Source organism: Tenrec ecaudatus, chromosome 6, assembly GCF_050624435.1.
Source record: "Tenrec ecaudatus isolate mTenEca1 chromosome 6, mTenEca1.hap1, whole genome shotgun sequence".
Taxonomy (NCBI): Eukaryota; Metazoa; Chordata; class Mammalia; order Afrosoricida; family Tenrecidae; genus Tenrec; species Tenrec ecaudatus.
Genome location: NC_134535.1, coordinates 114,042,022 through 114,114,110, shown reverse-complemented (window position 1 = coordinate 114,114,110; position 72,089 = coordinate 114,042,022).

Below are 72,089 nucleotides of genomic sequence, written 5' to 3'. Positions count from 1 at the left end.
ATTCACTACTACTGCTTACCACAAGAAAGAACACCCATGCAAGTTGGCAAGTTATGGTTATTTTCTCCTTTCTTTACAGTCTTCTACATTTATTTATTTATTCTGAATGGTACTTACAGTCAGATGAAGTGCTTATAATTTTTTTCTCAGAAAAAATATTAATTCCATTAATCAAATCCTTGGTTTTTGGTTTAATGCTATTGTTTAAGCAGGAACCAGCTTAAAATGCTTGAATAAAGGATGTCTGTAATATTAATGAGGACAACATTATAACCTAAAATGAACAGTTATTATCACTTTTTATTTATGCAATGCCTTTCTTTCAAGTATTTCATTTTGATAGCTATTTTTATTAAGACTCTAACAATTTTGCTTGTTGTTTAATATTTCACATTTTATAATTGAGTTTGTTTTATATACTTGTGATAATCAATGCATATGGACATGTTATTAGTCAAAGCAATGTAAAAGAATCATCCACCCTATATACTAAAGATTTAGGTGACTTTTTTCACAAGCTGTAATAAAATTATACAACACATAATAAAGTATTTCATAATTAAGGAAGTTATAATTTTCTAACTGGGCTCCCAACAGCTGCCTGTGGTATAAGACAATATGCTTTTCCCCGTCCTACTGGGTCTGACTTCAGTAACCTTATTGAAAATGTGCATGGGTTACAAAACTAAAGATTAACTGTCCAGGGACCTGCTTCCTGGAGCTTATTTGAAGATTAAATCAAATGGCAGGCAATATATATTTGGTAATACGGCTTTGTTTCCATCTTTTTCCTTGAGTGGTAAAGGTAATAGAAAGAGAGGGTGCTTTATAGCTCTTTAAAAAGGAAAAAAAAAGATGTTTTCTAAATATGAAATAGTTTTGTTCTCATGCTGTAAAGTACATGAATAATTTATTTCTTCCTAAACAGAAGCATCTTCTGCTTTTTGAACACATAATAAAGAATCTCTAATTACAAATTATCCATAATTACAAATTGCTAAGCTTTTTAAAAGGTAATATTTATTCATTATCTATTTATTTCATAGCAAATACTACTAACAGTGTTAAATGAGCTTAAAATTCCAATTGAGATATTTTAATATTTTAATTAAATAGAAAGTAGTTGACATACACATATATTTATATACTTACAAACATAGCTTTTTGACTACACATTGTAAATGGATTTCTAGTTAACAAATCAGAGAAAGATAGATGAAGATGTTCTACTTTTAAAAATACTATATTTGGAATGCCTGCGTAGAGACACTGAAGTGTGATTTGTCCTCATAGCAGACTCTGAAGAACAAGTGACATTCTTACACAAAATCCATATTGGTGATGTATTTAATTACAGAGCTGATTGAAATTGACAGCTTTAGTGACCTGTGTTTGCACTTGTGGTGATTGATGTATGCTTCAACTCTGGTTACTTTTAAAGCAATTCACATATTGCTCAATACTATAATATCATCCTGTCAAATTGAAAGCTACATTTTCACAAGCGTGGAGACTGAAGAGAGTGCATGTTTAATTAAAATGAGATAGAGACGAATTGTTTTAAAACACCTATACAACCGCTAAACTGGAGGCACTGTTATTTGAAAAACCCAGATTAAACCCCAAAACAATACACGTAGGCATTTATAACCCTTTAATCAGCTTTACACTTGTTAAGAGCAAGACTTTAGTACTTCTCTCTGCTATATCTAAAGACTCGATGTTTGGTTACGTATAAATTTAGCTTTTAAAAATAAGTAAATCATAATCTTTGAGGGATCATACAGTAGTTTTCAACCTTTCTGATGTCACAACCCTCTAATAGAATATCTCATGTTGTGGCAACCCCCCACCCATAAAATTATTTTCATTACTACTTCATAGATGTAATTTTGCTAGTGTTATGAATTGGTGGACCCCTGTGAAAGGGTTGTTCGATCCCCAAAGGGATCTGACCCACAGGTTGAGAACCGCTGCCAAAGTTATCTTCACATCTCTTTTTGTCTGCTTCTCAGCCTAAAGAACTGCTACCCAGAGAGAGGGGTTGCACATTTGTAGAGGACCGCTAGTTACTCTACCTGCATTAAGCTGAGACCAGAATGCATCCTGGCTTTCCCATTCAGTGCACCTTACACTAGGGAGAATGATATCTTTAGATGTGTCTTCAAGGCTTAACCATTAAGCATTTGGCACCTAATCCAAAGGCTGGCACTTAACAGGCCCGCCCCCCTCCCACACATCCTGCAAGCACACAGCCACCGAGTCACTTTTAGTTCATATTGATCCAACACAACAAAGTAGAACTGCCCTTATGTGTTTCCTAGATTTAAAATCTTCACAGGAGTAGGCAGCCTCATCTCTTCCCCATGAATTGGCTGGTAGGTTCAAACCAATGACTTTGAGGTCAGAAACAGAGTAGGTAACCCACGATTCCACTATGGCTCATACTTAGAACTCACACAATGGTAGAAGTTACAGCTTGGAAACTCTCTGAGGTAGCTCTACCCTGTCATATTGGATCAGTACGAGTTGAATTTTTTTCTATGGCACTTAACAGTTACCAGAAAAAGGACATATGTTCACAGTTTTCTTTTTCTGTTTGGTAGGTAAATCTATTAAAATTATAGCTTTTATCACTATGTGATTCACTTAGTGTAAGAATTTTCCACTTTAATACTAAGAATAATAGTCTTCTATTGAATCTTGTGATTTATATGTCACACTCTGCAATAAATTCTTGACTTAAAATTACCCCTAAAGTGGATATGTCAGGCATGTGACAGTATTACCAGTTTAATTTGCACAGCATATTTTCAGTGGTCTCACGTGGAAAGTGGCTGCAGCTTGAACCTGAAGGTTGAATCCATGCCTCACAGTCCTTTTACTCTACAACACTTGTCTTTTCAAAAACAAAAAAGTCCCAAAAAGTTGTATTAAATTAAAATATATTTCCTGATGGCGAGTGATAAAAATATATCTCTCAAACGATCTAGTTGTATGACCACTTATTAAGAAGATACATTCATGACATTTGGGTGGTTCAAATCTGCATGTGTCTAATAAATAGGGGGCTGGATAGAATTCTTCTTCCTAGAGATGCAATATTTGCCAGAATTGAATTTTTCATTTCTCTAAGCTATACTAGTCTTAACACTATAAGACTAATAGCAATGTAAAAATATCATAATAGAATGGTTTGAATTGTAATCCCAATGCCTCAAAAATACCCCCCAAAAAACAATAAAACCCCTTACTGCCATTGAGTTGATTCTGACTCACAGAGACAATACAGGGCAGAGTACCACTGCCCTGTGAGTTTCCCAGACTGCAACTGTTTACAGGAATAGAAAGCCTTGTCTTTTTTCTACAGAGAAGCTGGTGGTTTCAAACTGCTGACCTTGAGGTTAGCAGCCCAATATGTAACCACTACACCTCCAAGGCTGCTATATACTCCTGTTGACAAGCCACATCGAGCTATGCTGATTGAGCCAGAGCCCTGGAGCTGGAGGAACTACTTGGAAACCCCTGCCAGTGCTGAGATGTTTCCACCTTCATTGGATCTACTCAACTTAGAACCCAATTTACCAATCCTGCCAATGACTGCACCTCCACACAAGGCCTTCCATGAGTCAAGTGTTTTATTCTGTAAATGGAAAACCACATGAGGCATTAATTTACATACAATTTGATGTTGTAGTTAGGTTTATTGTAGTGACTAGGCCAATAGGAATATGTGGGCGGCGTTTGATCAGGTCACAGCTTGATTGGAGGACAACCAAGATAAATGAAGAGAGCCAGCACCCCATAACTTTCTTGCCTCCTGATGATTGGACAAATGTGCTGGTGTTTCAGCTAGTTCTCTACCTCAACCTGTGTGCTACACTAGCTGTGGTCCAAGCCAACCCATGAATCTTGTCGCTAGAGCTTGCGACTCCTTCAAGAACTGCTTCACCATGTGGCAGGTGTGTACATGACTTGAGCATGAGACTTGGTGTATTCTGTTCCCATGTATCACTCGAGTGTGAGATCGCATCAGTCCTGATTTGCTAAGCTCCCATGCTACTGACTGTTGCTGACCCACCCTGTTGCCCCCCTCTGTGGGCAGATTCTGCCTCTCTTGCCTGAAGGATGACTCCACTGTCCACTTCCTTGACCTTGGGCCCGGCAGTCCACATGAGTTGAAGGAATCCAATTTAACAATTCCATGAAAGTGAATTGAACTGAGCCTTCTGTACTGCTGTGTGGACTACTTAGCTGTTACATTCCTTCTCACTGTAAACGTCTATCCAGCTATACAATATTATATACAATCCTATATAATCAATTTCAACATTTAAACTATTTTAGAGACTCATAGATAAAATATGCCTGTTGTTAAATGCCACTGCGATTTCAGGTGTGTTGGTTTGGTTTACTCAATTACTTTCCCCCTTTCTACTTCTAGCTTTAAAATTTGATGGAATCCCTCACATGGGACATCTATCCCTTTTGCTAACTTGATAGGCTTTTATAATTTTTGTTATTTAACTGTTTTTCTCTGAAGGGGATTTAGTTTGAGGAAGAAATTAAATATGTTCTATTCAGTCTACTATTTTATCAGAGTTGTTCACACTTATTTTAATGGCAAAAATATGACAATTAATGAGAGTTGCAGGGAAAAAGAGTGTTTTTCTATACATAAATTATATCTGCATTTTGTTTTTTTTCTATATTATTCTATTTTACAAAAAGCCAGGAAACACCTTCATTAAGTCTCCTTCAGTCTCCTTTTCACTGCCATTGACTTGATGCTGGCTCACAGTGACCCGTGTGGGTGTCTGAGGCTATAATTGTTAATAGGATTAGAAATCCCAGACCTTTTCTCTCAGAGATGTTGGTGGTTTCGAACTGCTGACCATGTGGATAGAAGCCCAATGGGTGACCACTACAATACCAGGGATCCTCTTAGAGTGCCTTTAAAGGGCTGATAAACAGGTGTCATTGAAAGAACTTGCTGAGCCAATTAAATTCAAGACAGAGAGTTCAGCTCAAAGGTTATGTTGTCTGTTTTTTATTTAATTCCAAAGAGGTTACTGGGATATATTTTCTAGGAAGACAAAGGACAATCACAGGGAATCATTATGAGCAAGTTTTAAGAAAATTGAACACATCATTGACATGAAAAAAATCCAGGCAAGTTGACTCATAATTTTTTTTCTCTTCTGAGCATAATAACATGCCTGCTCATTCTTCAAGGAGAGGAATTACTGACCTTTAACAATTTCATTGAAAAAATAACCATTTTCCCCAAAGCCCTGATTTTACCTTTTCAGATATACTTTTGTTACCCAAACTAAAAGAGCATGGGTGTGTGTGTGGTGGTGGTGGTGGGGGGGTGTTTAACCATTTTTAAACTTAATTCTGAAAAATAGATGAAAAAATTAATAGAAAACAACCTTCAACATAAATTTCTATATACAAACTAGAGATCAAATATCAAGTTATGCAAAGATATGATGAATTTTTTAAAATGGACCTTTTATAGCATTTCTACTTATAGAACTATAGAATAAATTCCAACACAGTGAAGAAGAAATCTAAAAAAAATAGGAACCTGTGGAAATCAGAAGGTAGATTATCCTTAAAGAAAATTCTCATCAAAGACAAGCAGTTCTACAATAGCTAAAGATTGATGAACCTAAGTTGGAGCAGAAAAATCGAATATTCCCGGGGTAGCTAGGTGGAATCACAAAGAAAGACTACTGAGACAGCTTGGGAAGGAAGAAAGGAAGGGAGGGAGGGAGGGAGGGAGGGAGGGAGGGAGGGAGGGAGGGACGGAGGTACAGAAAGAGGAAGGAAGGAATGACAGAAAGAAGGGAGGGAGGGAGGGAGGGAGGAAGGCAAATGGAAGACTGAATACCCTAAGGTACAGTGACAGGTAGATTTCATGTCGTCTTGAGTTTGTATGAAAGTGTAGGGTGGAATCCAAATTGTCCATCAGACCTCCACCTGAGAATGCCTCCTTAGTGGTGTGGCCTTTTTACCAAAGAGAAACTGGGAACTTCTCCCATTCCCTCTTCCCCTTCACTTTCTTGCTTGCTGGCATTCTTCTGCCTGCCTCCAGGGTGGTCCCATTTGGGTCTCCCAACCCTGAGATCTGCCTGAATCTTGCCATGTTTCCAATGACTGGATCCACATGACTTAGTCCCCACCTGCTTCTAATCGTCCTGCATCTACTCGACGATTCTGCTTCATTGGCCTGCAGTTTTGTGAATCTGATGAGGGCCCTGCCTAGCATCAGGCTTACAGACTGGAGTTGGATTGGACTGAGATACCTTCTTGACATAAAATTATTTCCTGATATAAAGTTCTTTCATACACGTATATGAGTGTCGCTGGTTTTTGTTTCTCTAGAAAGCTCAGCTAGCACAGGTATCAAAGATATATCAGAAAGGGTGGCTGGATGGAAGGGGAAATGCGCAGAATACAGAAAGAATGAAAGAAGAGTGAGTGGGCGGGAGAAGGAAGGAAAGGCAGGTTAGTGTGGAGGAAATAAAATAAAACCTGTTGTGTACATCTAACTCATATTCCATATGTACTGAGAAAATGTAAGACTTGTTCTCCATTCTAGGTATGGAGAAAATTAAGTCAAAAGTGTCTAAGAAATACATGGAAAATAAAAAGTAAATTCTTCAGAAAATGGTTTTCACAGTATACATAGCCCATATTTAGCAATAATATATTATATTTGAAAAGTACCTATATGGTCATGGTTATGTAAATTCATATGGTTAATTGGAGAAAAGGTAATTATGCTGTATTGAGAATATTTAGAGATGGTAATTTTGCACATACTGGTATAGAAATATACAAAGTATATGTTATCACTTGATTATTACTTTAAGCATTTGGGAATAAAAAAATTATCTTCAGAAGAAATTGAAGCTGGGGCAAGTGATGAGTGGCAGTGTAGAGTGCGCACCCTCCACAGCAACAGTGGCAAGTTCACCAGAAGCTGTCAGAGTTCACTTTTCCAGAACTCGAGAAAACAGTCAAAGGATGACGTCTCTTATTAGTGAACATAGACTGGAGAAAACAGCAACTTGAAAAGGCAGACAGTATGTTGTGTTTCTATTTCTTTTTCCTTAACCCTCATACTTTCAGTGGGGGGGGGGTGGATGGGTGCTTCTGGAAGTGCAACAATACATAGTCTCAGTTTAGGATCTTGGTCTCTGACTCTTCAGCTAGCAGGACAGATTTTATTTGCAAATAATTAAATCCATCTGTTCTTTCCTCTATAAAGCTATCTGAAGGATTCATGCAAAATCCGTGTTTTATTTTGCATAACTCAAAAGTTATCAGGCATTCTTCAACAAGGCAAAGGAGTAAAATGCAGATTCCTAAAGTGAAAGATTACAGTTATGCAGACAATAGAGTATAAAAAACTTGAGATAAAACGTTGTGGAGACAGGTTCTTTGGAAAATTAGGACATTCAAACTCATCTAAATATAATGGGAAATTTAGAAGTCATGTGCATGCCCAAAGCAGAACGCCTGCTGAGAAGAGGCCTGAGAAAGCCTTAGCTTTCACTCTGCCTGATCTATAGGCTGATTGTACACAAAGTGCAGACCCAGGCAGTGTTTGCAAGGTTTATTTCCATGCTAAAGTAGTGACCTATCACACAATCAATCTGTGAATATTGGAAATGCATCTTATATGTTCATCTGATATTTTCTCTTTTTCTTTTTGTGTGTCTGTATTCCACCTCCTTGGACTTATGGTGCTAAATATGCATTCGCCTGAATACAAAACAAGGGGAAAGAGACATCGGTGGCCACACACAGCAGAGAGACATTACAGATAGATTTAAGGAACTTGCTCAACTAATGCATAATTGGCGTCAGTAGTAACCAGCAAAAATAAAACCCAAGAGGGGGGAGTAATCTGACTTCCAACATTACTGGTATAGATCCCTAATACATAGTTGTATAGAAGCATCCAAAATGTATGCTATCATTTGAATATTGTTTCAAGAATTTGGGATTAAAATTGTCTTAAGAAGAAGAAGAAATGGAAGCTAGTGGAAATGATGAGTAGACTGCGCACCCTCCACAGCAACAGTGGCAAGTTCACCAGAAGCTGTCAGAGTTCACTTTTCCAGAACTCGAGAAAACAGTCACAGGCTGACGTCTCACATTAGTGAACATAGAGTGGAGAAAACAGCAACTTGAAAAGGCAGAAAATATGTTGTGTTTTTATTTCGTTTGCCCTAACCCTAGCATAATAGTAAAAGTATCATTTTTGCACATAATTAATTTATTTAAATAAATAAAAATAGGGCAATTAACAAAACACAGTAACTCTACTGTCTTGAGGAAGAAAAACTCTTGGAGTTGTTACACCAAACTGTAAATCAACAGTCTTACAAATGTCCCAAGTGCTGACCAAATGACGGGAAAACAGAAATCAGTCAGAACGGTGTAAACACAAGTAGAAAATATCATTACTGAGAAAGAAATATGAGATGGTTCTTAAAAGTTTGAGAAAACTTTGAATTAAAAGGTAATATAATTTTCCCACAAATTTTAAAAGCACACTTATGTATTAAAAACCAAGCATAAATTATGGAGCTCAAAAAATACAATAAATGAAATAAAATAAAAAAACATTTACTAGACCATTTAAATAGTAGATTTGAAGATGGAGGGGGTAAAAAATAGAAATTCTAGAAGGAGGGAACAGAGAAAAGGGGGCAGAAAAATTATATGAGGAAAAAGCTACAAATGTCAAACTTTTATAAAGCATGAATTTGTCCATTTGAGAAAATCACTGAACCTCCAGAAGGATAAACACTAGACATCTCCACTGGAACTCATTTTAATTAAAACAGCAAAAACCAAGACAAAGAACCTCTTGAAAGTAGCAGGAGTCAAGCAACACATTTTGCATCAGTAATCCTGAATTTCATTAACAGCTGATTCCTCGTCCGAAATGATGGTTTCCAGAAGGAACTGGAATAGAATTTTAAAGTGTTGAATGAAAAACAGATGGTAACCTGGATTCCACATGTGTTTGGAAAATGACATTAAAAATAAATGAGAAATGAAGACTTTCTGAGATGGCTGTGTGAACAGCAAAGGGGATCACAGAGCAGTATTTAAAATCAGTAAAGGTGAGTGTCAGGTTGTTTCCTCTCATGACCCGGAGTCAATCTATCTGCTGAGCAAATAACCAGAGAAGCTGGATTATATGAAGAAGAATGTGGCATCAGAATTGCAAGAAGACTTATTAACAACTTGTGATATGCAGCTAACACACATTGCTTGCTAATAATTAGGACTTGAAACAATCACTGATAAAGATCAAGAATTTTAGCCTTTAATATGAATTAAAGCTCAATGTAAAGAGACAAAATCCCCACAACTGGACCAATAGGTAATGTTATGATAAACAGAAAAGTTGGAAGTTGTCAAGGATTTCATCTTGCTTGGATCCACAATCAATGCCCGTGGATGCAAAAGTAAGTGATCAAAAGATTTATTGCATTAAGTAAATCTGCTGCCCAAGTCCTCTTTTGAGTATTGAAAAGCAAGGATGTTATTTTGACGACTCAGGTGCCCCCGACCGAAGCTATGGTATTTTCCATTGTTTTATGTGCATATGAAATTTGGACATGAAATATGGAAGACTGAGGGAGAACCAATGCATTTGAATTGTAGTGCTGGAGAGGAACATTGAAAGTACCTTGGCCTGCTAAAAGGAATATTGAAAGTATAGTGGCTTGTTTTGTAAGAGATACGGCTAGAGTGCGCCTTAGAGGCAAGGATGATGAGCTTGTGTCTTAGAGACTTCGGACAGGTTGTAAGGAGAGACTAGTTCTTGGAGAAGTATATCATGCTTGGTAAAGTAGAGGTTGAGCAAAAAAGGGACACTCTCAACGTGATGGATTGATGCAGTGGCTGCATCAATGGACTGAAGCACAGGAGCCCTGTGAGGACAGAACAGGGCACGGCGATGTTTCCTTCTGTTCTGTGTAAAGTTGCACCAACTTAATGGCACCTAACAACCAGAGCAGCAAGATCAATAAAGGTGGAGGGAATTCTTTGCCAGAGATTATCCTACCAGAAAATGCTAAAGGGTGTTCTTCAGGCAGAAATGAAAGGATATGAGACAGTAACGCAAAGGAAATCACATAGGAAAACACATAGGAAATCCTAAATAATTACAATGCAAGCCACTGCGTAGGTAAGAGTAAGCCACTCCTTCTTTATTTTCTATTTGTGTGGTAGTGAGGTGATTTTATGTAAAGTATGCACTCCTGGGAAGGTGCAGAATCAAGTGGTGGTTTGATGAGATCTTTGTGGGCATGGGAAGATCTCATGTTTGCATCAGAGTAAGGGGCTCTGGAAACTGACTGTCTCTCTGACCGCCTACTTTCCTGCCTGCTGGAACTCTGTTGACCCTGTGGCATGACTGCATGTGGGCCACCCAACCCTGAGAGCTCTCAGCCCCAGGCATGTTTTCTTGGGACTCTGTACCCACCAGCCTATGACCCTTGTGCTTCCTGAACGACCCTTTGGCATTGTCCATTGAACAGCGATGTGAGTATTGGACCTGTGGACTTGAGTGGGAAAGGCCTGACGTGCCGTCTGGATGTAATGTTGCGAATTGATATAAAGTTCTTTCTTATACATAGATGAATTATGTAGGTCTATATTGTTTCTCTAGACAACCCATCCCAACGCTCTTTGTTACATCTCTTTTTACTTCTCTAAGAGTTAAAAGACAAAGACATAAAATATAATTCTTTGCTAGTGAGAATACAAAGCATAAAGATCTAATTTGTGGCAACAAACAACAGAAATGGCAGGGGGTCATATTTATAAAGTGGCAGAATATATTTGTGCTATTGAAGTTAAGTTGGTTTCAAATAAAACTTATTGTAAAATTAGGATGCTAATTATTAGCTCCTTGGTAACTGAGGGAATACATCTAACACATGCATAAATGTTAAATACAAAGAGAGCGTGGATGAAATTATAACTTAACACTTAGAATTTTAATTACATACAAAATAAGACAATATTGAAGGAAATGGACAATGGATTTATAAAAATTACAGGAAGACATAGTTACATGGCAAAAATAAGCTCTTCGTTATCAGTGATAAAGTAAATTCAAAGGAACATGATTCTCCAAAGAAACTGAATAAATTGAGGGAATTGAAAACAAAACAAAAAATATCATCAACTTTATATTGCCTCAAAGGGACTCACTTCAGTTTCACAAACAATTTTTGCTGAAAGTGAGAAGGTATCGAAAGATGATTGCCAGGTGCCATTGAGTTGGTTCCAACCCATCGTGGCCCGATGCACAACAGAAAGGAACCCTGCCTGAGCCTGGTCCTGTGTCACCTTCTCAGTTCCTAAGCTCGAGTCCATTGCTGCAGCCACTGCTACAATGATCTCTTTCGGGGCCTCCCTTTTAGTTGCTGGTCCTCTACATTCCCAAGCATGATGTCCTTCTCCAGGGACTGCTCTCTCCTGACAGCACACCCAAATGTGAAGTCAGATGAAGTCTTGCCATACTTGCCTCTCAGGAGCCTTTTGGGCATACGTCTTCCAAGATAAATTTGTTTATCATTTTATCAGTCGGTGATACTGTCAATAGTCTTCACCACTTCCATAATTCAAATACAGGCCTAATTTTTGTCTTCTATATTGCCCAACTTCCATATGCACGAAAGTCCATTGTCAAACTTTACAAACACACATGGCAATTGAAACTAAGTCTATAGATATGATATGAGGCATAGGAATTTCACATAGATATGAGACAAGTCAAAATACTATAGTTTGGATTAGGTGTCCCTTAGTCCTCAAAGCAACGTCCTTGCTTTTCAATATTCTAAAGAGGTCCGGGTATAGCTCATTTGGCAGTTTTTCATACTGTGGTGGCTTGTGGATTACTATGATGATAGAAGCTACGTCAATGATTTATCAAAAGTCAGCAAGGTCACACAAATTGAACAGGTTCCATATTGAGAACAGACTAAGAAGGAAAAATCAGCTCTTCATTATGGAGGAGAGAAACACTGAAAACTTTGTGCATAGCTTTGAAATATTGTCAGATAATGAAGGCCTTATTAGTGGAAGCAGAACCTTGTTGGACCTAGTGCCAGAAGATAGGTACTTCAGAGCAGAAGGCACTCAGAATGGGACTGCAATGGAGCTGCTTTGTCAGAGTGGAGTCTACCACGTTGATGGGAGTTGGCAGGAACCTGTGGGATCTTCATTACTGATGGGGTACCAATCAAGGTAAGGAGAGGTGGCTGCTAGTAACTGCTAATGCTCAGAACTCGGAATGTGTGAAGTATGAATTTAGGATGATTGAAAGTGGTCAAAATGAAATGCAACACATAAAATTGTCATCTTATGCCTCAGTGAGCTGAAATTGACCATTTTGGAATTGACCATTTTGAAGCAGAAAGTTATATGATTCACTCTGCCTGGAATAACTTAAGCAAGACTAATGACATGGCATTCATTGTCGAAAAAGACATTGCAAATCATTCATGAAAATCAGTTCTGTCTGTGATAGGATTAAATCTAACTGCTTTCAAGACAATCAAACTATCAACCAAAAAAGTTAGGGGTCAAGATATTGAAGAATTTTATCGAGTTCAGTTAGAAGTTGTTCAAACCTACACTCCAGAGGCATTGATAATTGCTGGAAATTAGAATGCAAAAATTTGGAGAAAAAGAGGAGGGCATTGCAGTTTGAAAATATGGACTTGGTGACAGAAATAAAGCTGGAGATCCCATGGCAGAATTTTGCAAAACCAACTATTTGTTCATATCAAACACTTGTTTTTCAGCAAGACAAAAGGTGACTATGTCCATGGAATTTCTCAGATGGAAAACACAGAAATCAAATTGACTAAATCTGTGGGATGATAGCACAGGGAAGCTCCATATCAGCATCTAACACCTCCCCAGAGCACACTGTGATACAGACAGTCAATTGAACATATGTAAATACAGGATAAAGCTGAAAAAACGAAAACACATTTATGAGAGCCCAAAGAGGATTATTTTGGGATTCTCCCACCTGAAGTTTGAGGACATCTCAAAAACAGATTTGAAAAAATTGAACCCTAATGACAGAAGGTCCCATGAGCTGCGCATGGACATGAAAGACATCATTGATGAGGATGCCAAGGTAAGTAAACAGGCAGGAAAGACAAGATCAAAGTGGATGTCAAAAGAGACTGAAACCTGCTCCTAATCCCAGAGCAGCTAAGGCAAATGGAAGAAATAATGAAGTCAAGGAGCTGAATAGAAAATTTCAAAAGGCAGCTGGACAATAATACCAAGTCAAATATTATAACGAACTGTGAAAAGACCAAAAAGTAAAAACAGCCTCGGCATTCCTTAAACTGAAAGAACTCAAGAAAAAGTTCAAGCCTCAATCAGCAATATTGAAAATATTTGTGGGGAAAAATATTGAATGATGCAGAAAGTATCCAAAGAAGATGGAAAGACTGTAAAAGTACTGAACCAAAAGAATGAGTTGTCATACACCATTTCAGGAGTAAGCTTATGAGCAAGAGCCAGTGGTACTGAAAGAAGTGTACATTGTACTGAAAGTATTATCCTAAAACAAGGCTTTGAGGATTGATAGAATATCAATTGATATATTTCAACAGGTTCCATGAAGCATTGGTGCACTCATCTCTGCCAGAAAATTTGAAATACAGCTAATTAACAACTGACTTAACGATGTCCATATTTGTACCCATTCCAAAGAAATGTGATCCAAAAGAGTATTCAAATTATATAAGGTCACATGTAAGCAAAACTTTGCTGGATATCATCCAACACTGGTGGCAGCAGTACATTGACTCTGGGTTGCCAGGGTGTCAGGATAGAATAATAAAGGATATGGAACAAGAACTATCATTGTTGATGCCACATGGATTTTGGCTTAAGACAGAGAATAACAGTAAGATGTTTAGGTGTATTTTGTTGACTATGCAAAGGCATTCTGTTGTGTGGATCATAACAAACTGTGGATCACCTGGAGAGGAATGAGAATTTCAGAACATTTCATTGTGTTCATGAGAAACTTGTAAAGAGATCAAGAGGCAGTTATGCAACAGAACAAAGGAATATTGCAGGATTTACCATCAGGAAAGGTGTGAAACAGGGTTGTACTCTCTTAAAATATGTATTCAATCTTTATGCTGAGCAACTCATCAGGGAACCTGGCTTATAGGAAGAAGACTGTAGCATCAGGATTAGAGGAAAGTTTATGAACAACCTGAAATATGCAGATGTCCCAACCTTGCTTGCTGAATTGAGGAGGACGTGAAGCACTTGCTCTTGAATATCCAATATTGCACCTTTCAGTAATTTTATAATGACTCAATGTCCATGTAAAGAAGATCCAAATCCTCACAATTAGACCAATAGGTAACATTATTATAAACTGAGAAAAGGTTGAAGTTGTCAGGATTTCATTTTGCTTTGGATCCAAAATCAATATTCATGGGAGCAGCAGTCAAGCGATCAAGTCTTGTTGCAGTATATAAATCTCTCCTACCCAAGACCTCTTTAAAGTATTGAAAGGAAAGGATGCTAATTCAAGGACGATGGTGTGTCTGACCCAAGTCATGGTATTTTCAATTGCTTCATATGCATGTGAAAGTTGGACATTGAATAAGGCAGACCAAGGAAGAATCAATGCATTTGCATTGTGGTGCTGGAGAATATTGGAAGTATCATGGGATGCTATAAGGACAAACTGACCTGACTTGGAGTGACCCTTAGAGGCAAGGATGTTGAAACTTCCTTTGACATACTTTGGACATGTGGTTAGAAGAGACCAGTCTCTGGAGGAGGGTATCATGTTTGGTAAAGTAGAGAGTCAAAGGAAAAAAGAGTCAGTGAAGAGAGGAAGGCCCTCCAAGAGATGGCTTGTAATCCATAGTGAAGGCTTCACTGGCATGTGACGAGGAGCTGCTTTATCGAAGTAGAGTGGATCGTAGAGATATGAATATAGTAAACCCTATGGGAATGGAATCTTTGGGATCTTCATTTGTTGATGGGACACAAATCATGGTGAGAAGAAATAACTGGAAAAATCCAATCATTAGACATTGGAATGTATAAAGTATGAATCCAGGAAAATTGGAAGTTGTGAAAAATGAAGACTATGCTTTAGTGTTAGTCTGGATACTTTCGAGAAACAAATCCACAGAAACTCGTGTATAAGAAAGAGTTTTATATGAAGGGTAAGTGCACATCAAGAAAAGATCCCAACCCAGTGCCGCCCAAGCCCACAGTCCAAATTTAGCCCATATATCTGACAACAATCCACAAAGTCCTCCTCCAGCTCACAAAACACACACCATGACACCGACTGCAGGAGGAAAGATGAATCAGTGAATGTGTAAGCATCTCTGCGCAGGCAGGGGTCTCCACATGGCTGTTCCAGCACCCAGAGCTGCATCAGGGTAGGTCCATGCGGCTTCTCCTCAGGGTTGTCTTACAGGAAGTGAGCCTTGTCAGTTGAGGAAGGGAACTGGCTAAGGCAGCTGCACCTTGATCCGACCATCACAAAGCAAGAGATCTGAGAACTAGAAAGGCGAGGCTCACTGAGCCATTTATCTCTCCTCCCTTCAATTAACCCCACATGTGTTTATTGGCCAGATTGGTACAATACACTTTAACTATCTTAATCCACTCCTTGCAAACATGGCACCTGTACATAATTCTTTAACCTCACAATTGCAATAAAGTAACACCTACACCTTAATCATATAATCTTGTGAATATGTTTCTCCACCTATAAAAAATTGAAAGCCAACCACTTCATGCCTTTATCCCCTAATTTTGAGTATCTAATTTATATACTGTCCACTTACATCAACCCAGTGCTCTGAGGAGAGAACCATGTTTTTTGACATAAGAATCATCATTCCAGTTGGAACCTTGTGAAGTCTGCATTCATAAGCAAAGTCAAATCCGGGCAGGCCATCCATAAAGTCAGCAACAATATGCACCAGTTCAAAGACTCAAAAATTCTCCAGCTGGTTGGGTTCTGGTCAACTCAATATGGGCTGCCTCACTCAGCCTCCACAGTGTGTCCATTGGTTGCCTTGTCTTTAGACCATGGACTCTCACCAATACTCAACAAGTCTAGCCCCCTCGTGCTAGATCATGAACCTTAGACCAGTCAACCCAATCTCTCCTTCTCCTTTTTCCCCCTGTAAACTAAGTCCACAGGTGTCAGTGACCAAACTCAACCCGTATCTTTATTGCTGCATGTCTCCCACTTCCACTCAACAAGTAGATCCAGGTGGTCACCTAGCAAGAATCTCATCCTGCCCACAGGCTCCCTTTAACATTCAGTCCCAGAGAGGAGTTTTCTTCATGGTTCCGGAATTTTTCCAGCTTCTGACAAAGGCCAATGGTTCCTGAGTACTCCAAAGCACTGGGTGGGGCATACCTTTTCAAAGCTTTCTTTGCAGGTATGGCCTAAACCCTTCTAAAGATCAAATTTTAATGGCTGAAATCAAGTGGGCTTACATTTTCCTACTTCCCATGTTTCCCCCAGAAGATTACCAAGTAAACAGTGTGACTTTATCTAACCTCTGGCTAGACAAAGAAGAAAAACTACCATGAGTAGAGGTCAAACAAACATCTACTCCCATCTTATGATTTGTTTCTCCAGCACCCTACTCCCAAGGTACCATAATGTGTTAGTCTGGGTATTTTAGAGAAACAAATCCACAGAAACTCATGTATAAGAGAGAGTTTTATATAAAGTTAAGTGTGCATTAAGAAAACATCCTAACCCAGTGCTGTTAAGACTAATCAGGCCAGAGATCCAATTTAAGAAGCCCAATTTTATCCTTTTTTTTCTATAGAACCAGTTTATTGTGCCAGCCTGGCTGATAATCTTTAACTATTTCATGACCTGAATTAGACTGATAGTTTCCATTTTGAATGACAAAACCCTGTGGTTTACAATGCTGGGAATGACACAACAAGAATAATGTTTTATTTGATGTCAAAAAGAATATTTCAAAATCTATCTTGAAGTAGAATTCTATTATAGGATTATATATATATATCTCATTCAAGGAAATCAAAATCACTATTATTCATATTGATGCAAAAAACACAAAACTAGTGATGTAATAATAAAGGAACTCTATCAACTTCTGTAGGAAATTAATCAAATATACAATAAAGATTCATTGATTGTTATTAGTGATTGGAATGCAAAATTTTGAAGCAAAGAAAAAATATTAGTTGGAAAATATGGTCTTGCTTATAGATATGGAGCTAGAGATCACAAGATAAAATTTTGTAATACCAGTGACTTGTTCATGGCAAATACATTTTTTCAACAATACAAACTATAATTATTCACATGAAATGTCCAGGTAAAATACACAGAAATCAAATTGACTACACCTGGGGGAAGAGATCACGGGGACGCTCCTAAGGGGAAGCTTACAATAGGCCAGGGGTTAACTGTGAAATAGACCATCAATTACTCATATGCACAATCAGGTTAAAGCAGAAGAAAATGAAAACACGTCTAGGAGAACCCAAGGAAGACCTCAGTCTATCCCACTTGAATTTTTAAAATATCTCAACAGATTTACGACACTGAGCTCTAATGACGGAAGACTTGATGAGCTGTGAAGAACATCAAGAACACAGCTCATGCAGAAGCAAAGGTCATTAAAAAGACAGGAAAGAAACAATCATAGTGGATGCCTGAAGAGACTCTGAAACTTGCTCTTAATCATAGAACAGCTAAAGCAAAGAAAGAAATTATGAAGTGAAGGAGTTGAATAGAAATTTTCAAAGAGAAGCTGGAGAAGAAAAAGTCAAATCTAACGAAATGTGAAATGACCTAAAGATAGGAAATCAAAAAAGGAAGATCAAGTTCAGAATACCTAGAACTGAAAGAACTAAAAAAATTCAATTCTTAACTTTTGATATTGAAATATTCTGTGGGAAAATATTGAATCATCCAGTAAACATCAAGAGCAGATGGAAAGAGGACACAGAGTCGCTGCACAAAAAGGATGAGTTGACATTCAATAATTGCCGGAGTTAGCAAGTGAGCAAAACCCATCAGGACTAGAGGGAGAAGTCCAAGCTGCCCTGAAAGCATTCATTATCCAAAAAAAAGGCGCCAGGAATTGAGGGAACGCCCATTAAAATGAAGAAGCATGGTAATGTTCTGCTTCCATTCATTAGGCATGCAGTCTCTGACAATGTTCCCATGCTACACATGGAAATCTTATGAGCTACTTCCTCCAAATTGGGGAGCAGATTCCTTCTTCATTGTGTGTTCTTGTCTGGAAGTTCTGGTAAAAAACAGTTCACTTTGGATGACTCTGCTACCACTTGAAATACCAGTGATATAGTTTACAGCAGCACAGTAACACATGAGCTACCACAGTAGGATAGTAGGATAGAAGTCACAGGGTAGAATGTGGTTAGATAGCCCAGGTAAGTAGTAACCGAAAGAGCTCTAGCGTGGCTATTCTAATATCAAATTCAATAAAATTTAAGTCCAAATTACTTACAGTAGACAAAAAATAGGCATTTCCTGTTGTCGATTTAGCTAGTGGAGAAATAATTATAAACATATACACAGCAACTAATAGAGATGAAAATATATGACACAAACCCTGATAAACTTGAGGAAAGTTAACTAACTCTACAATAGTTGGAGACTCAATTTCAAAAATACATAAATCATCTAGACAGAGGTCATTAAGAAATAGAGGACTTGAACAACAATAAAAAGTGAATCACATCACCGTGAATGAGGGGGAGAGCATGATGAGGACCCAATGCCCATCTGTAGACAGCTGGACATCCCTTGCAGAGGGGTAGTGGGGAGGAGATGAATCACTCAGGGTTCAGTGTAGCAACAATGAAACTCAAAACCTTCCTCTAGTTCCTGATTGCTTCCTTCCCTCCCCATTATCATGACCCCAATTCTACCTTGCGGACCTGATTATACCAGAGGATGTACAGCAGTGCAGTAGGGATCTGGAAATACAGGGAAAGGGAATCTAGGACAGACGAACCCCTCAACACCAGCGGTGGGAGTGGCGACACCAAGAGGGAAGGGGGTGTAGAAAGGGAGAACCGATTTTGGAGATCAATGTGTAACCTCCTCTCTGGGAGATGGGCAATGGGAAGGTGGGTTTGTGGAGATGCCGGGCAGTGTAAGATAAGATAAAATAACTATTTATAAGCTATTAAGGGACCAGGGGGGAGGGGGGAGCGGGGAGGGAGAGGGAAGGGGGCAAAAAGGAAACCGAGCTGATTCCGGGAACCCAAGTGGAAGGCGAATTTTGAGAATGATGAGTGCAATGAATGTATAAGGGTGCTTTGTTCAACTGATGTATGTATGGATTGTGATAAGAGTTGTATGAGCCCCAATAAAAAGATTTATAATTAAAAAAAAGAAAATTAAAAGAAGTTAATAGTCTTTTCAAATATAGGTAGCGCATCCCACTTAACAACAGAGTATGCTTTCTTTTCCTATGTCTAAGAAACATGCTCCAGCACAACTATGTATTAAGTCATGGTATAGTATTAACACATTTAAAAATACCTGCTTCACACTCTTTTTTTTCCTCTGAACACAATAGAATAAAACTAGAAATCTAAGAACAGAAGGAAGGAGATGCAATGAACTGCATGGATGGACCCTATTTGGCAAGCTGTGGCATCCCTATTGCCTTGATGCAGAGGCCAGGCATACACTTCACCTCCATGCTTCTTTACCTATTCTGACACCAACCGTTCCTCCTGTGACATTCCACTGTAGAACTCACAGTGTTCACAATTAAGAGGTTTTGTACAGGAAGTAAAACACTTAGCACAAGCCAGAATCAGAAACTATCAAAGGTAGCCATTGGTTCACAGCAAAACCTCTCCTCGGTTATATGAAAAAGCCTTTGTCCAATTCTCAGCCTTTAAGCTTCCTGGTCCCTAACCTCTATCTACTTGCCTTGGACTCCAGTGACTCTGGTCTAGGTCTTGGCCTCTTCTGACAATGACCTTGAATATGCTCCACTTACAATAGTCCTGGGATGGCTCTTTTTGTCTGCTTTATATAGCTCATCCTTATAGCTAGGTAAATAAAAATCAAGCTGACCAACCCCCTCTATTAATAGTACCCATTCCCTTGTTTATAGTTTTCAATGTTGAAGTATTTAACTAACTTAGTTAAATTTTTTAAAATGTATTTTTAGGCATTATATTATTTTTGGATACTATTGTAAATGAACTTTTATTTATTAATTTCCTTTTCAGATTATTCAATGTTAATATATAGAAACAGATTTTTTGGTAAGCTTTTCAATGTCTGTCACTTTGCTGAATTTATTAGATCAAGTATTTTTGTTTAATTTGGGGTTTTACTATATAAGATCATGCAAGCTTTGACTCAAATTAATTTCACTTTTTTTTTCTCTGCCTATGTCTTCTGGGTAAAACTTCCAATACACTGTTGAATAGGAGGGGTAAAATTGGATATATGTGTATGCTCCCTGGCTTTTGAGGGAAATTTTCAGTCCTTCAATATTGAGTGGATTTATTTTTTTCATAAGTATACTTTTCCACATTGTGAATTTTCTGTTTATCAGCAGGTTTCTGAGTGTTTTTTCATTGAAAGGCGTTTGGATTTTTCCAAATGGTTTTCTTCCTGCAACAACTGAGATGGCCATTTTTGTTTTGTTTATTCCAGTAATGTGTCATGTTATATGTATTTATTTTCTTAGGTCGAGTTATCTTTGCACTCCTGAATAATTGTATGTAATGCTTTTAGTGTATTATTTGATTTGGTTTACTTGTATTTTCTTTAAAATATTTCTATCTTTATTCATAAGAAAGTTTGTCTATGGCTTTTTTTCTTATGATGTTTTTATCTGCCTGTGTGATCAAGGTAATGTTGCCATCATGGAATGAATTAGGAAGTATTCCATTTCCTATTAGTTGAAGATATTAATTTTATATAAATATGGACCTTGAGTCATATTGTTGTTGTTAGATACCATTGAGTCGGTTCCCAACCATAGTGACCTTGTGCACAAGAGAAAGAAACACTGCTTGGTCCTGCACCATCCTCATCATTATTCCTACGCTTGAACCCATTGTTTAGGCACAGTGTCCAGTCATCTCATTGAGGACCTACCTATGTTTTGTTTCCCCTCTACTTTACCAAACATGATGTCTTTCTCTAAGGACTGTTCTCTCCTGAAAACATGTGTAAAGTATGTAAGACAAAGTCTCGCCATCCTTGCCTCTCAGGTGAACAATAGCCATACTTCTTCCAGGACACATTGATTTGTCCTTTTTGCAGTCCATAGTACTTTCAATATTCTTCACCAGAGTCATATTAGCTGTGCTAAAGCCATAAATATGTAGATTACTGTGCTAGATCTCTGAAAGGTTGTTGAGCCTCATTGTCATTTTCTTTTGTAAGAAACAAAGAAAATAAAAATATCTACTCCACATAATAGAGGCGAACAATTATTGTACTTTGTACAATTTATGCCCTGTGGTGAATTCTTAAACCATTAGCTATTAATTTATTAGTAAGTACTATAATTATAATGAGATAAGAATATATCATGACAATGATATTGTGGGATCAGCTATCTGTTCATGGCATCTTTTTATTTCATAGTGTAGAGTTGTCACTGGGAGATGGAAATGCTTTGAAAAGTTACAACTGTCCAGCTTCTTTGTACCCAATTTCACTCATGGGACTAATTTTCACCAAGAATGACATAAAAAGTGATGGGTCACTCATGACTCATAGATAGAGATAGATAGATAAATATATTAACATTTTTACTCTCTCTTTTCCCATCTTTTGGCAGAAAGGACCAAAAGAGCCTATGGGATATTAAACCTACATAATAGAAGAAACTACAGGATATAGACAATATTTTTATTTGACTGGTAGATAGGAGAGAACATTTATCACTTTATGCCACTGAAATCTCAAGGTTTGTTTGCCATAACGACTAGGATAACCCTAAAAATTAATGTTTAGACATTCAGAAAACAAATAAAATTTGGGGGGGGGGAGAGGAGAAAAGTTTATTAGAAGGTCTCTATGTGATGTGATACCTTACCTGCATATGAAATAATAATGTCAGCGTGGACAATAAAGTCAAGAGAGGATATTTCTGCACAAAAATGGGGCTAGCAAATGATCAACTACCATGTGAGTGAAGATAATCATAGTAGTTTGCTAGAGTGAGTGTTCAAGATAGAAAGAGGCAGGAGATAGAACTGAAGAGAAAAAGAAAAGCTAGGACTTTTATGGCATGAAAGACATACTAAGAAGTTGATAAGGATATAGAAGAAGTGATATTTTAGGGGAAAAAGAATAAGTATACACTTAGTATGTTGTTGTTGTTCTTAAGCCATTAAGATTCAAACTGCAGATTCTGGAAGGAGGCTTTCTTCTTACTCAGGCATCTATAATATATATTGAAATTTACTAGTTATTGGAATTTGAAAATTGGAAACAAGAAGAAAAAAGAGTAGTTAGAAAATATGACCTTGGTAGTAGAAATGAAACTGGAGAATTCATGATAGAATTTGCAAGTCCAATTACTTTTTCATTATAAATACCCTTTTCTCCCAATAGCAGAAAATATAACTGTCCATGTGGACTTCTTCAGATGGAATACAGAGAAGTCAAAATGGCTATGTCTGTGGGAATAGTCAAAGGAGAAACTCAATACCAGCCACCAACATTCTGAGACTAAGAAATAGAGAGACATGTGGCAACCATGTAATCAAGAGGGTGAGAACTGACTAGAGACATGACTGCTTGGCTGAGGATCCAATGACAGGATGCTGATCCTGCTGTAATCTATTTACTTCCCTAACATTCACTGCCATTGAGTCTGTTCTGATTCCTAATGTCTCTCTCACATAGGGTAGAACTTATCTGGTGGGTTTCTAGTCTATTTACATGTGTGGAAATCATAGGCGACATATGAAGTAGAAAACTTCCCTAAAAAGCTGTCTTAATCCTATTCCCTACGAGATTGCTGAGTCTAGTTCACCAATTTATCAAACCCAATAGCTGTACAGTGCGGGGGAGGAAGAGCTGGGGTTTGAAAGGTAAAGCAGGTTGGGCCCTGGAGGCTTGTCTGATGCCTGTGCGTGACCATTGCACATCTTAAGAATAGAGCTGATGAATGGAGAACAATAACGGCAGGAGGCCTGATGGTTTATGATCCCTTTCACAGGGGTCGCCTAAGACCATTGGAAACACATAAATATTTCACAATATATAATTCCACATTGTTTTGAGATTAATCACAATGCTTTAATTATGCTTAATTATGTTCAATTTGTAAAAAGCCCATTTGTCGGCCACTGGAGATCCCCTTGCAGAGGAGTCGAGGGGAGGAGACGAGCCAGTCAAGGTGCAGTGTAGCACTAATGAAAAACACAACTTTCCTCTAGTTCCTAAATGCTTCTACCCCCAACCCCCACCCCCACTATCATGATCCGTATTCTACCTTGGAAGTCTGGCTAGACCAGAGGATGTACACTGGTACGAATAGCAACTGGAAACACAGGGAATCCAGGCCAGATGATACCTTCAGGACCAGGGGTATGAATGGTGATACTGGGAGAGTAGAGGGTGAGCGGGTTAGAAAGAGGGAGCTGATTACAAAGATCTACATGTGACTTCCTCCCTGGGGGATGGACAGCAGAAAAATGGGTGAAGAGAGACATCAGACAGGTCAAGCAATGACAAAATAATAATTTATAAATTATCAAGGGCTCATGAAGGAGGAGGAAGTGGGGAGGGAGGGGAAAAAATGAGAACCTGATGCCAAGGGCTTAAGTGGAGAGCAAATGTTTTGAGAATGATGAGGGCAGTGAATGTACAGATGTGCTTTACACAATCGATGTGTGTATGGATTGTGATAAAAGTTGCATGACTCCCAAATAAAATGATTAAAAAATAATTAAATGAAAATTTTAAAAATACATCTTTCAGAGTAGATATTTACATTGTGATTTATAACTAGCAAAATTAAAGTTATGAAGTAGCAACAAAATAATTTTATGGCTGGGGGTCACCACAACATGAGGAATTGTATGAAAGTTTCACAGCATTAGGAAGGTTGAGGACCACTGCTCTATGGGTTAACATCAAAAGCACAATACGTAAAGAAAGCAAAAAGTCACTAAAGAGACAGGAAAGAGAAAAGATCAAAGTGGGTATCAGAAGAAATTCTGAAACTTGCTCTTGATCAGAATAGTAAATGGAGCGGTTCTCAACCTGTAGGTTGAGACCCTTTTGGGGGTTGAATGACGCTTTCACGGGGGTCGCCCAATTTATAACAGTAGCAAAGTTACAGTTATGAAGTAGCAACAAAATTAATGTTAGGGTTGGGTGCGGTCACCACACAGGAGTAACTGTATTAAAGGGTCACGGCACTAGGAAGTTTGAGGACCTCTGAGCTAAAGCGAATAGAAGAAGGATCGAGTAAAAGAGCTGAACACAAATTTCAAATTATATCTCAAGAAGGCAAAATTATTATGATGAAATGTGAAAGGCCTGGAGTTAGAAAATCAAAAAGGAAAGCCACATTCAACCTGTATCTCACTAAAAGAGTTGAAGAAAATCTTCAGATTTCAAGTTATTAAAAGTGTCTATGGGAAAAATACTGAATGATGCAGGAAGTATCAAAAGATGATGGTGAAAAGAGAAAAATAAATTAATAAGAAACTGGCACAAGGGTTTGTGACTCTTGTAGTCAAAGTCCCTAACTCCCACCAAAGGACCTCTCTTTGCATGAGTCTGTTAAAAAGGTGGGGGAAGGTACTGATAGGTTTCCCCTGTGAGTGATTCTGAATAGGATTTCCTGGAATGCCATCTTGCAAGGTATAAAATGATCCTTCTGAGAAGCAGGAGGATGATTTCATTCCCGGCAGGACCCAGGAGTGGAATGAGTCCTCTAAACCTATGATTCCTGTGCAGTGAACCCCCAGAGGACAGCTACAATATCAGAGGATGAGAGCAGGAGCAAGAGCTTAATCATGGAGCGTAGTGATGAACCTCACCACCCAAGGGGCAAATCAAGCCCTGTGTTTCTGTGCAGGAGGTTGGCTTGTGGCGTGGGGTGCCTGTGGGCACTTAATTCAGGAAGCTGGGTGAAGCTGAATGCTATGGGTTGAGGCTGGTGGCAGGGTGGTATGCCCTTTGGGCATTTATTAGTAGGTTTGACAGAACATTGTGGCATGTCCTGATAACACAACCAGAGTATTCCTCACTGGCATTATACTTGCTAACTTATATAAATCGCTATGTCTAAAGAACTCGCTGACATTCAAATACTTCAAGAGATTGAACATGATCAAGAACTGATGGTACTGGACAAAGAAGTCAGAGCTGCATGAAGGCATTAGTGAAAAACAGACCTCCGAGAATAGAAAAATACCAATAAAAGTATTTCAAAGGGTGATGGAACACTGGAAGCACTCATACCAAGAAAACTGGAAGACAACTACTTGGCCAACTGACTGGAAGAGATCAATATTTGTACCCACTACAAAGAAAGATGACTTCACATAATGTGGGAACCATTGAAAAAATTCCATTAAAACTACAATATTGCAGAAAATCATTCAACAATGGTTATATCAGTCTATTGACAGGGAGCTACCAGAGGTTTCGATTGAATTCAGAAGAGGATGTGGAACAAAGAATATATATTGTTGAAATCAGATGGAGCTTAAAAATTGCAGAGAATACCAGAAAAATGTTTCACTTGTGTTTTAGGATTAGAACCATCTAAGGATCGCCTTAAGAAGAATGGGAATTCCAGAGCACTCCGTCATGCTCACGTGGAACCCGTAGATGGACCAAGTGACTGTCATTCAAACGGTCCAAGGAAGAACTGAGTGGTATGAAATCAGGAAAGGTGTGCGTCAAGTTTGCTTGTTTTCACCTTATATATCCAACCTGTATGATAAGCGAATCTGAGAAGCTGGACTATAAGAAGACAAACATGACACCAGGATTGGAGGAAAGTTTATTAACAACCTTCAGTGTGTTTATTGTTTGCTGAAAGTGAGGAGAATTTCAGGCATTAATGAAGATGAAAGTCTGTAGATGAGGAGGACTTGAAGCAACTAATGAAGAGCAAAAATTGCAGCTTTCCATATAGATTACAGCTTAAGATAAAGAAAAAACCCCACAATTGGACAATTAGGTAACATTATAATAAATGGAGACAAGAGAGAATTTGCAAAAGATTTCATTTTGCTTGGACCCATAATCACTACCATGGAAACCACAGTCAAGAAATCAACCAACACAGCACTTTGGACATATCTGCTGCACAAGTCCTCTTTAAAGTGTCCAAGAACAAAAATGTCACCTTGAAGATTAATGTGCACCTATCGCAACCATGTTACATTCAGTCACAGTAGATTCATGTCAAAATTGGATATTGAAAAAAATCACAGAAGCAAGGCTGCATTTGAATGGCGGTGCTGATGAAAAATATTGAAAGTCCCACGAACATCCAAAGAAACAACGGCTCTGTCTTGAAAGCAGTGCAAGCACAATGGTGCATAGAAGCAAAAATGGCGAGGCTTTGTCTCATGTGCTTTAGACGTGTTACCGTGAGAGGCTGGAAAAGGAAAGCAGACTTGGTAAATAGAAGAGTGACATTGATCAGCACAGTGGATTCAACAATGAGCTCAAACATAAGAACGATTGTGGAGATGGTGAAGGACTGAGCAGTGTTTCATTCTGTCGTAAATAGGGTCATTATGAGTTGGCACCCATGTGACAGTGCCTAACAACAATTATGTACCAAATCATAAACCATGACCTGTATACTCTTCAAACACCACACAATGGATTAATCAAATCTTCCACTCACTAGTGGATCATTGACCAAATCCTGACTGATTAAAAGGGCCTTTGGAACTGACCGTGTTAAAAGGGCCTTTGGAACTGACCGTGCGTATCTACCATGTATTCATCAGTGTGCAATCTTTCACTGCAGAGACATTTTCATAATTATTGATACCTTATTCCAGATTCTTCTGTGAGGATTCTGCTCATGTATTTGGTTTTTGAAACCCTTATCTTCCAGAAGTACTGTGAATGCAATTCACGATGGCAGGAGAAGCACAGGGTAGGAAGGGAATGGTTAAATAATCTAATCAATACACATGTATTCCAAGTAAACAAAGTTTTGGAATGCATGTAGTAATGCAGTGTTAAAGATAAATAAGTTAATCAGCTCAGGGATTGGTGTGTTCTCTATATAAACCAAAATCATGCTGAAATTATCCAATGTATATTTTGGCTACAAAACTCTCAAGCCTATTAATTTATTATTTTAAAATAGTTTGTTCATTTTTAACACATTCATAGACATACAATTCACATATAATACATTTAAACAGTTTGATCAAATTTATAAGAATTGTTTAACCATCACTGCAATCAATTCCTGGGAATTTGTTCTTCCTTGTACTTATTACCTCACCGTTTTCCACCAGCCCATTGAATCTATTCATCCCTTTTATATCCGTATAGGTTTTCCTAATCTTGGTTACATATGCATGAAGACATACAAAATCAAGACCCTCTTGATCTTATTGGTTGAGTTAGCTCAGTCAGGGACGACACACACACACATACACACACACACAATTTCTGATCCTCATTGACCATGTGGTTAGCTGAAAGCCTAGAGGATATTAACTTGTGAGGTAAGAAATAAAAATATTCTCTTCATAAAGTGTTGGCTTAATTATAATCTGCTGTACTTTAGTTCTAACAGTCTAAGTGTCTGTTCATGTCTCTCACTGGTGCATACACCAACGTGTTTCAATCATCTTTATATCTCTAGTACTTTACTCTTTAACAAGTCAAGCAGTATGTAATTGGTTATTAAACGAAAGAATGGCTAAGTGAGTGAATATTGTGTGTTTGGTCATTTGACTCATTAAACGCCCTTCATAATGTAGGCATTAGTGGTAAATAATCCAGACAAAGACAGCAGTCTAAATTGATATGATAGGACTTCCTGATGAAAGAGACTCTAGTGGTCAGCTACTCCAAATCCAGCTCATTTTTAACCAAGATATCTGAATTTAGGATAAGCAGGAGCAATTCCAGAATCCCTTAGGGTCTTTTTTTCAATGTGTTTAATTTTTTTTTCTGACACCAGAAAAACAACAGTTGAATGATGACCAGATGGCAGGAGAGCTGTGGTAATTTGGCTGGAAGTAAGATGAGCATTGAAGCATAATAAGCAAATTAGAAATTTAAATCTTTTCTATGAGCAGATATACCTAATGGAGTGGACAAGATCATTCTATGGATTCTTATTAAAATGTATTTATTTCAATTTTAAAATAGTTACTGATTCATTGATATAATGATTTTTTTCGGGGGGGTTGGGTGATGGCATGGTAGAGGAATGATTCTGATGGGTTAAAGGGAAATATTTTTCAGGTATTATCTGCTTAGAGCTACACAGGGTGAATCCTTCCTAATCTTAGTGTGTGAGGCAAGGCATGATATCGTTGAGTTGCATAGCTGAACGCTTGGAAACAATCTTGTACTCTCTATTCAGGAGAGTGAAAGAGGATGAAAATCCTCCAATTGTTCCTTACCTTGTCATCATTTTAAGGATTATAGGATCAAGGGAGTTTTCATGTCTGGAGACATAATTCTGGTCTTAAAAATTCTGAAAAGAGCCTCTGATGTTAGAGATAATTGCCACAATCATGTTTTACAAAAATTGATGGCAAATCTGTCAGCACCTGAGGCTTTTCTTGGGTTTATGGCTTGGATTTGGGATTTCTTGCTTTTAATGATATTCTGTTGTCCAACTGATTGACTTAATAGAGAGAGTGAATTGAAAGCAAGGTCCATCAGTTTCCTGAATGGTATATAATAGGAAAAATATGTTAAATAGATGAAAGGCATATTGAAAATATCAACTGCTTTTAATTTGTCATCTTGAATGATTGGAGCAGTGCAATCTAGATCTATTTTGCTTGACTGCTTAGGAGTTTGATAGCCCATCTGAAATTGTACAACTTGATCAGTATCTGAAATAACAATACTTCTATGTGGACTATAATGTTAACATAGGTACATGAAATAGTGGCATTTCTTAGTCAGTGCAATATGCTTAAAATTCCACTTTTGCTTAATCAAATGATCAATAAAGAAAAATTATGATAGTTGTATTTATTTAAATTTTATTGCTAAAAGTACAACCTAATAGAGCCTAGTTCTACTTAGTTATTTTCCATAAATTGTTATAATTAAACTAACAATAAACTCATGAAAACAAAGTAAAGATGATACTACATAAAGATTATAAACTGCATATGAAAATATACCCAATCTCTCAAAAAACTAGGTCAGTTTTATATGTATATTGTCAAGTGTTTTTCTTTAAGACTTAGATATATCTACTTATTTAGGAATTTACAGGACTTAAGTCTATCTATTGATTTAGGAAATGGGATATATTCCTTATTTAGAAATAACATATTGGTCAAAGTGATGGTATATGCCTTTTGTAATAGAAGATACTACAGTAGTTTGGTTTTCCTTTTGTGTTCCAGAACCTCATTTTCTGCTGGGTAATTTCCTATATTTATGCTGGTACAATGCCTCGCTTGGACTCTTTGGGTAAGTAAGTGACTTGGGCTTGGCCCTTCATGAGATGCCTACCAATACAAGTAACTACATAGGATATTGTCTATGCTATTTATTGTAAGATTGCTGAGACAGTGGATTCCACCTGTGATATATTATAACCACATAGAGTATATTCTTCAAGATCTAATCTCTGATATTTTATTTTTTAATTGGAAGAATTTGTCAAAATGAAGTTGAACACAGAAGTTTATTTTTAAGATATAAAAGAGAAATATGGGCAAGGGTTCAAAAGAGAGACCTAATATTATCATTAGAATCTCTAGATCATGTATAGGCATATGGTTTATAGTTATGTTAGGCTAAACCATATATAAAGGAACGTGTTTGCTTAAGATGGCTGGGTAGGACTTTTGATGAACAGACTAACTTACTGGTGGAATGGGACATTAAAGATTGAATAGTTAAGAATAACTGTGAAATATATACTCTATTATTTATCTGGTCAGTTGTGAAGTAGAAATAATTTGACGTTTTGTTGCATATAAATATTTTTGTTAAGTTGATCAATAATGGAATTCACATTTCCCCAAGATGCAGTAAGGATGTCAACATGACCGACTTTTACACTAAAGTTCTTGTCATTCTGAACGGAAATAAAAAAAGTAGGAAGATAGAAAAAGTTACAGTGGGTATATCATTTATTTTCTATTTAGCCAGTTCTATGCAAAAAGTAAGGAAAGGGTGATCCAGGAGCCTGGAAACACCAGGTGAATCCAGCGGCAGACATTAAAACATTGGACCACCGGTGCCGAGGAGCCCAGGTGGCACAATGGGTATGAGCGTTGCTGAGTCAGCAGTTGGAAACCCCCAGCCCTTCTGAGGGATCTGAAAGATGAGACCTTTTTAATCCCGGTAAACACTTCCAATCTCCTCTGTCTTCTACGAGTCGCTATGAGCTGGGATCTTCTGGATGCCAGTGAGTTGTCCTGATGATTATTGATTATTAATGCACATCCTTTGAAACTTTTCTTGAGATTATTGTAGCACAGTGAAGATGGAGCAAGAGGTTGGTTTGTGAAGGCTGGGGCCCGAAGGTTGTCACCAATGTCTATTTGTACTCCTTGATTTGCTCCTGTAGTGGCAGCCTTTATTCAGCCATTAACGGAATAAATCCATATGTAGTGTCTATTATTTGCCAAGCACTGGAAATGAGTGAAAACAGGAAAATACATTTACTTCAGAAATCTAATACGACAATAAAGATTATGTGACAACAGGTCAACTTAATCCTGCATACATGAGCTATTGTGTTAGGCCAGGTTGACTAGAGAAACAAAGTCAGTGACACTCATGTATGTGTATGAAAAAGCTTTATATCAAGGAGTAATTGGACATCAAGAAATCATACCTGGCCAGTCCACGTCAAGTTCATATGTCAATTCTAGTCCATAAATCCCTCTTCAGACTCACACAGCTACATAAAATGATGTCAAATACAGGAAGCTCACAGGCTGGTGTGTGCTGAGTCTTGTGGTTCTAATGGTCGTGGAAGCATCACAGGGCACTGACATGTCTCTAGTGTGGCTCCATCAGCCCTCAGAGTGACTCAACAGCAGGAAGGTGAAGGCAGATAGGGGGTGGGGATCTTGCAGCTCTCAGCAAGTCCTAGTGTGGCTTGTCAAAAGGAAGGTGAAGGGAGAGTGAAAGTGTGGGTGTAGCCCCTCTCCAGGCCTCCAGGGGGAAGAGAGAGGGAGGCTGGCCTCTGAAAGCCATTTATCTCGGTTGCCCTCCAATCAAGCTGCGACCTGATTGACAGGCTAAACTTGCCCACATGTTCCTTTGGAAGCCAAGTTGGCAAAGAAGACAACTATTATATGAGGAAATAGAGAATGTTGTAACAACAACAAAAAACACCAACAACCCAAAATTAAATAAGCAAACCGAAAACACCACCACCACCTCTAAGAACAACAGCAACAAACCATAGAGAAAGCATATAATCAGCATCGAACTCTGACTTGGAGCTTTGGCAGCATTGTGAGTTACGTGTTGGTCTGCTAATCGCAAGGTCAGCAGTTTGAATTACTAACCGGTGTGTGGAAGAAGGAGGAGACTTGATACTCCAGTAGAGTTAGGCTCTGAAACCCACATGGGCAGTTCTACTCTGCCCATGGCTGCTCTGAGTCAGAATTGACCCAATGGCAGTGAATCTGATTTTGATTTACCCTTGATTGGGAGATTCGTGGAAGACTTCCTAGAGAAGTGATTCTTTAAATGGATTCATTATCATTTAGTAGAATGTAGTCACAGGGAAGGCTAAAGTCAAGAATGTTGCAAGAAGAGAAAGAGGATGCCACAATAAAGAACTTCAATATGGCCCCAACATAGACTGCAGGTGGTAGAAAGGAGATGAAGTTCTAGTAGTGTAATGGATTCCACATTGGGCTGTTTGCTGCGAGGTGAATAGTTGGAAACTACCAGGCTCTCCGTGGGAGCACCACTTGGCTTGCTACCCTTACAAAATTAGTCACAGAAACCCACAGAGGTTTAAGTGGTATAGGCCTCTATATGAGTCAGAATTGACTTGGACAATGAGTTTTCTTCTTTCCTTCCTTCCTTCCTTCCTTTCTTTCAGTTTCAGTGACTAGATCTAGAAAGTTGGTGAAATCCTGTGGAGGGATTTTTATTGTTTTTTTTTGTAAATAAAATGTAGTTATTAAAGAAATAGGTATAGGAGTCTCTTTTAAGCTTGAGAAATATACATAAACTCTGCCTGAAGGTTGGTGAACAAATCTGACTGAGGAATGCTTGAAAATCTCATGAAAACCCTATAGTGAATTGTATTAATGAGCGCCGGTTGTGCAGTGTTTAAACACTGGGCTACTACTGGAGAAGTCAGCAGTGTGATCATGGGTGAAGGCTGTGGTCATCATTTCTAGAAAGGTTACAACATTGACATTGCTATGGGACAATTATTATCTGTCCGATAGAGCCATTGTGAGTCAGGATCAACTCCATTTCAGTGGGATTTTTTGTTTGTTTGTTTGTTTAGGGAAGTAATCATGAAGGAGGAAATAGTAGAAGGACCAGATTGGGGGGTAGGAGGAGAGTGGTAGAAGAAGGAAGTGGGGGGGGGGTGGAAGACAAGAGGAGGAGGAGAAGAACAAGGGCGTTTGAAGAGAAGGACCTTTCAAATGTATTTAAGAGCTAAAATGTTTGCAATAGATTAAATTAGTTGAATAAAGAAAGAAGTTGGCCAATGACCTGCTTTAAGCTTAAACAAAGAACTAGTTAAAGTTATCATTCACTGAGAAAAGAACACGGAGCATGAGCCCATTTGAAGATAGCTATCATGATTTGGCCTTTTTGACATGGACGCTTACGGTGCTTGAGAGACCCAGTGGAAGTTGAATTTTGACCTGGCTGGCTGCATTTATAGTTTGGAATCTGTAGCTAGATATACTTGAAGTTATGAGTAGTGTTTCACTTGTCTCTCCCTGCCATTGAGTCAAGGCTGACTCATAGCGACCTGCTGGGAGTCTCTGAGACTGTTCCTACTTAAGGGAGTAGAAAGCGCAGTCTGTTGTCTGCCGAGCTGCTGGTGGGTCCCAGCTGGAGGTTATGTGGGTCACAGCTCAACGCACCACCACTTCACCACCAGGTATCTATACCATTATCTAGTGATGGTGTGACTTCAATATTATATGTGAGTGGGTTTAAGGAGCAGATTTTTATTTTCACAGTTCTGGAGGCTAAGTATTCAAATCCTGCGTATGTTGGTTGCCTTCATGTTGTTTTCCCTGGATGTTCCTGGGAGCTCCTTTCCTTCTAGATGATTTTCCCATGGCATGTCTTTACCTTGTTGTGTAGACCTCTGTGTCTAGTACGATCTTTATGACTCAAAAGTGGCAAGGTCGATACTTTGACAGCGAAACCCTCACCTCAGCTGGGGTCAGCTTCTAAAGAGAGGGAACGAGGGAGAAGACAAAATGCTACCATATAACTTTGTTCTGTGGTCACCCCAAATCAAGACACTACCACCAAGAGCAGCGATTAGTAAAGCTTAATGGAAATTCAAGTCAAAACTTAGTGAAGGGAAATGCCTGCCTAGATAAAGCCATCACACTTCTGCCAATGGTAAACTGGGTGGGACAATGTACTATTGGAAAAAATACTTAACAATCCTTATGTAGAACCTAAGGGGGAAACATTCCAGGTTTTGTGTTCCCATTTGGACACTTTTGACCTACTTTAGATCCAGCCCTTGGCCAGCAAGGCTGATTGTGAAGACACAAAACATCTTCCATAGGCCACATCAGAAGGATTTGATGGGGAAATTCTGTGAAGCAAAATGACCTTTCCTTCAAACTCAATTGTTGTAGCTATCAGAAACTGCAGTTTTCCCTTGGACTTAAGGTTGGCATGCCCTAGTGTGAAGAGTAGCAGATGACTTCTCTCCTGAGGTTATGGAAGTGCTGACTATTGGACTTTGGTTTGGCTCTTTTGCTTTAAGCGTGTTTAATGACTACTTACAATTTTATGCTCTTACTTAACAATTTTTATACTCTTTCCTTTTTATGACATGTGTTACTCTGGCAGGTAAGATTCTGCTTTTGTGAGTCGGTGTTATTGAAAGTTTTGACCTATCCTAGACCTCCTTGTTCATGTATTTAGTGTCCTGTCACTTAAGCTTTTAGTCTGCATTGTTGTTTTGTGCTGTTGAGTTGGTTCCCACCCACAGTGACTCTGCAGAACAGAGAAATGCTCCCAGGTCCTGTGCCAGCATCACAATTGTTCATATGTTTGAGGTCACCCGTGCAGGCACTATGCCAATCTGTCTGGGCAAAGGTCTTCCCCTTTTAGCTTCTCCACTATTTTACCAAGGCTGATGTCCTGCTTAAGGGATTGACAACACATCCAAATTACCATGAGAGACCATCTCATTGTCCTTTCCTCTAAGGAGCATTCTGGCTGTACTTCTTCCAAGACAAATCTGTTTGGCAATGCTCCCAATATTCTTCATCAGCACTATAATGCAAATACATCAGTTCTTCATGTTAATCCCTTATTCAGTGCCCCACATTCACATACATAATAAGGTGATTGAAAATACGATGGTTTAGGTAATACGTAATTTAGTCCTCAAAGTAACCTCTTTGATTTTAAACACTTTAAATAGGTTTTGTGCAACAGATTCACCTAATGCAGTGCATCTTTTGATTTCTTGACTGCTGCTTCCATAAGCATTGATTGTGGCTCAAGCAAGGCAAAATCTTGGACAACTCTGATCTTTTCTCCATTTACCAGAAGGTTAATAATTGGTTCGGCTGTAAGGATTTTGCTTTTCTTTACATTGAGTTATAACCCATACTGAAGGTTGCAGTCCTTCATCTTCATCAGCAAGTGCTTCACGTCCTTCTCACTTTCAGTAAGTGAGGTTGTCTCATTTTGCATACTGCAGGTTGTTAATAAGCCTTCCTCCAATCGGATGCTGCTCTTTCCTAAACATAATCCAGTTTCTCTGATTATTTGCTCAGCACGTAGATTAAATAAGGATGTAAGAATGTAACCCAGGTACACACATTTTTCTGAATCGAAATCATGTAGTATGTGCTTGTTCTTTTCAAATAACTGCCTCTTGATCCATGTACAGGTTGTGCACGAGCACAATGCAGTGTTCTGGGATTCCTATTTTTCTCAAGACTGTCTATAGTTTGTTATGTTTGACACAGTCAAATGCCTTCTTAGAATAGAAGTCAACATCTTCTGGGATTCTCTGCTTTGAGCCAAGATCCATGTCACATAAGCAACAATATCCTTTGTTCCAAATTCTCTTCTGAATCTGGCTGAAACCTCTGGCAGGTGTATATGAATGCACTGCTGCAACCATTGTTGGATGGTCTTAAGGTAAAATTTACCTGCATGTGCTGTTAATGAAATTGTTGTATAATTTGAACATTCTATTGGGTCACCCTTTGTGGCAGTTACATAATTTCATGCCAACTTGATATATAAATGTGTAAGCATGGAGTCCAGCCTGTCAATAAGGCTGTGGCCTGATGGTGACTTCCTGGGGGAATGACCTTCTCATAAGGAGGGTTTGGGGAATACCTAACCCCCCCACCCCCCACCCCCACTCTCTCTGCTTCACATTCCTGCTGGCAAACCTCTCTGAGACCTGATGGAGAACTGCCAGAGCCCTGGAGATGCATCCACCACCTTAGGATATACAAAACTTTGAACCCACTGCCATGATTTTCCTGTATTCTGCATCATTGCTTGTGACTGTGTGCATCTCAAGAGGGACTTATGGACTAGTATCAGATGTATGGATTTGAGTTGGATGGAGCTGGGATATTTTCCTTATATATAACGCTTCTTGACATAAAACTGTTTCTTACATACATATGAGTATCATTCTTTCTGTTTTCTAGTCAACCATGTCTAACACACCCTTCTTTTGAATGGTTACAAATATGGATCTCATACAGTCAGTTGACCAAGTAGCTATTTTCTAAATTCCCTGGCATAGAGGAATGAGTGCTTCCACTGCTTCATTAACTTATTGTAACATTTCAATTGGTTTTCATCAATTTAGTTTATATATGTCACAATTCATGTATTGCACTCTTAAAAAACAGAAAATGCATGTATAATAATTTCATTTTTTCAACAGTGTTTTAAATTCTATAATATTTTCTAGATTAATGATACCATCAATATAATTAATTTATGTTCCATGTGGATGATTTATAATTTTTCCATTATAAAATGATAATGATGACTATAAAGTAAACAGGAAACATATATAAACCATAGATGTATAAATGGGTTTAGACTTACACGTTATCTTAGCCCTAATATAAGAACAATTAGTTCTTAGGACATGGCCCTACTCCATATACATCCTCATGAAAGGATTACTAAAAATATGGGCGCTGAAGCAAAGTGTGGTGAAGAAACTAGACAGTGCCCAGTTATCAGAAAGAACAGCATCTGGGGTAATAAAGGCTTGTCTTCAACCAAGCAGCCATCTAAGCAAGGAATCACCTCCGTCCACATGGAAAAAGCCTACCAGCCTAGGAGATCTAAGAATTGTAAAGAATAAAATCTAAATAGGAAGGAGGGAACCGTATCAGAGGTTAAATGCTGACTGCCCTCGTTGTGAAGGCTACGATGGCAGTAGAAGCCTCAAATCCATTTGAGCATCCAACATGAATTAAACCTCCATTGCAGCCCTCAGACCTAGTTCAGGGGTGTAATAATCTTGCTATCTAACCAAGAGCATGCTAGAGTTGATTATGAAAGATGTAGTTAAGTTAAATGTAACACCTTATCATTTCATCTCCATTTTGATCTATTTTAGATTTTTTCAATGTTAAGATTTCTGCTTTCATTTTGATTGTTGTTTTTCTGTTTTGTTTTGTCATTGTTATTGATTTTTTGTTTGTCTCTTGTTTTATTTTTGTATAATGTTGTGTATATTAAATCCAGAGTAGGTAAATTTACAGACAGTTACTTGATTAGAATTTCCCTAGGGTCATGGCAGGTTGTGGGGAAATGGGGAGCTAACAACAATACGAGAAAGAAGAAAGCGCTCTGATACTGATTGTGGTGGTGACTGCACATAGCTCCTTCACAGGACTGCATTCTTAAATCGTCTGATATGTGAATTGCATGGCAATAAACATATTGAAAAACAAAAAGTGGTAAGGTATATGATCCATTCTATACTGTTAAGACCTCAACTCCTACTGATTTAAACATATAGAACTTCTCGATGGAAGAAATTAGAATTAAATTGCTGTTTGGCTAAACTTTTGAGAATTGTATCCTCTCCAAGTTGATATATACAATTACTCATTAGGAGGGACTGGTGTACAGTCAGAAAATAAAATGCTCCAGGAGAGAAGCCTACAAATATCAACATGAAATACATTTCTACAACAACACAATCAAAGAAAAACAAAAGGGAGTAACCAGGATTACATAAGGGATGGGGAAAAGTAACATAAATCAGAGCTGGAGAAGGAACAGAGGACACACTGACCTTGACCTTCCTATGGTCTTGCAATGTAGAACTGTTTTCAAGTGATGAGAACGATTCAATCTTGCTAATTTTCTGGTGGTTGAAAAATATTGTCTTTCCTATTGTTTTTTTCCCCTTTAGCAAGAGTGATAAAGCATACATTTATAGGATGCATAGGCCAGGCATTTTGAATCAGCAATGCAAGGTGTTTATAGGATCTTTCTGGAAATATCAGCTCTCTGACACTTGGGGACCTTTGGACTAATTGAAGCTCCAGTATCTTCTGCTTAGAATAGGAACCAACTGACCCAGTGCAGAGCTGAGTATTTGTACATCTCCTCCCACTACCAATGAAGGTGAACTTCCCTGTATCCTGCCAAGTCTGGTTGGACTGTTTTCCTGGAAGCCCATGGCAAGAGAATACAATTATTTTCATACAGTGCTTATTGCACCGCTGAACGAGATGTTTTAATGAGTGAATGGTTGTAGTATTCTACGTTGCCGAGGGTAGAATTAAGTGAGTACTGAGGCACATCCAGTGGGTGTAGCAACACGGAAGCCTTTAGAGGCCCTCTTGAGATGGGTCACTAATAGAATTATTGGAGAAAAGCCAGACTGCTATGCTTAATGTGTGAATCACTTTTTATTACTTGAAATAATTTACTCACATCAGTTTTCTGTCTTTTAAAGGATATTTCTTTTCTTTCCAACCCATATCATTGGGCACTCCAATTGAAGCTCTTGACATTTCATAGTTTTGAATAACCTGATATTTTTATTGGTGTCTTATATTTCAGACATGGAACAGAAGAAGCTGGGAATCTACATGAGAAAATGGTAGCAGACAAAATTTCCAACATAATTTTTGCTCTCTGTACCCAAAGGTAAAGAAAAGGAGAGTCTTGTAAAACAGCAAACTTTGCACCAGAGCTTATGTAATTTAGCTAAACATCACAGGAACAAGACAGAAATGTAAAACACCACCACCACCACCAACACACACACACACACACACAAATCCTTACAACTGGACCACCTTCATTAAATCCAAAATAGACCATGTTGAATGCCTAAATATACACCTCTGGAACTATACATCATTTTACTCCCAAAACACTGTGGGGGTATTTTCAAAAATCTGCGTATGAAAGTTGTTAACTTTAATGCTAATAGTAAAAAATAGTAATATGTAACAGTAAAAAAATGGAAACAACTCAAATGTTCTTCAACTAGTGAATGTTTAAACAAACTATGATGCAGTCAGATCATAGAATACAACATTGTGGATGCATACATACAACTACCTGGATGAATTTCCAGAGAATTTGAGTGAGGGAAAACAAACCTCAACTCACATGTTATGGGATTCCATTTATGTAATATTATTGAAATGAAAATTTAAATCTTGTGGATAAGATAGTAGTTGCCAGAAGTTAAGTTGATGGCAGGAGGAAAGGAGTGTGGCAACATGAAGAAATCTTGTGATGATGGAATAGTCTGTATTTTGATGATATTCATGTCTATTTCCTATTAGTGATGTTGTATTATAATTGTGCTAAGTGTTAACCACTGGAAAAAAATTAGGGAGTGAGGGCACACGAGGCTGTCTCTATATTAATTCAAATAAATGCTTGGCTACTTATAATAATCTGAAATAATAAAAGATTACTAGGACTTGATGTTTGACAAAATAAACATAGAGTTGCTTTTAAAAATATGAACTAGTGACTGAAATGCTTTGTGTATTAGTTACCTGTTGTATGCAGAGAGACCCTCTATAGTCAAATTCCTCAGACAGGTAGGAAGTGAATGGATCTCTGAGATACATAGAGATACTGGTAGATGGTTATTATTTATTGGATTATTGCTGCTCTATGATTATATTGCAAATATGTTGTAATCATTTTAAAGGAAAATTAATTTTCTGCTAAAGTGACCACATTTACATAGAAATAAAAGTAAGATGTCTGTTTTGGCAAATCATGTCCCTTTAAATGAAAAAATATATAAATGAATATTACATGATTATAAGGCATGCAATTTATGTCAAATAGTACAAGTGTAAGTCGAAAGCATCACATTTAAATAATGAAATACAAAATGCATGCTCTAAGTTGTCAAGTGACTATTTTTTAGGGAGATGACATGTGCATTGTAGGTGTGAAATCATATCTTATTTTTAGACAATTGCAGGCAACGTACAGGTTAGTTGAGAAGTTGAAATAAATTAATGTTTCTTACTTTATATGACTTTTGATTTGTGGACAAGGCCAAAGTAAGTTGAAAAAAAAAGAACTTAAGCTAACAGTGAGAAAGGGGTCCATTAAAAAAATATCTTTCCAAACATAGTGGAAGATAAAATAGAGGGCTGAACCCTATGAAAAATAAAATACTCAAGCACATCAAAAAATTTCATCAAAGAGTTAAACAAACCCCACAGATTGGGGAGGAAGAGAATCTTTAATAATGACTCAAGGGATGAGGGACTAATTACTAACATCTGTAGAATTCTGTATATTAGTACACGACTCAAAAGGAAAGACATGAATGGCTAACAAACAGGTGAGGAAATGCTCACAATCACTAGCCATCCATGAAATGCATATTAAAATAACAATGAGATATCGCTTTACACCCACAATGATAGCCCAAGTTAAAAACAAACAAACAGAAAATAACATACGCTGGAGAGGGTGTAGAGATATCAGAACTCATACACTGCCATGTTTCTAAATACGTACAACTCTTGTGGAAAGTGTAATGGTGCTCCCTAAATAACTAGCATTAGAAATACCCTCAGACCCAGCAATACGCCTGCTGCGCATGTACTCCAAAGAAAGTAGAGACAAGAACACGAATAGACATATGCTCCCCATGCTCAGTGCAGGACAGTCTACATAGCAAAAAGCTGGAAACAGTTCCAATGCCCATCGGTGGAAGAATGAATACATAAAGTCTTGCGCATGCCCACCGTGGACTACTGTGACTCCCTAAGGAAAAGACAATGAAATCAGGCAGCACTTCATGCCCCTGATGGACGTGGAAACCAGTATGCTGAGTGAAGCTGGTCAATCATAAACAGGCAACGATTTCTGACTCCATTACTATCATAATGGGCAGCAAGGAGAAGATGGGCTTATGGTCCCGGCTCATGCAAGTGTCGAACCCTGTCTCTCAGGCAATGAGGTAGAGAGCCTACCTAGTGTCAGCAACCATCTAGCACCCCCTTTACATGTACATGTTAGAAACCATTTTGACGGAGGAGAGCTCACCTCGGCTGGGCTCAGTTTCTCAAGATGGGGGAAGAGGGAGAGGACCATTCCGTTTCTGCCATAAAACATTGTGCTAAGGCCACCGCAAGTCAAACTTTATAAGGTTTGATAAGCAAGCCTTCATGGAAATTCAAGTCAAGATGGGGATTGGGGGCATTGAGGTCTCTCCAAAAGTGATTACATTTATGCTGGTGGATAAAGTGGGTAGAGCAATCTTTCATTGGGGGAATGTTTTACAATGCTTATTTAGAACCCCAGGGGAGACGCCACCTGGTACTATGTTCCTAATTGTGCATTTTTGACCGAGCTTCTTTGTAGCCTTTTCTGTTCCTGAAACTCCCTCGTATGAGAAGCATGCTATTGCTTTCACGAGATTGTGGAATTGGTAGTCATCAGACTGGATTCAAATCTCTTCCTTTGAGGGCCCCAAATGAATGGTGACTCAGGACCACCAGATATTTACTATTTGCATGCTCTTCTTGCTTTCTGATGACATGTATTTGTCTGCTAGACATAGTTCTATTTTTCTGGATGAGTGTTATTGAAATTTTCTCCCTATCACCACCCTCCATTTTTTGGTGTAAATAATGTCCAATCACTTAAAAGTTTAATCTGTACAAGTCAACAATTCATGCATCGTAGTCTCAAGCCAGTGTATGCATGCATACTTTCCTTTTATCAACGATATTTTAAACTCTATGCCATTGACTAAATTGATGACACCATCCATAGACTCACCTTATTCCCCATGGGGATGATTGATAATGTTCTCTATCATACGATAATGATGGCTCTCGAGGTAACCAGAGATATATATAAGCCATGAATATGTAAATAGATTTGGGGATGGCACTGAATTTTGGCTCAATATAGAATAATTAGTTCTTATGACATGGCAATACGTGATACTCTGTCATGAAGCAATCACTAAAAGTTTGGAACATACGAGTGGCAGAAGACATCCTTCCTCAAAATAACCCTTACATTTAAAAGTGCCTTTGCTGAGAAGTAGTCAGACAATAGAGGAGACAAGGCCTACATCAAGGGTGGGGTGTTGGGTGATTATATTAAAGGCTTAGTGAATTATAAGTGAAAAGAAAGTAATTCCAAGAAAATAAAGATGAAAGAAAAGTAAAATTTAAAATGGAAAAACATTTACTTCTTCTTAGGCAACACTATATGAATTTTATAGCAGGCCTTAGTAGAGTAGTAAAGGATTTCTATTTGTATGTTCATTTGTGTGCCATGTACTCTTCCACTGACTGTGATTTTTGAATTTGGTTAGAATTGTTCTTTATGCTTGCTAGGCTAGTTTTGCATTATATTCTAGCTAATATCGTTTTATTTAATTTTACACTTTCTCTTTAAGATGCATGCTCTTTTTTATGGCTCGTATATATTCTCTCAGATAAAACATTACATAATGCATTTGGAGATTTTAAAAACCATTTTAATTGGAAATGTTATTAGGCATTTAATGCCCATAGACCACATTAGTTTAATTGTCTGTCTGTCTGTAAGTTTGAACTTTGGATAGGGTTAGAATTTACTTCTAAATGATGGTTTTATGTTTGATGATGTGACTCATCATCATTACCGCTGACTTGCCATTCATCTCTCCACAATGTTTTAAAAACTGGCCTCTGATACTACTGATGTACTGTGTCTGCTGCCTTCCCAACTGTTCTCAGAGTAAATTAGGTAATTAAGATCAAACACTATATTACAGATAATTGTCAAAATAAAACTCATTTTATATTAAAGGGAACAAATCTGAACTAGCTCCTTAAAAAAGCAGAAAGAGTTGGCTGATTTATGTCCTGGCTAGTAATGAAAATCAAATGTTTAATGTTTTAGAAATATTTTCCCTACATTAACCTTATAAATCTGAACTCCCTATCTATCTTTATTCATTTCTTAAACTAATGCTTTCTGAAATAAAACAATATTACATCTGTAAGTACAAGTGCATTTTTGAGGTCTAGAGGCTTGAAAGTATAAATATTGTCCTATAGTTTCCCTCTTTCTCAAAAATAAAAAAAAATAATAAAGAAAGGAGCATGTACTATCTTTCTAAAAATTACATTTGCAGGAGGCACTCATATCTGAAATTCTCCTTTTTGTGCCATTGGTTCTTAATCACAAGCTACCTCTGAAAAAGGTTTAATTTCTACTGAGTTTTTTGTACAGTAACTGTGTTTATTCCTTCCATTTTCTTTTAGTACTTTCCACATCAACAAGCTGATGAAACATCACCAAGCTGGTGGAACCATTCACTCTCCTATGCCAAGAAATCTGGGAGGCAGCCACCTGACCAAATGATTAGAAGAGACCCCCATTTGTACTCATTCCAAAGATAGGTTACCCAACAGAAATTATCAGAAAATATGACTAATACCACATGCAAGTGCATTTCAGCTGAGGAGAATTCAACAATGGTTATAGCATGACATTGACAGATAGCTTCCAGAAATTCAAACAGGGTTCAGACAAGGACATAAAGCAAGCATTTCACTGCTGGTGTTGAATGGGTCTTGGCTCAAATCAGAGAATACCAGAAAGATGTTTATTTATGCTTTATTAATTATTCAAAATCATTAGATTTTTTTGCATCATTATAAAATATTAATAGTGTTGAGAAGAATGGAAATTTCAGAATACTTCATTATACATGAACTAAGAGACAATTGTTCAAACAGGACAAGGGGAAAGTGAATGGTTTAAAATCAGGAAAGTTGGGCATTGGAGTTGTATCCTTTCACCATACATAATCAGTCTGTAGGCTGATAAATAAAAAAGAAGCTGAATTATATGAAGAAGAAAGCATCAGGACTGGCGAAATGCTTATTAATAACCTCTGATATTCTATATGCAGATGACACAACCTGCTTGCTGAAAGTGGGGAAAATGTGAATTTCTGATGAAGCTCAAGGACTGTAGCCTTCAGTAAGAATTACAACTCAGTGTCAAGAAAATCAATATCTCATATCTGGACACATAGTTAACATCATGCTAAATGGAAAATTGATTGAAGTTGTCAAGGAGTTCGTGTTGCTTGATCCACAATCAATGCTCATGGAAGCAGCATTCAAGGACTAAAAAGACATATTGCACTGGGTAAATCTACTGCACAAGCTCTCTTTAAAGTGTTGAAAACCAGGGCTATCATTTTGAGAACCACGGTGAGTCTGATCCAAGCTAGGGGATTTTCAATCTTCTCATATGCCTGTCAAAGTTGAATAATCACTAGGGAAGACTGGATAAGGATCAATATATTTGGATCATGGTGCTAGCAAAGAATATGGAAAGTATCATGGACTGACTGCCAGTGGAACGAACATATCAGTCTTGGAAGAATAGCCAGATGATTTTTGAAAGAAATGATTGTAAAATTTCATATTATGCACTTTGGACATATTTTCAGGAAAGATCAGTCCATAGAGAAATCACCACAACATATCCAAAGATATTTTTTACTTCAAAACAAATATCCAGGAACTGATGGTATATAAATTGAAATATTTCAGCAAACTCATGATGCACTGGAAGCACTTACTTATCTATGCCAAGAAATTTGAAAGACAGCTACTTGGCCAACTGATTGGGAGAGATCCATGTTTGTGTCCATTCCAAAGAAAGGTGACCCAACAGAAACCTCAAATTATAGCATGATATCTTTGATATTGCACACAAGTAAAATTTCAACAATGATTATAACACTTCATTCACAGGAAATGCTCAGCGTTCAGGTGGAATTCAGAAGAGAATATGTAACAAGGGATATCATTGCTGACGTCAGATGGATCTGGGCTCAAAGCAGAGAATATCAAGAAGATATTTACTTGTGTTTCATGACTGTATGGACTGTCACAAACTGTAGAAAACCTTGAGAAGAATGGTGACCCCTGAGCACACTTCCATGTGCTCTTTTGGAACTTGTACATGGATCAAAGGCAGTTGTGTGAATAGAACAAGGGAATAGTGCATGCTTTATAATCAGGAAAGGCACATGTCAGGGCTGTATCCTGTCACACATGTTCATTCTATATGCTGAGAAAATCATCAGAGAAGCTGGATTATGTGAAGATGAAAGTGGCATCAGTATTGGAGGAAGGTAATTAACAACCTGCAATATGTAGATGACACAACCTTGTTGGCTGAAAATGAGGAGGAATTGAAGCATTTGCTGATAACCAAGGATTGAACCATCAGTATGGATTGCAGATCAATGTAAGGAAGACCAAAATCCTCACAACTTGACCAGTAAGTAACATCAGGATAAATGGAGAAGAGGATTTCGTCTTCCTTGGATCCACAAGCAATGGTCATGGAAGCAGGAGTCAAGAGATCAAAAGGCATATTGCATTAGGTAGCTCTGCTGTACAGGCATATTTAGAGTACTGAAGAGCAGGGATGGTACTTTGAGGACTAAAGTGTGCATGACCCAAGTCCTGGCATTCTCCCTAGCCTCATATGCATGTGAAAGTTGGATACTGAATAAAGCAGACTGAGGAAGAATCAATGCATTTAATTGTGGTGCTGGAGAAGAATATTGAACGTACCCAGGACTGCTGAAAGGACAAATCAATCTGTATTGGAGGAGTTAGACCAGAGTGCTCTGTAGAGTCAAAGATGACAAGGCTTGGTCTTACATCCTTTGGACATATTGTCAGGACAGACCATTCCCGGGAGATGGTGTTTTGTAAAGTGGAAGGGTGGCAAAAGTAAAAAGAGGAAGGCCCTCCCAGATAAGGATGGATGTGGTGTCTGCTTATTACTTCAGATTTCTGAAGGCTGCTCTTGTTAAGAGCTGAATAGTCGGCTCAGACTCCTAACGGTCCTTGTACAAGAAACTCAGGGAGCCTCCGTATTCCTCGGTTTGAGCCCATTGTCCAAGGCTGGGGTCAGTCTGTCTGATCAAGGGCCTTCCTTCTTTGTGCTGATACTCCCTCCTGCTTATATCAACCATTCTTTTTTTCCAGGGATTGAGTTTTCCTGATATGTCCCAAGTAAGTGAGATGAAGTCTTCCAAGTAGCAATTTTGTTCATTCTTGTTTTCAGCACAGACTTGCTCGTTCTTTTGGCAGTCCACGGCATATTCTTTATTCTTTGGTAAAACTATCATTCAAAAGCGCAGTTTCTTCCTTACTCACTGCACAGCCTTTGCATATATGCTAGGCGATTGAAATATCTTGGTCCTCTAAATGCCCTTCAGTACTGTAAAGAGGTCACTTTGCAGTAATTTGCCCAAAGCAATTTGTCATTTAATTTCTTCATCGGTGCTTCCACCCATACTGATTGTGAATTTAAGTAAAATGAACATCTTGACCACTCCAATCTTTTCTTTATTTATAATGATAATTTTGGTCCTGTTATGAGAGTATTTGTTTTCTTTACAGTGAGGTGTAACCCATAACCAAGGTTGCAGTCTTTGATATTCTTGAGATTACAACTCCGACTGCAGGATGCTGACAGGGGCTTGCTCATCTTTCTGACAGAGGGAAAGAGCCTTACTTGTCTCACCCCCATTCTCATAGTCATGAACGTTTATTCTCTGACTCATTTTCTTACATGTATCTTCATACTTTATCTGCCTTCCTTCTCTTTCTTTGTGAGTGTATGTCTCCTTATCTTTTCTCACCTTTATAAGATACCAGCCAATTAGACCCCATTATATTCAGGTATGATGAGTTTTATTTAACTGAAAACATCTTCAAAAGAGAACTCATCTCCAATCAAGTGCATGTTCACAAATACTCTGCATATTTGAGGGGGAGGGGATGACGATTTATTTTATAGCAGGATTATAACTACATTCCTTTCCCTTGGATCTCTTCTTTTCCAAGTTCTGATTTCCCTGGGACTGACACTTTATATGCCATCAATGCTGCATCAAACTTACGGTTTTAAATCCTCTACAAATTGAATATTGAAATTCATTGCGGTTATCCATCTTATGACAGGAGTTCCTATTGCCCATCTTATCCTAGGGTTAAATTAAGTTTTCTTCACTTTCTGAAAATATGATCCCCGGGAATATTTGATTGCTTTAAATTCCACAGAACATTAATTGTTTTACAATATTTATCACACCTTATTAATTATATCTTTTGAACAGGGTCTCATTCCTATTGTATATGTCCTGCAATATATGATAGCAGGTGAAAGTTATATGCAGTAAGATTAGCAGTTTGAATCTGGTACATTCATACAATGGAATATTATGCATCAATTAAAAAGTGACAGCTTTTTTAACAGTGCAAGTCGTGGACAAAACTAGAAAATAATATGCAAGTTTGTCAACCTTATAAATGCAAGATAATTACAGTTTTGTCTAGCATGGAGTAGGAGGGCAGACAACCAACTGAACTGAATTCTTTAGACAAGAATGAAATGAGTTTTTATTGGCCAATAAGATTTGGTAAAAATGAATTCCCAGCTTCATGAACTCTTCTCATATGCCCCTACCCCAAATATTCCACAATTGGCAAACATATATTGATCCATTATTATTAAATATAGTCCACAATTTACTCAAATTTCTTTAGTTTTCATCCAATGTCCTTTTTCCATTTGTTGAGGACCTTCCTCTTTTTCATTACCCTTCCACTTTACCAAACATAATATTTTCTCCAGGGACTGATGTACCCTGACAACATGCCCAAAGTATGAAAGATGAAGTCTTGCCATTCTTGCTTCTAAGGAGTACTTGGGTTTCTCCTTTTAGCATTCCCTGGTACTTTTAATATTCTTCTCTCCAACATCTAACTTTCACATGCGTATGAGACCACTGAAGATACCATAACTTGGGTCAGGTGCACTTTAATAGCATCCTTGCTCTTTAATCCTCTAAAGAGGTCTTATGCAGCAGAATTACATAATATAATATATCTTTGGATCTCTTGACTGCTGCTTACATGAGCATTGATTGTAGATCCAAGTAAGACAAAGTCCTTCACAACTTCAAACGTTTCTCTGTTTATCATGTTTTTACCTATTGTTGCTTGTTGTAAGGATTTTGGACTTCCTTGTATTGAGTCATAATCCATACTGACAGCTGAACTCGTAGATCTTCATCAGCAGCTGCCTCAGGCCCTCTTCACTTTCAGCAAGCAAGTTGTGGAAGATGAGAGAGGTAAAGGACCATTCAGATAAACTCTTATTAAGGCTATATACTATGAGCATTATTTAATCACTTTTGGTATAAATCTTGATCATTCATGTTGCAGAGGTGGATTTTGTCATATTTCTCCACTTTAATGACCTCTTTCCAACTTTTTCAAGTCTGTACTCATTGGTCAGAAGTCACCATGCCTTGCCTACACTTAAACATAGAAGAATTCTTTCCCATTTTGAGGGCAGATTGTTTACCTTAAAGTTTGTTCTTTGAACTTTAAAATTCTATGGTTTGTTGAGAAATAAAAAATTTCATAAAGCCACCATTACAGTTTTGTACAGTTTGGTAATTAGGTTTTATGTCAACTTGAGTGGGCCATGATTCACCCATGATACGATATAACATAGTATGGTCAACTCTACAATGGGATCTTCTGTGGCCAGCCAAACTGTAGTGGGGATTATGGACCTCCTTAATCTGGTTATAGCCGTGATACAATGGAGGAAATTTTCATTCAAGGCATGACTTCGCTCATTTCTACTGCTGGATCTGGATCCTGCTACTGGTTCATGGACTTCCTGTTAAAGAGCATGTTGGACCAAGGAGTCCTCTGTGGACTGCTGACCTTGGATTTTTTAGACCAGTATTATATTTATTCAACATGGCATACACCAGCTCATGTGTTTTATGCCTCATCTTTTATGCTTCTTCTTTCTGATTTCTGCTCCTCAGTTCCTCCAGCTCTATGAGCAAAGCAAATGTAAAATGAGTCATTCATTTTACATTTGACCCATGGACTTGAACTGGACTGAAATAGCACATTTTTACAACCGTGTGAGCCATTACTTGATATAAATATTTTTTATCTACACACATACAATAATCACTGGTTTTGCTTTTCTAAAGAACCAGCCTAATACATAGACTAGTTTAATTACCTTAAAAGTTCCTCTATACTTCTTAATTTGTTGTTATAAAATTCACATATAATACACTCCCACAGTTAAATAACTTTTAAAAAGTATATATAAATCATCACAATCAGTTGTGGTGTACCCTCCTCTTCCTGCTTCCTTATTTCAAATGCCAACTTCTTCTACCATCCCACTAAATCATTGCCTCAATTATTATCTCTATACTTATCAGACACATTAAAAACTATGCTTCATATAATAAATAATAAAAAAGAATATAAAAACAAAAAAAAACAAGAATAAATGTACTGTGAAAGAAATAAAAGACCTCCAGCAATATTAAAACAACCCAGAAAGAAAATTTCTGCTATAGAGCCAAGAAATACTTAAAACTAGAGGAAATTCAGGTTGGGTCAAGAGGGAGGTCCACTAATCAGGAATCCCAGTACAATCAAATTTACAATAATCTCTGGTAACAAAGCTGTTCATGTCCCTGGAGTATGGCTAGAGAGGGTGATCGGCCAGAGGCTGAATACCAGTAGGTACTTTGCAGATGGATTTTGGGCTCCCAATGTCTTCATAGGCTCTATAAATGGGATGTTCACAATTTGAGTTTTGATGCCCTTCGTCAATTAAGATTTTGTTATTTATCTTTAGATCACACAAGCTGATGTTGTGATTCTTCCATGGGGATCTAGTGACTGCTTAACCCAGATCGCTGTTTCTTTGAGTACAAACCTTTAAGATGCAATATACTACCTCAATTGATAGTTGGGTACCATCTTCTTTCTTCACCACCCTTTGCTATAGCACCCATATCTTCGGTAATCACTTCATCATGGCAAGAACAGAGCAGGGTCTTATTAGAATAACTAAGAGTTATTGAATTGGGACTAAAATTAAATGGGACCTCACAATCCGTTCAGTTTCCATGGGTTATGTACAATCCTGCTTTACTTTTTCAGTCTCGTTATCATCTTATTACAACACAGCACTGAACCATCAACCATCCCACTGGATATAAGGCAATGCTATTGATAACATCAATAATTTATCCATTGGCATAAATTTGAAGTACTGTTGAGAAAGAAAGCTGTCAGTATAGTCCTTCTATGAATACACTTCATAAGTTGTTGCTTTGTGCAGATGGAATTCTCACATGACTGAGGCCTGTTTACAGTCAGCATGAGGCTTGGTGCTTCCTTACAGGGGAGGATGCTAGCCTTTCAGATGCATACATGTCATATTAATGCAGGAAGAACATTGAGATAGTAAATATATGGTGGTTCTGGATTCCTTTCATTGGATACCTGTTAAGAGAGGGATCCTAAGCCAGGCCCAATGACTGCCAATTCCATATTCTGTATTCATTTTTTAAACGAAGAGTTCAAGATATCTCTTGAAGTATAATACTTCCTGTTGCAGGAAAATATTAATATGCTTCAAGGAAATCCACGCTATACAACTGTTATTCTAATCTATGCACCAAGCACTAAAGCTAGTGATGAAGAAATTTTAGTATTCTACCAACTTCTTCAGTCTGAAATTGATTAAGCATGCAATCAAGATCCACTGATGATTTCTGGAGATCAGAATGCAGCAATGCAAACAAAGAGGAAGGAATATTAATGGGAAAAATGTGCCCTTGGTAATAGAGACAAAGCTGGGAATCACGTGATACAATTTTGTATGACGAATAAATTGTTAATTGCAAATAACATTTGTCACAACATAAACAGTGACTTTACATAAACAGACGATGAAGCACTAGTGCTGTAGTGGTTGAGGTAGCTAGTTCATTGTGCCAACCTGGCCGATAAACACATGTGGGATTAGTTGAAGGGCAGAGAGATAAATGGCTTAACAAGCCTTGCCTCTCTTGTCTCTTGCTCTTGATCATCAGACCAGTGTGTGGTTGCCTTGCTTTTCTTGTGCCTCAATTTGCAAGCTACACTATCTGTGGGACACCTAACCCGTGGTCTGTGCCATTGTAACTTGAGGTTCCTTCAAGACCTGCTTTGCCACACTATTGGAATTTACATCTCTTGAGCTGGGAACTGTCAGACTCTGTCATCTGGCTGACTGCTGGTGACCTGCTTTGTTGTTTGCTGCCTGTGCCTGGATGGCCTGAAGTGATCTACAGAGGACTACCCGGCAGCCCTCAAGACTTGAAGAATTGCCAGTGTCTCACAACTGTCTCATGAGAGTAAATTGCATTGAGCCATTTGTAGTACTTTATAATTTAATTAACTGCTCGTTTCTTATGTTATCTATCTTTCTGTATAAATAAATATAAAATTATTAGTGTTCTGGTTTTGTTTCTCTAGAGAACCCTGTCTAACACAGTGGTATGTGTTGAACTGCAATCTGCATGGTCCACGGTTCAAAATTGAGAGCAGCTCCATGGGAGAAAGATTGGGATTTCTACTCCCATAAATAGTTACAGTCTCAGAAATCCACAGGTGGCTGCTATGAGTAAGCATTTACTCAATTGCAGTGAGTTTCATACACATGAAACTTGCCAGATGAAATGCACAGGAATCAGATTGAGAAAATCTGTTGGAAGACTGGATAGAGAAGATCAATATCCAGCAAGATGAAACCTCAGGCTGAGTTACCTCACATTTTTGATTCTTAATATCAGACTATTTTTTTTCTTTTTAAAATCATTTTATTGGAGGTTCATACAACTCTTATCACAATCCATCCATCCATCCATTGTGTCAAGCATATTCGTACATTGTTGCCCTCATCATTCTCAAAACACTTGCTTTCTACTTGAGCCCTTGGTGTCAGTTCCTCATTTCCTCCTCCCTCCCCATTTACCCCTCGCTTTATGAATCCTTGATAATTTATAAATCATTATTATGTTGTCATATCTTACACTGTCTGATGACTTTTTTTAAGATGTGCTGATTCCAAAAATAGCACCATTTTCTCTCATAAGCTCTAGTTTTTGAGATAAAGAACATAAGCCATACACTACTCATCACTCTGCTTGCTCATAAAAAAAATCAGTATTTTTTAATGTGTTAGATGACCTGAGATAGAAGAAGTACAAATGGCTTTCTTTAAAGTAGCTTGTGTTGTAATAAATATTTAGGTCAAGTTGTACTTCACATGGTGTCCTATGGTCCAAAGATATATTTGAACAGTGCTAATTACTTGAACTTGGACCTTTCCCCAAGCATCACTTCAACTTTGTTGGAAACTGCATAGAAGTGAGTTCCAATGTGTTATCTTAAAAGGGTACAGAAATAAGAGTTCATGTATAATAAATAATTAACCCTGCTGGCATAGTGTGTCATGTGACTGGTCACCACAGTCACCTATTCAATCCCACTAGTTGTGCAAGAGGAATATGAGATTTCCTCCTCTCATCAAGATTTATAGCCTCAGGGCCAACAGGGGACATGCCACTCTTCCCATTGGGTTGCTATGAGTCAATCAACAGCCTGGTAGGAAGTTTCATATAATAAATCGAGGTTCAAATGTTCCAAAACTCAAAATACGTCTGTCAGAGTTCAAACTCCTTTATTAAAATAAAATTTGGGCACTGAAACTCAAGAGATAAGTTAGAATTTTTCTTACAAAGAAGCTTGTAATCAAACTAAACATTTAAACATTTAAAATAAATTATCCATTAACTTCTATATAATTAAATGTCTTCTGAAATATTTACTGCACAATTTGAAGAAGAAAAATTTAGATATCTAAAATATTTATGAAAGTTGCTATGAAGCCTTGCATTTTCTACACTCTAAATTGTCCTCATACCTTCGAGCTATGTCTTTTTTTCAATTTTGTTTTTTTATTTTACACTCTTTTGAAGCTGAGTTCTGGCTTTGTAGTATTCAATGTGTAGTCTCTGCATATATTGCACAGCTTCCCCTACCAAGAAGATTAAAAAACACTGCTATGTAATTGATTCTAACTCATAATGATCTTATAGGTCAATCACGAACTACCCCCTCTGGGTTTCCGAACCACTCTATATTGTAAATATGCTGATTGACTGATGGGTTCAAACAATTGACCTAAGGCAGCTAAGAGCATAACTAACTAACCACCATGGGTCCATATATAGCTCCATTTGGAAGTTCCTAATATTTAATTTTTTTTCAAATATTTCTTACCTTTTTTCCTGCAATTAAGGCATCTGACTTATTTTCATATTTAAAGCTATGATAAACATAAATAATATAATTTATTAGCTGAAAATATAGTAGAATACCACATAGAAAACTAGAGTTAATGAAATCTATCAAATGTAATTTTCTGAATTGGTGCTACAATAACACCAGGAACAGGCTTAAAATCCAAGAAATTAAAAAAATATATTTGGCTGTGTCATCAATTTCTCATATATCAGTTCAAGTTGTAAATGAAGAAAACTTTAAAAGTACATGACTAAAATACGACCTGGAGTTTATATCACCTGTATTTCTAGAGTATCTCAAGTACAGATTTGGTGCATTGAACACTAATAACAGAAGACTTAACCAGATGTGGTGTGACATCAAGAACATTCTGTATGAAGAAAACAAAAGGTCATTGAAAACATCATAGTATATGTTAAAAGAAGCACTGAGACTTGCTCTTAAACATAGATTATCTACAGCAGTGGTTCTCAACTTGTGGGTTCTGACCCCTTCGGGGGTCGAATGACCCTTTCACGGGGGTCTCCTGATTCATAACAGTTGCAAAATTACAGTTATGAGGCAGCAGCAAAAATAATTTTATGGTTGGGGGGCGGTCCCTACAACTGTATGAAAGGGTCGCGGCATTAGGAGGTTGCTTGCCACTGATCTAGAGCATATGGAAGAAATGATGAAGCAAAAAAGACCTGAATAGAAATGTTCAAAGCAAAGTTGGAGCAGACAATATTTGATAATAAAATGTCAAAAGACCTGGAAATAGAAAGCTAAACAGGAAAAAGACAGTCATTATAGCTCTAGGGAAGGGATTGGAAAAAAATTCTAGCCTTGAGGTGCTCTACTGAAGGATTTTTGAGTAAGATATTGAAGGTTGCGGCCAACCTCAGCAGCCAATGGAAGGCATGTAAAGGGTCATTATACCAAAGAGGACTGGTCAACATTCAATTAGTTCAAAGGAAGGAATAAGATCATGAACCGATGCTACTGAACGAAGAAGTCCAAGCTGCATTAGGCAATAGTGAAAAACAAGGCTCCAAAATGGAGCACCGACACAAATGTTTCAGAACCGGGGAAGCACTGGAAGCACTCACTTTATATCAGGAGAATCAGAAGATAGGCATCTGACCAATGAATGGGAAGAGATCGTGTTTGTACCCATTCCAAAGAACGGTGACCCAGCAATGTGGAAATTATCAGACAATATCAATAACATCACTAAGAAGTTCAGTATTGCTCATGAAAATTCAACAATGGTTGCAGCTGTGCAGGAAGGTGATTGAAATTCAAGACAGCTTTTGAGAGGGGGGCATGGCATGAGAAACATCCTTGTTGACTTCAGATGGATATTGACTGAAAGCAGAGAATACTAGAAATATTCTTCTTTGTTTCATTGACTATTAAAGGAAATTTGACTCCCTGGACCACAGCAAAGAGTGGATAAAATTAAGAAGAATGGGAATTCTGGAAACACTGCATTGTATTCAAACAGAAACTTTACATAGACTATTGAGATGATCATTTGAAGAAAACATGGGAGTACTGTGTGATTTAAGGCCAGGAAAGGTACGTGTCAGGGTTCACCATACTTATGCAATTTGTGTGTTTAGCAAATAATCCAAGATCATTGCAGGCACGGTGAATTATTTAATGTGTCTCATGTAGCTAAAGTCTGTATTCCCACCAAATGATCTTTTCCTGCTTGGGTCTGGGTAAAAGGGTGGGGGAAGACATTGGTAGGATTTTCGTGTTAGTAACTATTAACATAATTCATCATGGTTACCATCCTGCAGAACATGAAATAGCCCCTCTGATAACCAGGATGGAGAAATCTTATCACCAGTGAGAGCCAGGAGTGAAGTACATCCTCTGGACCATGAGGTCCCTATATGCAGTGAGACTCCCTGATCCAGAAAACAGCTGCAACATCAGAACTAAGAATCAGAACATGAGATAGAGTGGTAGATTCCCCAGTCCACCGAGCAAGTAAAGCTGAGTGCTCTTGGGCAGGAGGTTAGCTTGTGAAGTGGGGTGCCACTGGGTATTTATTTTTTGGGGGGGAGGGTTGAACTTTTTGACACAAGGAGGGGTTGAGCAGAGTATCTTCAGGTAGAGGCTTATAGCAGACTGGCATGCCCTTTGGACATTTATTAGCAGCCCTGGAAGAACTTTGTCACATGTCATGATTATCTGTATTCTGACTGAGCATGTCTCACTTGAACCGTAAATTTTTAATTTGTTTAATCAACCCTGTATAAATGAGCAATGTCTGTGAGTTCTGTATGGTCATTGCACTGAATTATAGAACTATGTAGCTGAAAATAGAGAATGTTGGTGTATGATGTGTTAGAAGTGTTTATCACTCTCCAAGAGAGAGAATCCAAATGTTGGATCTTCCAGTGTGGGCCCATGTGGTACCTTGCACAGCACCATCAGGCCATTGCAACTGTGTTGCGATGGCTTGTCCTCTACATGGTACCTTATTGGGGTTGGGGGTGGGAGGGCATGAAGACATCAAAAGCACTTCTCCCTAGCATGCTTAGTCATCTTGTTTGTCCACTAACATTCCATCATCATTGTCTATACTTTCATTGGGTATAAGGTATATGAGTAGGCTTGCCCAATTGATAAGAAAACAAAAATAATAATGAATTTGGTTTATGTAATGTTTTATTGCATTACTAATAAGAACCAAATAATTAAATAAATATTATGAAGATTATTTTTTTTAAATTTTCATCAAGACTGTTACATGGACTTCAGCTAGAAAGGGTATTTACTTTTCAACTATAGATAGCTGAAGGCATAGTACAAGTGCTTTTTTGATCTTGCTAAGAGATCAGATAAATCCATTTTAAAATGAAAACCTCTATATCAATCTTAGCATAATCAGATATGTATGAGTCTATCTACACCGATAGATATAAATATACTCCTCAGTGCTTTAAAAACATTTTTTTACAGTAGAGTGTATTACTTAACTCAAAGTTAAAGGGCTTACACTAAAATTCAAGTAATTGTAGAGGATTAGGTGTCATTATGTGAACATCTTTGCCAGCAATTACTGGATATAAAAATATGAAAACAAGTTCAATTTGTCTAAAATAGACATTTTCCTTTGAAAGGTAATGTGACTGCTTCTTTAGTTGTCTTCTTTCATAAAGAACTAGAAATTACAATCAGCCAGAGGACTGTCAAATATTTACTTTCACTTTTCTCAAACTGTGGCTTAATTGAGCTATAATATCAAATAAACAGACTTTACCTTTAACACTAATGTACCCCAAAGACAGTTTCTATTCATTTTGTCTGATTAAACTACATTAAGAGTATACACTTATTAATTTATAGATAAGATACTAATTGCTTAAATACTGAGTTCAAACCCAGACACTAATATGTGTGAAATAATTGGTTCTTGCTGTAGAAGGAAACCATAATAAAGAACTTGAAAGTGCTGTCACATTTCACATAACAAGTAAAATCTTAGAATATTTGAAAATATTCTGAAAGAAAATGTCTTGGGGCTTTCTTAATGAGAATGAATATGGTTTGAAAAGATCAAATAATATTCACATATGTCAAATACAGGTTTTAATAAGAGTTAGAGATAATGAATCAAATTAAAGTAGGTCAATTTAAGTCATTTATTTTCCAAAAGGAGGTATACATCTTAATCACTACTTGCTAAAGTATAATTAAAAGCAAAAAACAACATTTACCCAAGAAATCCATTAATATATATTTCAAAAAATAAAAATGAGTTATTTTATCATCTTTTAATTTCCATTCTCAACTTTAAATCAACCCAAATATTTTGGAGTTAATGTCATGTAGCTATGAGAGTGTAATAATAATTCAGATAATGAAATAATACTTATGAAAGCTGAATGCCTTTGCTTTCTCAATGACTTGCAATCGGGAAACAAATTAGATATTATCAAGTATATATATTATAAAATATTTTTGGAAATGCACATCATCTATTTGGAAGGAAATTATTTATTAAAATTGCAAACAACATACCGGTACCTTAGATTCAATAAAAATTATCCTTGTTATGCTAAATGCTTACACTTGGTAATAGCTCTCTAGTACTAGGCATTGAAGATGATGACTTCAAAGACATTGTTTGTGGTAGATAGTTCAGCCAACCTTTAGAAAGATGGCCCTATTCAATATAAACACTGAGGTTTAAAAACAAGATTTCATAAAATTGATAGTTATGAATATTTTAATGTTTGAAATGTTAATAAAAGTATCATGGTTACTTTTCTTTTAAAATTCATCATTTAGGATTATCCAATTAAGATATTTCTAGAAAGAGATTGTAGACGTTATCATTATAATTTTGTTTCTTTTTATTTCATTTAATAATAACCACCTTTTGTTTTTTTAATCACTTTAATGGGAACTCTTATATATATCATAAAATTCCATAGGTCCATCACCTCAAGCAGTATAGACAACTGCTATCAAATTCGGTTTAAAAACATTTTCTTCTTGAACTCCTTGATATCATCTCCCCCTTATCCCCTCGCATCCCCACCCTTCCCACCAAGGAACCCCTTTTCCCGCCACATATTACACATCCAAAATATCTCTTCACATGCAATTCTGTTGTTCAATCCCATCAAGTGGGGTTTACACCTATTAGCTTCCTGTTTCCATTCCCGCTCCTCTCTTTCCATATTTTCAGGGAACCATTACTCCAGTTACTATTTCTGAAGGATACTCTATCTTGGCTTTCATGCATTGAAAGATCATAAATATGCAAATGGACCCATGAAAATCTTACATGATTAATGAGGTAAAATAAATAAAAACCATAATAGTAAGGGCAGGAAATATTAGAGAACTAGAGGATATTTATGGGATTTACCAGTGCTATACAGTACTCTGGATTTATCTTCCTTTCCATGTGGTTCTTTTGAGAGGACTGTCCAATTATCTTACAGATGGATTTTTGTCTCCACTACATCCACCCATCTTCACATGAATTTGGTTTTTTGGTTATTTTTAAACTTCTGATATGTTTAAAAAGAAAAAAGTAAGAACCTGACTCAAAAGAACAATCCATAGCTTGAATCACAAAAATTTAGGGATTTAAAGTAGAATAGATCTGAAAACTGAAACAAATAAACAAAAAATCCACATTTTTCCCGAACTAAACTTGAAACCCAAATTTCAGAAATAAGTTTTTTTGGAACCCAAACAAAAATAGACAACTATCAATATTTTATTTTTTAAGTTGTTAAGGTGTTATATCAGTTCAATGATGATTTTTAAGGTGACATTGGAATCATTGAACATTTATTTTAGAAATTGGAGTTTCCATTTGATTTCCACATATACCTTTGTATAACACAAGCTTATCTAGCACATATAATGTTAGGGTACAGGTTATAGGGTACAGCACACAATGGTGCACAACCACAGCTATAGGTGACAGTTGCTGCTTTGTGGGATGATGCTCAGACCAGTCAGAACTCACTATGTCCACCTCACAGTCGACCTCTCATACACATTGCAGTCAGAAATGAGGACAATAAGTTAAAACTGCATTAAGGTCTGAACAGACTTGTATGTGAACAGAAATATGTCAGCGTGTACAGATTTTAAACCAACATTATTCCCATTTTAAGTATGATATTTTAGAATTATAAAATAGTATAGATTTTTTAAGGTTATACTGATTTTGATCTGGATTTAAACATCCTATCACACGTTAAAAAATTAAAATAGAAACTTACAGTTAAGAAGTCAATTCTGATTCATGGTGACCATATATGACAGGGAAGAAATATTCCTGTGGGTTTCTGAGACTGCAATTCTTTATAGGAATGGAAAGACTTCTTTCTCCTATTACACATAGTTTCTATATTCTATGAGTGAATAATTATATGCAGTTCATACATATACAGTTTTATTACAAATAAAAATATTTGAACATATCTCTATGATCAGTGGATGACTACAGGCAAGTTTTCTCAGTAATACACTTATCTTAACTGATATCAAAACAAAATGTCCAACCCAAATATTGCCTTCCATTGGATCTGGAAACCACTAAAATGCAAAACAGAGAGGTCACCTTAGAAGTTTATGAAAATTATCCTTGAATTTCAAATAAGCAATCTTGGTAGATTTTCTTTAAGGACAAAGGATCATGTGTTTTATCATAGAGAATTTCAAGAAAACAGAAAATTGAATTACACTGCGAAAAAAGTACCATATATGCTCATTCTTCAAGAGCAGCAAGGACTGTCCTACAACAATTCCACTGGGAAATCTTACCCTATCCAAGTTATAATCCTTACCTTTACAATCACACTTCTCTTTGTTACATGGTTAAGGAACATTAAATAAAATAGGCTGGATGAGTAATCTGGAGGAGAAAACAACGGGACCTGGTTCCAGGGGGACATGGGAGAGGGGGAGGTGGAGAAAAGGAAGTGGTGTTAACTAACTCAAGGACAAGGGAAAAACAAGTGATCCAAATTGGTAGTGAGGAGGGTGTAGGAGGGCTGGTAGGGTTTGATCAAGGGTAATGTAACCGAGAGGAATTACTGAAACCCAAATGAAGATTGAGTATGATAGAGGGACAAGAGTAAAGTAAAGGGAAATAGAAGAAAGAACTAGGAGGCAAAGGGCATTTACAGAGGTCTAAATAAAGGCATGTACATATGTAAATATATTTATACATGAGGATGGGGAAATAGATCTATGTGCACATATTTATAGCTTTAGTATTAAGGTAGCAGATGGAATTTGGGTCTCCACTCAATGACTCTACCTCAACGCAAGAATACTTTGTTCTATTAAATTGGCACTCCATGATGCTCACCTTCTTGAGATAACATTTATTGTGCCAACGTGGCCAATGAACACATGTGGGATTAATTGAAGGGCAGAGAGATAAATGGCTCTGTGAGTCTTGCCTCTCTTGTCTCTTGCTCTTTGATCATCAGACCAGTGTGAGGCTACCTTGCTTGTTCTGTGCCTCAATTAGCAAACTATACTAACTTTGGGACACCTAACCTGTGGACTGTGTCACTGTAATCTGAGGTTCCTTCAAGACTTGTTTTACCACACTATTGGAATTTACATAACTTGAGATGGGGACTGTCAGACCCTGTCATCTGACTGACTATTGGTCACATCCCTTGCTGTTTGCTTCCTGTGCCCGGATAGCCTGAACTGGTCTACAGAGGACTACCTGGTGGCCCTCAAGATTTGAAGGACTGCCAGTGTCTCACAACTGTCTCATGGGAGTGAGTTGCAGTGAGCCATTTGTACTGCTTTATAATTTAATTAACTGTTTATTTCTTATGTTATATATCTATATCTATATCTATATCTGTATCTGTATCTGTATCTATATCTATATCTATATCTATATCTATATCTATATCTACATCTACATCTACATCTACATCTACATCTACATCTACATCTACATCTACATCTACATCTATATCTATATCTATATCTATATCTATATCTATATCTATATCTATATCTATATCTATATCTATATAATTATTAGCGGTCAGGTTTTGTTTCTCTAGAGAACCCTGTCTAACACACCTTCCCAACACGATAGCTGAAGACAAAGCAGGTGCATAAGAAAATGTGGTGAAGAAAGCTGATGGTGTCTGGCTATCAAAAGATATAGCATCTGGGATCTTAAAGGCTTGAAGGTAAACAAGTAGCCATCTAGCTCAGCAGTAACAAAGCCCACATGGAAGAAACACACAAGCCTGTGTGACCACAAGGTGTTGAAGGGATCAGGTATTAGGCATTAAAGAACAAAAAATCAAATCATCATGAAGGAGGGGGAGTGCAGAGTGGGGACCCAAGACCTATCTGAAGGCAACAGAAAATCTGCCCTTACAGAAGGGTGTCGGGGAGGAGATGAGCCAGTCAGGGTGCCATGTAACAACGATGAAACATACAACTTTCCTCCAGTTCCTAAATGCTTTCTTCCCATGCCCCCTCTCCCATGGTTATGATCCCAGTTCTACCTTACAAATCATGCTAGAGCAGAGGATGTACACTGGTACAGATAGGAACTGGAAACACAGGGAATCCAGGATGGATGATCCCTTCAGGACTAGTGTTGAGAGTGGCAATACTGGGAAGGTGGCGGGAGGGTGAGATAGAAAGGGAGAACCGATTACAAGGATCTACATGTGACCTCCTCCCTGGGGGATGGACAACAGAAAAGTGGGTGAAGGGAGATATGGGACACTGTAAGTTATGACAAAAATAATAATTTGTAAATTATCAAGGATTCCTGGGGGAGGGCAGAGTGGGAGGGAAGGGAAAATGTGGAGAAGCTACCAAGGGCTTAAGCAGAAAGCAAATGTTTTGAGGATGATCATGACAACAAAGATTCAAATGTGCTTGACACAATGGATGTATGTATAGATTCTGATAAGAGTTGTACAAGTCCCCAATAAAATGATTAAAAAAGGAACAGTACTCAAATCCCTCAATTATGCCAAAACTACCATTTTGATGTGGTGCAAATCGAAAAGCACGGAATTCTTTAGGGCAGTGTAGACACAGAAACACTGCCTTCAGAAGTGTATAGGCATAGCGGAGGATATGTTGAGATGCATTAGCTGTACTTGTTTAAGAAAGTTTCCGTGACTTTGCAGCCATACTTTTTGGTCTTACTTTCATATGTTTAAATTTGATATTTATCTCAGAAATGTTAACAGATATCACTACTAGAGAGAAGAAAATTAATGTCCCTATTGTTATATACTATTAATTTTCTAAAGCCAACTCAATGTTATACCAATGGGTTTTTACTTCAACATATATTGGATAAATGCACAAGAATATTGTGAAGTGAGACCTCTGAGTGGAGGAAATCAGTAAGTTTGCTAATGCAAAATATTTGTTTCAGATTTTCTAATATATGAAAGATTCATAACTAAAGATGTTTAACATGTGCTGGTTCTAATTCATTTAAAAAGATTTATGATTTCCACTATTATGTCCACTATTTGTCAGTCTGTTGACTAGTGGTAGCTTACATGTTGCAGTAATGCTAGAAGTGTTGTGACCAATATTTCAAATGGCTGAGGAAGCACCGTTGGCAAACAGATGGCAAACAGGATTCAGTAGAGTTTTCAGATTATGACCAGACTAGGAAGAAGGAAGTGATGGTTCACCTTTTTAAAATGAACTAATGAAACTGTTTTGATTCATGGAAGAGCATTGCCTGAGACAGTGATAGAAAATGACCCTCATAGGTTGTATGGCACTTAAAATATGACTTGGAAAGAACTTCGCCTGCTCAAAGCAGAGTGACTGCAGTGATGGAGCAAATTTTTGATGGCCTCCATTTGCTGATGAGGTGAGGTTCAAAATAAGAAGAAATAGCTGCGGACATCCATGAATAATTGACATGGAATGCTAAAAGCATGAATCCAGAAAAATTAGAAAACTTGCCCAAACCAAAATGGAACATATAAAGATCAACATCCTGGTATTAGTGAACTGAAATGGGCCAGTAATAGTCATTTTGCATGAGACAATAAGATGTTTTATTCTACCAGGATTGGCAGATTCATGGAGAATAAAATCACATTCATCTGTGAAAGAACATTTTAAGATCTGATGACCCAATCTTGAAATCAATCAACCTATAGCACAGGACAAATCTGCTGCTTAAGACCTTTGAAAGTACAGAAAAGAAAAATGATACTGAGTACAAAGATGCCTATGACTCAAGTCCTGGTATTTTCAATGGCCTCCTATGCAGTGTTTCTTTCTGTCATATACCGGGCTACTATGAGTCAGAATCGACAAAGCAGCATGTTACAAAAGCAATGCATTATAGGAAGGTACATCTATAGAGCAATATATAGCTATATGGAACTTGTAAGTAAAATTGACTAAACAAAAAAGGCACAGAAAAATGTAATGCAAAGAACACACTCTATCACTGTCACTCATTGCCATGAAGTCAGTGAAGACTCATATTGACCCACCCTGTTGGTGTCAGAGACTGCAACTGTTTATGGGAGGTGAACGTCATGTCTTTCTATCTCTGAAGGGCTAGTCGTTTCAAACCGCCAGTGTTGCCTTACCACTGCACCACCAGGGCTGCTATAAAGAATGTAAATAAAATCGAAATCCTTACAACAGGACCAGTGGTGACATCATGGTTAAAAGAGAAAAGATTGAAACTGTCAAAGTTTGTTTTTTCTTGTTTGGATCCATAATCCATGCTTATGGACACAGCAGTCAAGAAAAAGACACATTGAATTGGGTAAGTCTGCTGCACAAGACCTCTTTAACATGGTGAAAAGCAAGGATGTTATCTTGAGGATTAAGGTGAGCCTGACCAAAGGCAGGATATCTTCAGTCACAGGAGGTATATGAAAACTACCCATTCAATAGAGAACATCGGACAAAAATCTATGCACTTGAATAATGGTGCTGGTGACGATCATTGAAAGAACCAGGGACTGTCAAAAACTAACAAATCTGTCTTGGGAGAAGTACAGCCAAAAATGTTCCCTAGAGACAAGGATAGGGAGACTTTGTCTCCAGTACTCTGAACACATTAGGAGAGATTAGTCCTTGGAGAAGAACAGTATGCTTGGTAAAGAATCAGGGCACCAAAACGAAGCTGAACACCGCTCAAACATATGAACAGTTATGAGGATGGACGGTCACCGGGCCATGTTCCCTGCTGTTGCAAACAGGGTTGTTATGAGTCAGAACTGACTTGATGGCACCTAATGACAACTAGAAGACTGAACGCAAATGAATAGAAGAAAGGCCTTTAAATATGAAGGAAAGAAAGCATCCATCACACGATGAATGTATTGAACATTTTATATTTTACAGTGTAAATGTATATTAAAATATAAATCTGTGAAACTCACCTACACTTTTCTCCTCTCAAGTGCCTCAGTTTCTCTTCCCTTCCTTTTTTAGTATAGATTATAAATATTTTAATGGATACTTCATTACTTCTTTCCTATATATACATTTCTATCCTTCCCGGAGTAACCCAGCATCTTAAATAGGATGGTTTTGCTTTATCTCTTGTAATTGACTACTCCTGTTCATAAACATAAGAGAATATAAAGCAGTTAGAACCACTCATGATGTGAAAAACTGGGGGAAAAGGTTTACAAGTGTAACTCTAGAAAATAAAGTACAAAATGAAATGTGCAAAGACCTGGATTTAGAAAAACCCACACAGAGTCATATCGTGAAAAGAAATGGTTGACATTCACCTACTTTAGGAGGTAGCACATGATCAAGATCAGATGACGATGAAGGGAGAAGTCCATTATGTATAAAAGACATTGGTGAAAAACAAGGCTCCGGAATCAATGGAATACCTAATGAGATGTTCCTACCAAACAACACAAGGCTAAAAGCAATCATATAGATGAATGAATGAAGAGATCGATATATGTGCCCATACTAAAGTTAATTATTGAGCAATATTATTATCATTTACAAGTAACGTTTTGCTAATATGATTTTAAAACAAGTTGTACATCAACAACAAACTGTCAGAATTTCAAGCTGGTCATAAAATGAAGACTATCAGTGATGAAAGCAGATGGATTTGCATGAAAGCACAGAATGCCAGAAAAAATACACACCAGGCTTACTCGAGTATTTAAAGAACTTATGATAATAAATTATGGATAATACTGAAAAGAATGACAGTCCCAGAATACTAATTTATCTCATGTGGAATTTCTCTAGAGACCAAAGGCGGTTTGAAAGAACAAAAGGGTACCTCAAGACCACAGTCAAGAGCTGTGTGCATCAGGACTGTATTTTTTCCACGTGCGTGTCCAGTCTGGACACGGAGCAGCTCATCAGACAAGCTGGACTACGTAAAGAAGAAGGTGGTGTAAGCATTTTGCACAATTTGCATTTTGCAAGGGTCACAACCTTACTTTCAAACTTAGTTACAAAAGAAACGAGGAAATGAAAGATCTACTGACAAAGATGCAAAACAACCTCAGCCTTCAGTGTAGATGATGCTTCAGCTTAAAAAAAATAAAAGCCCTCACAGGTGGACAAATAAGCAACATCATGAACCATGAAGAAAATATGGGTGGTATCAAGCTTCATTTTCTTGGATCTATAATTAAGAAAGAGTCAAGAAATTGTGAAGCAATCAGGTGATGTATTTCATTGGACAAATTTACTGCAAAAGACCTCTCTAAAAGTTTTAAAAGCAAACATTACACTATGAGGGCTAAGGTGAACTTGACCCAAGTCATGGTATTTTCAATTGCTTCACATGTTTGTGAAAAGTGGACAATGAATAAGAGGCTAGAGAGGAATTTATGCATTTAAATTGTGTTGTTGGCAAAGAATACTGACTATAACATTATACTATTAACTATCAAAAGAACAAACAACTATTTAATGGAGAAACTTCAGAATAATCCTTCTTAGGAGTGAGGATAATAAACTGTATCTCATATACTTTGGTCGTGTTATTAGGAGTGACGAGTTCCAAGAGAATGATATTATGTTTTATGAACTACATAGTCAATGATAGATGAGTCAACTAAGTACCTGGGGAAACATGAGCTTAAGTCTAACATTTGCTAGCATGGCATAAGACAGGGAAATAAAGGCAGCATTCTACCGAGGTTTTAAAACTTCCCGAGAATCCACCTAAGGTGCGGCTGCTGATCTCTCCTTCTCTGGAGCAAAGAAGACTGGATAATGTCATAAAGGCATGGAAACAATTAGTCCATTGGACTACTGGACGAGATGAACATTAGTTTTCACAACCCAAAGATCAGAAGAAATAGATTGTTCCCTGAAAAGTGTGGAAGAGAAATGTGGAACAGAACATTAAAAAATTCATAAAATAAATCAGGTTTATTGGTGAGATTTAAACTGATGAAACCCTGAAGATTACTGCATTGGAAAAAATAGCCATATATTCAAAGGTATATTGATCCTGTAAGAAGAGGCAGAGGTTCAAAAGTTCCCAAAGACTATAGTTATTTCCAGTTCCTTGGAACATTTTTGGGGCTTCAGAACTAACTTTATATCTCTCCCTGTGAGGCCTAATTGTCTATCTCAATAACCAACAAAATGAAAAGGTTCCAATTCCAGGAAAACAGTTTCTGACTGATGTTCATATCTATTCTCTCACCACACACACAAACACACACTTTAAGTGATCAAGTAAGAGATCAGCAACCTCTACAATATAAAAATGGGGATGGAAAAAGCACTATGGTCTTGAACCTGTGGTGTAAAGAAGTGGCACCTGTGGAAGTTTTCCATTCTGCCTGGATAACTTTTGAGTCAGAGAAGATTGTTCACAGCCTACACTTATAATGTGTTTCACTATTGCCAGCATCCTCACATATCTTGGGTGTACCGCTTGATCAGGATGAATGGACATAATGCCCAGAGAGTGATGAGTACCACTGTATGTAATTCTTATCCCAGCACTCTGGTGGCTACTTGGAATCTGGCAAGCGACTTCAGTGGACATAGGCAACACACCCTGACAGATTCCCAGAATTATATGCATGGCTCCACTCCTGAAAGAAAGATGAAGCAAATTACAAATAAAGTTCAAATTTAAATAAGGTTCAAAGTCTAATTGAATTGAGGGGTCCTATAATTGCTAACACTAGAATAAATAAATACTTGTCAGCAACCAAAACTAAATGCTTTCTGAAGGGAGATGCTATTACTACTCAGAGACTGAAATTATTTATTCAATAAAGCAACTTTGTAAAGTTTTCATATTTGACGAGTCAAACTAGTACATTCTTCTTACGCTTCTTTCTATGTCTTGGTAGTGTAGTGTGTTATGTGTTGGACTGCTAACTTTGAGGTCAGTAGTTTAAAACCACCAACCTCTTTGTGGGAGAAAGATGAGGCTTTCTACTATACTATAAAGCCTTCCAGTCTCAGAAACACACACGAGCAGTTCTACCCAGTTCTTACAGGACCACTATGAGTCATCATCTATTGAATGGCAGAGAATTTGGTTTTTTTGGCTTGGTGTTAGAACATTGTATAGAGTTAGTGCTATTTCAGATTTACATAATTGATAAACTGTAACATTGAAGGCTAGAGAGGAAGATCCTTTCTCACCTCTTGCAGCGTCTGCTAGCCACAGTATTTCTTGGATTATGGCAGCAGCATAACTCTATTCTCTGCCTTCGTCTCCTGGGGCCATCTTGTCTCTTCTCATGTTCTTGAGAGAAGACACCTGCCTGAAATGGCACAGGCAGTGGAGTCACAGTCCTGAGACTTTGATGCAAAGCAGAGAAAAGGTTTCAGGAGATCAAGTAGTTGAGAGGCCAATGGCCAGAAAGAAATTGCTGCCAGCAGGATTTTGGGTGTTGGGAGATAGTATCTCTGAACTGCGCATTGTGGTGGGTGGCTATGGGCTGGGGTTGAGTTAGATTCTCCTCTCACCTGAAGGACAGATATGGCCATTGTTCTATTTCCTCAACTTCATATTAACTAAGTATATCTGCAAAGACTTTATTTCTAAACATGGTCACATTAATGTTACAACGGTTCAGAGCTTGGTTATATCTTCTTTTTGTTTGTGGTAGAACTAGGGACAATTCAATCCAAAGTAAGAAGAAAATAGGGCTAAATGAAGCAATTGTGTAAAATAAAATATAGCATCATAATCCCTGTCTGTGCCTGACACTGAGTATGAATTTGGTATTCACAATTATTTTTGAATTATCCATTTCAGGTTACCTTTACTCTTTGCTAAGATCTTGCGTAGATGGAGTTCTTTACCTAGCAGGTTAACAAAAGTTTCATCCTGCTCAATATAAGATATTTTTGGTGTTGCTTGTGTTAAATTTTCAGAGTTTTCCCTTATTAGGATTATTGGTCAAACCTCTGGAATCCAAAAACATTTCTCTTTGTTACTGTTTTGTATCAGTATTCCAATTTCTCTATGGTTATTGGATTCACCCAGGCAAGAACAGTAACCATTTGCTCTTTGTTTGTTTCATTTGTAAAATGAGCCCCAATGGCCATCAGGCAATCTTAGATTCTAGCTCATCAGAAGCATGATATGTTTTTAGGGTAGAAGCATTTATCCTTAGTGTAATTTGGCTTCTGAGTTCACTGAATTCAATATGATGGAGATAAAAAAAATATTTCCAGCAGATTATTAGATAAAATAATAAGAGAGACTATTTCCGATCTTATCCTTTTATTCTTGGACCTGCTTTAGTGGTTATGAGAATGTTTACAGAAAAACTTTAAAAATGTGTCTATATAATGAAAAATGGATTCATAAGACTTATTTCTTATTTATTACTTTTCTCCTAAAGAAATTACATAGATATATTTGATCTTCAGGTGAGTTTTAGCTAGGCTTTTTAGACAGAGAAGTCTGATACACAGTAGGCAATGTGCAAGTGAAACTCTCGAGATTAATTAGAACTCCAGATAAATAGTCAGAAAGTGCTGTGGTTGCCACTGAGTCCACGGGGACTGATTGTGACCCTCTTTATAAACAGAATGAGCATCCAGCGCATCCTGTCCAACTCTCACAGTCATTTCTATGTTTCAGCCCATGGTGGTCAACCCATTGTGCCAACCCATTTATTTAAAGGTCTTCTTTTTTATTGACCATCTGCATTACTAAGCCTGGTATCTTTTCCCTCCTGACAACATGTCCAAAGGACATAATGTAAAGTCTAATAATATTTGTTTTTGAAGGACTTTCAAATTGTAATGTCTGCAAGACAAATTTCTTTGTTCTTTGGTGCCTCATGATACTTTTAATATTCTTTGACAACCACGTAATTCAAATTCATCATAAATTAGTCTCCAATCTTTCATGTTCATTGTCCAGAGTTCACATGTATACAAGTGTGGTAGTTACATAATCTCATGTCAACTTGTGGATATTAAGATTGAAGGGGTGGAATCTAGCCTGTTAATCAGGTCACAGCCTGATGATGCCGCCTTGTGGGCATGTCCTTCTCATGGGGATTCTGGGAACCTCCCCTCTCTGCCTTGGGGTTCCTGTTGACAAGCCATGCAGAAACTTACTGAGACCTGAAAGAGTTCTCTGTCTCTGCTTTACCTTCCTGTTGAAGAGCCACACTCAGAGAACTGGAGACCCCGCCAGTGCTGGCTTCCAATGCTATTAGATCCACAAGACTTTGCACCCACCTGCCGATGATCTTCCTACATTTTTCAATGTTGCAGGTGACTGTATGAGTTTGAAGCAGGATTTCTGGACTAGTATCAGACTTATGGGCTAACATAAGACCTATAGACTGGATCTGGACTGGGATGGGGTGTTTTCTTAATCTACAATTACTCTTTGATATAAAACTTTTTTCTTATACATATATGAATGTCTCTGGATTTGTTTCTCTAATTAACCTGGCCTAACACAATGAGACAATTGATAATGCCATGACTTGAGTGTGGTGAACTTAATCACCAAAGTAACATTTTTTTGCTCTTTACCACTTTAAATAGGTTTTAAGCAGCATATTTCTCCAATACAATACATCACTTGAGTTCATGGATGATATATTCATGAGTATTGATTGTAGATTAAAATAAACTGTAGATTAAAATTAAATAAATACTAAAATGAAATTCCAGCCTACTTCAATATTTTATCCATTTATTACCATGTTGTCTATAGGTCCAGTTGTGAGGATTTTGGTGTTTTTATATTGATCTTTAAACCATACTGGCGGCTGTAATCTCCAAATCCTCTTAGCTTTCAGCAAGCAAGGTTGTTCCACAATGAGCCTTCCTCCCATACTGATTTCCCACTCTTCTTCATATAGTCCAGCTTCTCAGATTGTTTGTACAACATACCAAATGATAACTATGCTTAAAGATACAACCCTGACACAAAACATGGCTTATAATGACCCATGCATACCCCCTTGTTCCTACCACTCGATTGTCATGTTTTTCATAGAGTGGTAGCTTGTGTGTTTTGGTGATGCAAGAAACCAGGTCACTGCTATTTCAAGACCATCAGGATCACCCAAATAAACAGGTTTCATCAGAACTTCCAGACTAAGAATAGACTCCGAAGAAGGAGTAGACTGTCTACTTCTGTGAAATTATCCACTGGAAATTTCAGATTGAAGCATAGCATTGTTGGAGACTGAAAGCCTAATGACTAGTAGCAAAACATTGTCAGAGACAGTGTCAGAGGGTGAGCCCCTTCTGCCTGAAGGCAATTTAAACAAGACACTGGAAGAGCTGCCATCTCAAAGGAGAGTTGACCGTAATAATATGGATGGATTTAGGCTTTCTGGAATAAGGACTCAGGACCTATTTTTGCTAGTGAGGCATGATTCAACATGAGAATTAAAATGTGCAAACATCCATAATTGAAACATGGACTGTATGAAGTATAAATTTAGGAAAATTGGAAGACATTAAGATGAAATGGAATACTTTATAATTTATCAAGGGGTCATGACTGTGGGAGTGGGAGGAAGGGAAGGAAAAAAGAGGCGCTGACACTAAGGGCTCAAATAAAATGGAATGGAATGTATAGAGATAGATATTTTAAGCATTTTTCTGCTGAAATGATATGGTATTATCCATTTTGATTTAAGTTGTCATATGGTTTACTATGCTGGGAATTAGAGATTTAAGAGGAATGGTGTCATAATCAAGAGGAATGGCATTGCATTCATTGTCAAAAGTGCATTTCCAGGACTATCTTAAAGTACAGTGCTGTCTGTGATGGTATAATACCTATCCTCACACAAGGAAATCCTGTCAAAGTTATGCAAAACCACGGAAGCTAGTGAGATGGAAATGAAATATTATTACCATTTCAAATTGAAATTAATCAAGTTTGCAACAAACATGCATTGATAATTATTGGCAACTGCAATGCCAAAATTGGGGGAGGGGGAAGAAGAAGGTAAAGTAAATGGATATTATGGTCTTGGTGATAGAAATGAAACTGAAGATAGCATAGCATAATTTAGAAATACCAATGACTTCTTCATTGAAAATACCCGTTTTTCCAGAATGCAGAAGGGAACCATACCCTTAGAATTCCCCAGATGGAATACACCATCTGCTGACGGTGGAGTAGACAAAAGTTGCTCATATCTAAGTTTGGTTGAAAGTGAAGAACATTAAAGTAAGTCCACAAGAACCAAAATATGACCTTGAATATAACCCTTCTTAATTTTGAGAATAGCTCAAGAGCAGATTTGATTCGTTGAACACTAATGACAGAAGACCTCATGAAGTGTGGGATGACATCAAGAACATCATAAGTAAAGAAAGCAAAAGTTCATTAAAATAAATTGGAAAGAAACCAAAGATCAGTGTGGCTGTCAAGAGAGACTCAGAAGCTTGCTCTTAATTGTACAGTAGCTAACTCAAATGGAATAAATTATGAAGTCAAATAGGATGGTTCTAGAGCACAAATGAAAATATGACAATTGAATGTGCAAAGACCTGGAGTTAGAAAACCAAAACCACATGCTCAGCATATCTGAAACTGAAAGAACCAAGTAAAAATCAAGCCTGGAGTGTCAATAATGAAAGATTCTATTGATAAAATATCAATGCAGAAACCAATTCAAGGAATTCAAAGATCACTGTACCAGAAAGAACTAATAAGCATTTGACCATTTCAAGAGGTAAGTAGCTTAACGATCAAGAATCAATGTTACCAAAGAAAAAATCTAGTTTTACTGAAGGCATTAGCCAAAAGCAAACCCTCAGTAATTGATATTATAAAAAGAAAACGTGTCAACAAATAGATGCAGCATTGAAAGTACCCACTCATATGTGGCCCTCCCTACCGCAAAAAAGAAAAAAAAGCAACACAGATGATTGACTGGACTATACTTATCCCA